The sequence below is a fragment of the Terrapene carolina genome, unplaced genomic scaffold (assembly GCF_002925995.2).
Source record: "Terrapene carolina triunguis isolate 2854851 unplaced genomic scaffold, T_m_triunguis-2.0 Scaffold130, whole genome shotgun sequence".
Classification (NCBI taxonomy): domain Eukaryota; kingdom Metazoa; phylum Chordata; order Testudines; family Emydidae; genus Terrapene; species Terrapene triunguis.
This window is the reverse complement of record NW_020664481.1, coordinates 10396792-10448717: the sequence shown is the minus strand read 5'-3', so window position 1 is coordinate 10448717 and position 51926 is coordinate 10396792. Positions and strand designations below refer to the sequence as shown.

At 41.3% G+C, this 51926-nt stretch overlaps 1 protein-coding gene across 1 annotated transcript; it reads left to right on the top strand.

Annotated features, from left to right (window-relative positions):
- The first annotated feature begins 7874 nt into the window (after positions 1–7874).
- Positions 7875–25793, top strand: ZNF831 (zinc finger protein 831). Its single transcript, XM_026652670.1, has 5 exons — positions 7875–12191; positions 13243–13391; positions 17019–17191; positions 21273–21442; positions 24942–25793. Exons 1-5 carry the CDS (start codon positions 7875–7877, stop codon positions 25791–25793), a joined length of 5661 nt encoding a protein of 1886 aa, XP_026508455.1.
- The last annotated feature ends 26133 nt before the right edge of the window (positions 25794–51926 follow it).

Sequence of the window (51926 nt, the reverse complement as noted above, 5' to 3'; positions counted from 1 at the left end):
GAGAATAGTGAGTGAGAGAGAAAAAACAAAACAAAAAACCCAGACCAATGAAGTTTTGCAAAACTAAGACCCACTTCCACCTCTACAGATGATCCAAACTCTGAACCATTGATCTCGAAGACCCCAGTGGAAACGCAAGGAATATGGACCAAGCAATCAAAAGAAACATAAGTTCTGTGTTTACCAAATGAGTCAGCACATGTGATGATAGCCAAAGTAAAATTTGCATTATCAAGACAAGACATCTCCAAGGTATTAGTGATGAGCATGTACCATTTGCAATCCAAGAAATGGCTAATTTGCAGCAGCTTGGGAAATGAAGTTCACATGTTCCAGTTTGGGATGTACAATTCAATGATGTGGCAGAGAGAATCACTCAAAGCAATAAAATTCATGTTTCATCTAAGGGCTGCATCCATAAAAACACAGTAAACATCATACTACAGTGCCTCTTACTATATGAGTCTACAGGCCATACTGATGCTTCTTCCCTGGCTTATGTCAAAGTCTACCTCTGGGTGATAATGTGGATCAAGCCTCAGTAGCACAAGGTGTGTGAACCCCCTACTAGGACTTTTCACAGCATGTCATCTAGTGCAGTGAAACCACACTGGTTCTGTTACATTCAGGGCCATCCACATCTATGGAGAGCTGGAGGGAAGACTGCTGAAAGTAAAACAGCTTTTAGAAGGGGTCAGGGCCTTTTTGCCTATGTCAATTAAGGGCTGGAAAGCTGTCATGTAGCAATGAACTTGAGTGATGATGTGTCTGACCTGATGATGCGAACACCCATACTCAAGATCTGGACAATTAAGACTCTCTCTTCACTTGTGTTGCCTGCAACTGGGCCTCACCCTATTTTCTATGTAACTCTAAGCTGATTTTAGATGCCAAAGTCTCTTTTTCTCAGCCTATGCTAACTGCATTTTTCCAACATAGTTAAAGTATCTGTGTCCTATACCATTCCAGTTATCACTTGTTCCCTAACTGTGCTGCACTATCAGAAGCCTTTGTATCATACTCACATTGGATAGATATTAGGATTCTTGTCTAACAAACATCTCTTTCTTTCATTGTTCATTTTCACTACAATTTTAAGAACTACCTGCTACAGTTGTACAAAAAGTATTTTAAGAAAATTAGCTTTAGTCACATACAATTGTAGGAGTTTTCTATGTATCACATTAATATCTTTCACTTAACAATGTTACCAGTAATGCAATTTATAAAACACCTACATTTTGAGGCTGCTGATTCTGTTTATGGGCTGTTAGATGACTAATGATAATGATAGAAAAAGGTTGAAATGCTGTTTCATGTTCCTGTTTCATCTCTTCCTGTTTTTTGAAGGTTGTTACTATGACACTTACTAATGTATACAGAAAAAAAATTACTTCCTACTTCTTATCTGTTTCAAGTCTGTCCCCATTTCTCTCTCTCTCTGATTGCATCAAATATTGACAGCAATGAGACTTCTTTTGGTGAAATACTTAGTTATACGCAAGGTACGGTAAGCTAAAAAAATTCTTATTTCTATACAGAAGAGGATATCTTAATCTCTTCTATACTCTGCAGTATTATATTTGGAGTAGGAATGACTGGAAGCCTTTTTAAAAGGCATCCTATCAGCCAAAAATATCTAGTATACTATAGTACATTATGCATGTGTAGAATGCTCAACAGCTACTTCAGTGTGATAAAACACATCAAGCTTTTTGTGCCTAGGGATAATACCCATAGGCCAAGTGAGGGGACTTAATATTGTGTTTATTTAAAAATTACTCTTCACAAAAGGTGTGTGAGATACTGTGTAAAGAAATGTAAAGAAGAAATACCGGAAACAGATTGCATGCTGGACTGTTAGCAATATTTTTAAAAATGTGATAGCAACTTTACAGCACAGTTTGTATGTGATGTTAGATACCCAGTGGGCAGAAAGAGTCCTTTGGTTGTATAATTTAGGATTACAATGGAGCTATATTGTAGTGCTCAGAAACCCAAGGATATATAATATATATGACATAATAAAGAAGCAGTTTATATAGGAAAATGTAGTTCTGTTATTCTCCAATGTTCTTATGTGTTTAACTAGTATTAATGTAACTGATAGGTTAACACAGTGAGTTAAATGCCAATCCCTTCTACACTTAGGGTTGCCAACTTTCTACTCGCACAAAACTGAACACCCTTCCCCTGCCCTGCCCCTCCTCTGAGGCCCTGCCCCCTGCTCATTCCATTCCCCCTTCCTCTGTCACTTGCTCTCCCCACCCTCACTCATTTTCACTGGGCTGGCTTTAGGAGTTGGGGTGCAGGAGGGGATGAGGGCTCCAGCTTGGGGTACAGGCACTGGGGTGGGCTGGGGATGAGGGGTTTTTGGTGTAGGAGGGTGCTCCGGGCTGGGACCAAGGGGTTTGGAGGGCGAGAGGGGGATCATGGCTGGGGCAGGGGGCTGGGGCACAGGAGGGGGTGCAGGCTCTGGGCGGCGCTTGCCTCAGGTAGCTGCCGGAAGCAGTGGCATGTCCCCCCTCCAGCTCCTATGTGGAGGTGCAGCTAGGTGGCTCTGTGCACTGTCCCATCCACAGGCATTGCCCCCACTGGCCACAGCTCCCAGCCAATGGGAGCTGCAGAGCTGGTGCTTGGGGCAGGGGCAACGCATGGAGCCCCTTGGCTGCCCCTACACTTAAGAGCCAGAGGGGGGACATGCCGCTGCTTCCCGGAGGTGCGCGGAGCCATGGCAGGCAGGGAGCCTGCCTTAGCCCTGCTGCGATGCGACTGGACTTCTAATGGCCCAGTCACTAGTGCTGACCGGAGCTGCTGGGGTCCCTTTTCGACTGGGCGTTCTAGTCAAAAACCGGACACCTGGCAATCCTGGCTACACTGGTGTCAATCTGGAGCTACTCCATTGACTTTATAGGATCTATTTACACTGGAGTAACTAGCAGCATGATTTGGACCAGTGACTGAAATAATGTATTTTAATGGAATTACAGTGACCAGTTCTGTTAATGCCTATATAAAAGTAATACTTTTTAAACTTGAAGCTGGAAAAAATCAGGATGAGCCAAATCCTGCTCCACTTTTGCCAATAGCACAACTCCCATTAGCTTCAATGGGACCAGGTTTTGACCCTGTGGGGCAGTCCCACAAGGTACCAAGTGCCCCCTTGGAGGTGCTGAGCACTCTCCATTTCCCCTAATGTCAGTAAGAGTTGAGGGCACTCAGTACTTTTCAGGATTGGATGCTTTATGTAAAAATTGATTTACTATATTATGTAAAGACTATCTAGAATTAACCTTGAGTTACAATGAGATTGTGATAAACTGTTGCTGCAGCAGCACAGCCTTTGTGTTTTTTTTTCTGTAGAAGTATCTGTATACTATAAAGACATGAAAAGTGAGATCTTATTCACCACACTAAAATGTAAGCAACACAGGACATCACTTAGGAAGAAAGATAACATCAATTGGTACGGAGAACAGAGAACTGCCAGAGTCAAATAGAAATAATGTCACTTAACGACAATGCATCAGTTAAGCTGCATGTGTGTTACCATTTAATTCAAAAGTTTAGCATTACTTAAAACTTTCCCCAAAATTATACTGTGACCATATAGCTGATGATTAATGCTAGTCTTAAAAAAAGAAACAGGAGATAGCTGACTTTTCCTTTTTATTACATTTTAAAGTATTGGGGCTGTTCTCAGGAACATACCCTCCACAAACTTTTCATGGTAACTGTGTACAGTGCATATTAGTCACACAGACATTTTTCTGAAAATGTAAACCTCTTATTGTCTATCTTTCTGAGGTATCAATTTATTTATGTATTTAATTTATCTATCTGTGGTATTTCTGGGGTTATCATATCTATCTACCAGTGAAATTATTATTATAGGCATATTGTTGCATAAAAACTGAACTACTAGATATGTGTATCCATTGTCCCATTATTTTGCACACTAACAAATAAGTTGCTATTCTGTAGTGCAGATGGGTATTTCAGAGTAACGATCTTTTTAATAAATGTTTTGATAAGTCCTAAGTAATCATGAAAACACCCAGTTTGATTAGTCATTCTTATAGAAAGGCACAGTCTTACTTGGAAATTATTATGTCTTTGCTTTGTTACCTTATATTGCAGTGGGGTTGGGTACAGTTTATGTTCTACTTCCCATTTCTGTAAAACACCATACCACAGAATGATTGCTCCTTATAGAAACCTCGAACATGGAAAACTGAAATTCGTGCCTGGCAGCTGGGTTTAAACACACAAAAGCATTGGCCATGGGAAGGAGGTGAAAAGGCAGAGTATGTCCAAGTATTCTGGGTTGACTCATGTCAAATGTTGGGTTTTCACAGATTCCAAGGCCAGAAGGGACCATTGTGATCATCTAGTCCGACTTCCTGTGTAACACAGGCTATAGAACTTCCTTAAATAGAGGTACACCATACAGCAAGACAGTTCATATGTACCATGCCCATTATTGGATGTGTGTCTACTTTGGGTCAGATTGTGGCCCAGCCTTACTTGACTGTGCAAGTGTGAAAAGGGAAGCAAGACTCCCTCCCCACCAATGCAACTTCCCAGATGGGCGAAGGAGAGAGAAGGTGCTTTGGGGCTTCTACTCCACTCCTTGTTTCTGCCTACTCCTCCCCAATTTGCCAACCAGTGGAGCTGAGCTGGTGCAGTGGTAAGGGAAGTAATTTGTATCTGCTAAGGCACTGAAGCAGATTGATTGGTCCCCCTTTGCTCAAGTGGAGAAGTACAGTTTGTTCCAGGGGCTATACCTGGCTTGATGTAGCTGTACCTTTATAGATGGCTGACCTTTATTGAGGGCTATGCTGCTGTTTGTGGTTCAGTATCATAGCATAGAGGGGTCTCTAGAAGCTCTTTTAGTTTTATTCATGCTACCTCAGAACTCCTATTTTTAATTTGTAGCCTTGACCCTTATTCCTAGTCTACAGCCTAGGAATTTCATCACGGATTTCATTATGATTGAGCATGTAGCCCTAGCATGTTTGTTAACTGTGACTAGTTCCACCTGATCGCACATACAGGGTTATTCCCACAACTTCTCCATTTGTTCACATGACATATTAGCTCAATTGAGTCCTGTGCTAGCTTATTCAGTCAACATAATAGCTGAACCGCTCTTGGATCTTTGGTTTAATCAGCTATTCCAACTGTAATTGAGTGAATAATTCAGATCAACTAATTTTGTTCAGAAGCACTGCCATTTTTCCTGATCATGAATTGTCTGCAAATAGATTGAAAAGTCCCCTAATGTAATTATTTAACATTATTCACAAATTTCTTCAGAGAGTAAATCTTACAAAGAGTTTGTTGTGAATACCTGCAACGCATGCTGTATGGGTTAGCTATACAAGTCACATAGCATAGTTTCAAAATTCAGATTGTTATATTCGATTAAAATATTTGCTGTTTACTCTGTGACAGTTAGCTACATAGATCATCCAATCAGGTAGCAGAAACTATAATAGTGAATTATGTGAGAAGCCAATACAGTGCACATTTCAAATGTCACTATTGATTGTTATTAAAAAATGTGCTTTTTGTGACTATTTGCTCTAGTAAACCTAAGTATTTGAATATTCAGAAAAACTAAACACGAAAGGGTTGTGAACATAGATGAATCACGATTTGAATGAATTTTCACAAGAAGTTTTCTACTGTTCAGCCAGGCTCTATTTGTGATAGATTATACTGATATTATCCTGCTAATTCTGCCCTTCCTAATGGTAATTTTAAAGTACCTTATTTTCATGGCTTCCCAACTTCTTTTTACTTTTAGGAAGGGGAGGAGGGGAGAGAGAACAAACCACCAAGGCTAGCCAAATCAGGTTTGTGAAAATAAAAATTGCTCTGACCTGGTAACCAAATCTTGAACCAAAAGGTATATTGGGACAAATTTTCAAAAAGGGTGGCATCCTTTTTGAGTTTGCAAACTGTTGACTATATCTATCTATAATAAAAATAAACAAACACAAAGCAACATGCCATCATGGTGCCTCTAATTCATTCCACACACACAAAGACAACTTTGTAAGCTATCTCCACTTTTTGCCTCCAACAGTGTGACCGCTAACATCTGTTATATCTTTTATGTATGTAAATCTGGATAGTAAAAAGAAGGAACCTTTTAAATCTACAGTTTCAGTTTGTTTTCACCTTTTCATTCCTTGTTTAATTCTGACAGTGTCTTCAGCCTCACTTACACAAGGTCATTATATGTGACCATGCATAACACTCATTGTTTGTAGCAGTGAGTCTTTAATAACTGTCTATGCAAATTTTCTTGTAATTGTGGCTTGTCTGCATCATCTGTAGTTAAAAGTAGCAAATGCAGATTAAACTGCAATGCATCCATTACTTTGTATTGTCTCACACTGGAGAGTAGATCTGGACACCAGCTCTCTTTTAGGAATATTGACATTAGAAACAGAGACTTGTTATAATTAGAGAGGGACCTGACTATAACCAGAGTTGGATATGAACTTTCCAAAATGGTAGGGTTATTAGACACGGGATTGTGTGGCTCACACACAGTTCTTGTTAATTAGAGTTTAATGTAGCGTTATGTTGTTTTTTTTTTTTTTCAAACTTCAGTGGCTTCCAGATTAGTTTCAAAAGACAGAACTAACATGGTATATGGTGTCAACAAATTAGAGTTTATTTATTTAAAACTATATTGAGAGTGATTATATATAAAATGAATTTGTCAGTTTTATAGCATCTTCCATCTGAAAATCTCAAAGCCCTAATTCTCAACACCTATGTGAAGTTTGTGAGTAATTAATTGTTAAATCCTTTTTACAGATGAGTAAACTTAGGCACTAACGTTCTGATAGAATACCCATTAAAGTAAATGGAAAACATATCACTGACTTCAGTGGGCACTATCAGGCCTGGTGTGATTAGGGTCACAGCACAAATTAACAGAGGAGTAGGGAATACAATACAGAAGTTTCTGATTCCCAATCTGCGGTTCTAAATAACAGACTACGCTGCCTCTTGTCAAAGCTTCATTAGGCATGTGTTTTATTTTAAACAGGGCATATTTGTATCCTTTAGTTACTGCATTAATTACAATCATTTATATTTTATAACTGATTAAATGTCCCAGCTTTGTTATTTTTTTTCTGAAGACTCTGATCTTCAAAAGTGTAGTTGTGTGTGCAACTGTGTATTTGTGACATGTTGGCAGTTGTACATGTGTAAATCAAGCGGGCACAAGAGTGTCCTGATGAAGACTTGGCCTACAAAGTTTAACATTGTATTTTATTAAGCAGACTGTTCATTGAGAATAAGTTGATCATGAATCTTTGGGAGCACTGAAAGCTGCTCAGCTAGAAAGTAATTTGGACAAAGAAATAACATCAAACTAATTCAAAGAAATTCTATATTACTGTACTATACACTCTATCCTATCCTATACCATTTCCAATATTATGAAAGTGCTTTGATGTCAGTTTGAAGACTAAGATTTTTAATTTCTGAGTATCACTTCAGAACAGATTTTAAGAGCAGTCTTTAGCAGTAGTCTCCTTTGCGCTATACTAAACTTTTGTGTAATGCTCCTGTGTTTTATTAGCTTCCATCTAACAAACCAGAGGTGACACTATTTTAGTGGTGAATAAAATGATTCTTCTACATGTAAAGTTTGTGTAAAAAGTTTTGATATTCTTCAGTATGGAAGACCTCATAGAAATATAATTAAATTTTGCATTTTCTAGTACAGTAGATGCCGAATTTATAAACAGCTGAAGAAAATCAAGGTTTTTCATTTCAAACATAACTATATGTTATATTTGTTTTCCATAGATAACTGAACTGGATAACATACAACCTTTGAAATGGAGGGACAGAGGCAACCTCATTCCACAGTTGCACTAGCTGATCAACCAGTTAAAGTCTCATCTCTTCAGGCTGCACAGGGTTCATCAAGTATAAGACAGAGTCCTGTGATTTTTCAGCAGGAACAAGCCCTGCCTCAGACTATATACCTGAAAGCCCTTACCATACCACTATATCATCCTATCCAGTCAGGATGCTATCAGTCAAACAACCAGTTAGCAGCTGGTGGAAGCAGCATAAATCTAGACAGCAGTAATATGCCTTTAATCCTAAACCCACTTCTGCATTCAGAGAGGATAGATCAGCCTCAGTCAGTTGCTCAGAAACAAGCAGGGCAAACTTTGACATTAAACCTAGTTAGTTCACCGGTTTTACCATCAAGTTCCTGTCCAAATGCACCTGTTGGAAGCCCAGGAAAATCCAAAAATGCCGGAAAGTACATCTGTAAACACTGCGGACGAGATTGCCTGAAGCCAAGTGTCCTTGAGAAACATATTCGCTCACACACAGGGGAGAGGCCCTTTCCCTGCACCACCTGTGGTATTGCATTTAAAACTCAAAGCAATTTGTATAAACACAGAAGAACCCAAACACACGTCAACAATACCAAGCTGCCCTCAGGGTCTGACAACAGTGGCATATTAGAGGAGAATGAGAAGGCAACAGACAGCATCATGTCACACCAGGGTGCAAAACGAGACAACAGTGTCTGTGAAAAGCAGGGGGCAGGGATTAAACAAATAATTTCAGAGACTAGTACCACAGTGGACACTAAGAAATTTCCATCCATTATTTCACTGCCAACACTGAATGCTTTATCGCTTACATCAGAAAGTCAGAAGATAACAATTGACGATTCCTATTGGCCAGAGGCAAGTCAGGGTGCCTCTGAAAGAGAACCAATGCACGATCCCCCAAACCTATCTTCTCCAGTAGTTTTGCCAGACAGTTTACACCAGAGAAAGAAGATACAGGAACAAAGATTCTCAACAGCAAATAAACATATTCAATTGCAAAGGCAGCAAGCAACTTATTCAGATAAGCAATGGGACTGCAAACTATCTGACTATAAGCTAAAAAAGTGTGAGAGCACGGATTCTGGATATCTGTCACGCTCTGATAGTACAGAACAACAGATGTTGACCTCCAGCCCCCTGCATAGTCTTTGTGAACAAAGCACAGAGCTGGAAAATGAAACTGTCTTCAGTGGCTTAAGGTGCACGGCAGGAAGTAGTGCAAAACTGGATTCAGCTGAGAAAGCAACAGCCTTGATGCTAGAGAAAAAGAAGCTGGAAGAGCATATCTCAAAACTGATCTCTCATAACAAAGCTGTGGTGGATGATACCCAATTAGACAATGTTAGACCCAGAAAAACAGTGCTTTCCAAGCAGGGCAGTATTGATCTGCCAATGCCTTACACATACAAAGACTCCTTCCATTTTGACATCAGATCTCTTGATGTGAACAGGAAAAAGAATCTTTCCCTTTGTTCAGCAAAATCTACCTTTACACCCATAGAAAAATCCAAGCCATTGTTTTTTCATTCAGTCCCCACGCAATTCTCGACAACAATAGACTGTGTGCCTGTCACAAGAAGCAACTCTTTGCCATTTGTAGAGAGCACAAGAATGGCACACGATAGAGTGGGTAGCTCAAAACTACCATCTCTCACTAGGCAGCCCCTGAATACTAGCTCTTCTAGCTTGTTGCATAGCAACAACCTTGCTACAAGTTCAGTGGATTTTCCTAACAGCCATCCCCGTGCACTTGTCAGACAAACAGCAGTGGATGATTTGCCACAAAGTAACGCAGTCTATTATTATTCTCCTTCTGAGGAGATGAAAGAAACTAAAAAGCCTGGAGCTGGAGGAGAAGGAGTGAACACTAAATGTAAGAAGTCAACTCAAAGGAAATTAAAAATGTTCTCTCAGGAAAAATGGCAGATGTATGGTGATGAAACATTCAAGAAAATCTACCAAAAAATGAAAAGCAGTCAAACCGCCAAGAAACTGAATCAAAGGGGGGAAAAGGCAACAGACAATATAGGCTTCACCCCTGATCCAAAGGAAGCAGCCAGTAGTGATGGAGTTATTCAGCCAAAAGATGGTAGGAACTCTTTAAGTGGGAATCTTTCCTCCCCTCTGACCATTTCTACAACAGAATTAAACACTGTGGAATCAAAAACCTGTCTCATTGGTAATCATGTACTACACGGTGTTTCCTCAAAAGAGAATGCAGGCAGATTTACAGAACTAATGGAAACAGCACATTCAATAAATGCTGGTGAACAGAGTGTAATAAGCAAAACTTCCCAAAAACATGGCTGCAGCAACGAACATAGTTCAGATAAATATACAGGTGGCAATAATATGTTAGTAGCTGTAGGCAGTCATGAAACGAGGCTTCAACTTAAGCAGAGAGCTAGTCAATTAAACTCTAACATGCTGAACACTGATAGTCTGCAAATGCATAATAGTCAATTGGAAGAGTCATGTCCTGGGAGCGAATCCAATACTCTCGTATTAGATAGTGAAAATATTTTAAAAAGTGATGGAGAAAACCACAGTAGTAAAGAAACTTCTCAACATGCACAGATGGCCTTAAGGGCACACAGCTGCAGCAGTGGTGAATCTACACAGGAATTCCAAAAGCTACCATCAGAGAGAAAAAAACTGAAAGTCGATGAGCTGAAGAGTGGAGATAATACAGCTCTAAAATCCAGTCCCAGTCCCAGCCCCAGTAGCGAAAATATTACAGTAGGTGAAACAGTGAAATTGATAGACTGTTATAGTGTACATGCCGTCTCCCCAGCAATAGTTAAACAGTCAGCTAAAGAAGGAGAGCAGAATTCAAGCACAGACATTAATGAATCGATCAGCAGTGCTGAAGGCATGGAATATGAGAAAACCATGAAACTCCACATAGAACCCATATATTATAGTGATAATACTGCTAACCTTGTTCCACAATCAAAAGCTTCACTTTCTGAATTTCTGGTGCCTGAGTTAAAGAGAGATAATTGTAGTTCTTTTGCCTTAAGTAAGGTGACAGATACAGGAGCCAAAACATGTCCTGTGACAGCAGGAGCAAAAGTGCCACTTCATAGTGGTGATGATGCTGGTATATCTTCCACTACTCAAAATCTGGAGCTTGGTCAGGTAACTCCACCTCTAAAGAAAAATGCATTTTCTCCAAAGTACATCCTTAAATTACCGCAAGAAGAGAGTACTACAGACCTGTCACTTTTAGTGGAACCAGGGCAGGAGAGCATGCCTGGTATTTCTCTGCCAGTTCCGATAACCAAAACTTCCTGCACTATCAACAGTAGGACAGTCAGTGCTGATTCTGGTGCTGTGTTTTTGTCCCCATTAGAATTTGAACTGAGACACCAGGCCAGAGCAGTAGGGCTAAGATGGGGTGTACATACAAACTGGAAGGCTCTGGTACCTTTTTCACCAGTCAACTCATCAACAACTAACATCACAACCAAGATAGATGACAGCTTTCAGAACCAAAGCTGCAGGCAGAAGGAAATAATGAAAGACACCTGGAAAGAGACTGAGGATAAAGATAACTTAAGTGATCGAATGCAAGCAGACGAGAAGTGGATAAGTACAACTGCTTGCTCTGCACAAACCACAGGGAAGAAAGTATGCTTTACTTCTATGTATACAGGTGGCTTTTTCATATCTGCAGACATCAAAGGAGAGAATCAGGTCTTACGCCACCTTCACTCAGGAAATAACTCTTTAATAATGACATCTTCATCAGGCAAAGGGGCAACCTCTAGTGGGGACACTGAACAGACAGGCATGGGATGGGACACAGACGGTAGCTCTTCAGGCATCTTTAAGGACACTTCACCAGTGTCGCAGGATTTACAGTATTCTGTGCGTTCAATGGACAATTCCAATTATTTTTGCCATTCCTTTGGCACGTTTTATTGCCACACCCTCAGTACTCAACATAAGGAACTCCCTGCACTGTCCCAAATCAGTTTGACTTGTCTCTCGGGAAACTCAAGGATCTCAAGCACAAAGGGTTCCTTCCCATCACTAAATGCTGAGCCTCAATTAACTTGGTGTTGTTTAACCAGAAGCCTTCCTCTACCTGCTGAGCAAAAGGAGAAGGCTGACTCTGCTTACTCTTCCTTGCACATCTGCAAGAACAATTCTGGTAGTGAAGGCACATTGTCAAAATGTGACTTTTCTATTATCAAAGTGAAAAATATTAGCAAGACTGTGCCCTATGGCTTCACCACTGGGAATTTAAAAACACTGGTTTCATCCTTTTCACAGGGAGAGCAGCCACAGAAGGTAATGTTGTGAATCCTATTCCCTATTTCAGAACGGGGCACAGTTCCCCAAGCATACTCTTTAATTAGAAAGAATAGGAGAGTGAAGGTTAGGGACATATTATTCTAACGTGCATATAAATCCTATTCTGTCCCAGATTATTGAGAGCCTTAATCTACTTTAACAAAAAAGTGCCTAAATTGTTCTCCCAAAATATGCATGCGTGGACAGACACAGGTGACTGTAGATATAAAATACACAAGTACATATGCAAACTGCACATAGCTGCTCACTTCGTGCACAGGACTTGCATATTTTGTGGAAATAAACATGTCCTGTTGCATGGAAATTTGGCCAGAAAATTTGCTTAGCCAGAAAAGCATGCTTTAACTTTATTGTAACTTGAATTTTATAGCCTTTGGATTCCTATATTCCAGCATGTGCTTTTTTCTGTTTTCATTTAAAATTATTATTTGTATTACAGTAGCACTTAGGAGCCGCAGTCGAGGGTCAAGGGACCCATTGTGCTAGGTGCTTTATAAACAAGTAAAAAGGACAGACCCTGTACCAGAATCTGTTTTGCTTTACACTTGAAGTAATAGTGAAAATCTTTCACAAGGATGGACACAAATCTTAACAGAGACACTTGTGTTCATACTTTATAAAATGTTTTTAAGATTTTGAAAGATATTTTTAGTTTAAGTGTAACTAATCAGTTCAAGAGATATGCAGCTCCTGGAAGAATTTGTAAGGTTAACGTCAACCTCACACCTATCAGGGCAATACTAGAGCACATACATTATTTTTACATGGTCCCAGAAAAATATTAAACTTGTTTTATTTTTAATTTTATGAGTAATATACAGGTAGTGATTAATTTAAATACACCGCATATAAATACTTTTTTAAATACAGAAGGAATTTGTTACCAAAGATCATTATTACGTTGTAAAATTTAGTATTTACAATATTTGACAACGTTCTATTAATCTAATCAGTTAATTTCTGTAACTCATTCAGAAATGTTCATGTGCTTTGAAATGCACAAGTATAATTTTCTCACTATTCTCAGCAGTCCAGTTCAAAGACTGGAGGAAGTGGAGCTTCAGAAAATATTTCAGAGCGAGAGAAGAAAGAAATACTTTGCAGAAGGGAAAAATTCACAACAAATAAATCCAAGAGGAGCCATAAACAGAAAAAAATGAAAAGCAACCAAAAATGGTAAAGAATGTTGTTTTCAATCTCCTCCAATATAGGTAGCATTTTACTAAAATAGGTATGAGATTCAGAAACTAAAACGGTTCTCCCAAAATGCTGATTAACCAAAACAGAGCAGCATGATGCTCTGGGAAAATGCATGATCATTTAAAAAATTATGTTATTTTATAAAAAAAAGTGCAAAGCTTTCTAGGCACATCACAAATGTGTCAAAGGGAGAGGGAAACCTTGTCAATTAATGCTCACAGTCGTTTGAAGTTTATAATTTCAAGAAGGAACAAAAGAATCAACAATCTTTTTCCTGGAGGGACCCAAACATTGAACCTTTAGTTCTCTATTGCAGATGAAGTACAATGCAGAACTATAAAGAACTGTATTATTATTTAGGTCTTGCTGTTTTTGTGGTATCCCAGTTTTTTTGCTCTTGACAGATGTCCCCCATAAAGCCATTGCATGGTCAAAAGCCATGCCTGGCCTGTGATCTGATAATCTTGGTCAAACTGCATTGAGCCCAAGCATTCCTGGTTACTGTAAATAGGGACAAGAGAATTTCTCTTCTGGATCAAGAAAAGATTTTTTTACACAGCATTTAGAACAGGATCTGCTGCTGTGCTAAGGAAGCCCAGGTTGGTGACTGGGAGACAAATTTAACCCTAGAGTAAGTGGGTACAGCTCCAAAAACTTCAGTATCTGCTTGCACTAAATTTAAATTTGCCCTGGCAGAATAAGACTATCCTGGATAAATTGGGTGGTGAACACTATAAAGACAGTGGGACACAATCAGAAGTGATGATAGTGACACCTCAGTAAACCGACAAGCCAGCATCAATGAATCTGAATGGATGTAACAAGTGTAACCCACACACCTCCTTGGTGTGGTGTTCTGCCCATCTAGTGGCACGGAGACTACTTAGAGAGATTAATGAGTGTGCCCTACAGCCATAGCTAACAGCCACATGGCTTTTAGCTCATGCAGTAGAGGCTCATGCACTAAACTCCAGAGGAGGTCCCAGGTTCGATCCCGCCCGCTGACAATCAGGGTCTGTTGGTGTTATACATGTATTGAGGGGGTAATGATAGGGTAGTAACTAGAGGAGCATCCAACAGGAGGATATAAGAAGGTATAAATTGCAGGCATGAGGATTTTCCAGTAGTGTTAACTGATGCTTATTTGAGAGGAATGAGTCAAAGGCTCTGAGGCAAAGGCTGCCAACTTAATTTGTCTCCAGTAGGGCCACATCTAATCTGGACCTAATGTGAATGCATGTCCCCATCCTGATTCGTGTCAGTGTATGTTTGATGGCCAAGCTTTGCTATCAACTAAACTACTGCCATTAATGTGACTGTATCTATGGACCCTGTCCTGTAATATGCTTTGTGCAGGCAGAGACCTGCAACTGTGGAAAACCTCACTGAATTAAAATTAGTGGGCCCTATGTAGAAGTAAGGGTCTGTCCACACAAAGCTCAGTCCAGGATCAGGGCTTAAAGTGCTCAATTCTGCTCTCCTGAAACAGGCAAAGTCTCTATTGACTTTAACAGAATTACAAGATCAGACCCGCAGGGCTGAATTGCCCTCTTTCTACTTGTCAGTTCTTTTCCTGGCAATCCCCTGCCCCCCCATACACATTTTCAGAAACTCTCACGTGACTATTTTCAGTTCCTGTTTATCACACACTTTTCTGTTTTAGAGGAAATGAATTATTACTGCAGCAAAGCTTTTCTGTAGCACTGTACATTGTCACACGTTTTTTTCCTAGTTCATGTCTCTTGAACAATCGTAACATGGTAAGAAAAGGGGAAGGATAAAAAAAAACACTAACCCTCTTAAGTGACAAGAAGTAGGGCTCTATATTGATAAATTAAAAAGAAAAAAGAATGAATTTAGACCAGAATTGAAACTAAAAGTTATGTTGTATTTCTGATAAAACAAAGGTGTAATGAATTTATGCCAAGCGTGCAACTGTGGGTCTCTTCTGCCTCCATAGTTCCACAAACTGTGGACTAGCTAGATCATGGTGGTTGGAAAGAATTTGCTGGGTTTTGTGTGTTCTTTCTCTCTCATTTCTCTTTCCCATGACCTAATTCTTTAGCTATTTTGGTCTATATAGAATGTATTTAATTCTCAAATAAGCTGTTAAAAACTATTTAGAAAACATGGGCTCAATCCTTTAGTCTCTACTCAGTCAATGGGAATTTTGCCTGCCTCAGGTCTCCAGGACTGGGCCTTAAATCAGTAGTTTAAGCCAAATCTGCCTTCAGATAGCCATATGGGACTGTCATACATGGGCCAAATCTCATCTGAGGCCCAGTGATTCTGAAAAAAAGATTTCACTTGTTAAGCAAAAAACAGGCTGAGCATAGAGAAAGCAGCTCAATGAGCCAAATGCCTTAAAGAGACAAGCAAAAATGGGACCATATATTGGCTTAAGCTGCAGCCAAGGAGAGAAGAATAAAAACAGAGAACTAAGAGCTGACCTGTGCCATCTAAATAGTCTAGTCACATTCCTTTAGGTCCAGACTTTTTGCCCTGACCTCTGAATCTATGCACTTATTTTTCAAAAAATAATTGAATGCCCTCCTTTTACAGGGCAGATAGTCATTTGAATGCATGGATCGCACATTTAGGGAGCTAGTTGCCCAAACCAGGCACACAAATGCAAGTTTGTTTGTTTTTACACACAAATGTGCATGTAAATCTAGGGGCTGGCTAAAAATTTGGCACTTACAAAGCCTTGTTCTTGATGCGGAGTCCCACGCAAGCTCAGCCTCTGAGACTCTTCTGCCAGCCTGAACCCAAACATCTACAGTGCAATTTTATAGCCCGGCAGCCTGACCCAGCCGAGATGGGCCAGCCAGGGGTGTTTTACTGCAGTGTAGACAAACCTTAAGTGATTTAAGACCACACCTCCCATTGATTTTCAGTGACTTTCTAAGGTACATTTGAAAGTCCCACTCATTATGACTCGCACAGATGTGAGGTGCTGTCATGTTTTGGAAGCTAGACAAGTATTTCTTCATCAGCATCCCCAAGGAGACATCTTCTGATGTGTAAACTTAACTAATAGGCTTTTGTAACTTTATAGCAAAAACTGGAGAACTCAAACTTCTTGATCTAAGTCCTTGAAATATTTATGTTCTTTAGTAGTGATAAGCAAACAGTAGCACATAAGAAATTGAGCCAGAGGCCACTTGCAGACAAGTACAGGTGTCCTTGTGTGACCCTGGCCCTTGAGGTATGATCTTGTTTTGATATCTTGCCTGGTTGTAAAAATCTGTGGATTTCCTGCAGTGTACACAACCCTTTCCTCTTGATGGACCAAATTTTGAAGTCTGTACTCAATTTTTACATAGTGCTACTTAGCCAAAGCTTCCACCAACTCCAGTAAAACTAAGAACTTCAGGATTTTGCCCATGGTTACTAAGGCTCTCTAATACAGGATTTTTTGTGGCATACATAAAAGTAACATTTCCTTTTTTCATTATAGTCATACTTCTATAGGCCAGTTTCAGCCCAAGTGGAATTCCACTGAAGTTGTGATATTACTCTACTGGGGCTACTTTTAAATAGCAACTACTTACAACATACCTGTTTGTGTTTTCACTGAAAATGGTATATTTTACAATGCAGGTCCAAAGGGAACCACATGCATGGATATACTCAGTTGAAAACTAAAAGGCTGAGCAAGCAACACTGGCTTCCAAACAGGACACTAGATTCTCTCAAAAAGCATCAGCTGCTCCACACACACAATAGCCTTAATCAATGCGAGAAATGCCACCCTCCTGTGTCAAATTTGCAAGGTAAGGATAACTCGCCTATTCATGTTTGCAAGTGTGTAATATTCTTTGATTAATTTTTAATATAAACCAATTTATCTGATACATATAATGTTTCATATATGGCTACAAATACTGTATTTCCTCCCTTTGCAATGGTGTTCTTATGACCATTAAAGCAAATCAGGGCCCAACTTTTCAAAATCCCCATCTGCATGTGCCTTTGTAAGAGAAGCTGTAAGGGTTAGATACTGGGAAAATGTGTTATAGGATAATAAACCTGCCTGGCGCCAGCCCTAGGAAAAAAATACTGTGTCTATAGAACAGATACAGTTGTAGACAGTGGGTGTCCTTGCACTGCCACCCATCTCCTGATAACTGGAACAACTAATTAGACAGATATGATCTCTGAGTCACTAGGTACAGCTATCCTTCATGGAAGTGTCCAAGTAGTCTGCAAGTCTTCATAGGGGTGGACTGCACAGGAGTTAGTGGTATTCTCAAATACACAATAAGTTTATCTTTTTACAGTAATTTATAACAGTCCGTTTTATACTGTTATTCCTGAAATAAATGAATTTATGATAGTTCAAATGATTAATAAATGAACACAACAATAACTTTGTTCTTCTATGGCAGTGTTCATTTGAAGTGCTTCACAAAAATTAATAATTGAGTTTCTTAATAAACTGTGAGGTACAGAAAGAACCTGAAATGAAGCCACTTCTGGAGTGGAACACATCAGCCTGTTTAGTGATAACATGAACCTTGATTTTACTTTTGATCTGAAAAAGGGGCCTTAGGGAGCTCAGCATCCTGGTTCAGAACTTCAGTATTGGTTCAGAAGAGTGCTACCTCTTAAATCACCAGCCCTGCTGCCTGCAACATCTGGGCTCAGCGAACTGTAAATAAAGTACTCTGAATTATCAAGTTATAAATAAAATACAAATTGTATATATTGATATAAGGAGACAGAGAAACTGTACAACTCAAATATGGTAGAAAAAAATCACTAATTCTGTTATTAGACTCAGTCATGTCTAATTGTTGTCACAGCAGATTTATAGCTTATTTGCTGTGCTGCACTGTTGCAATAAAATATTTTTAAACATTTCTGCTTTTCTGCTAAAAGATTCTATAATTCTATTGCAGAATAACTTAACCTTGTAGTACTTATTCAAATGAATAAAAACATGTATTGAAAGGTTTTATTAGCTTTATTAGCTTCTGTATTATGGTTTAAGTGCCATATGTTTATAAAGTAAAGAGATTACTCCAGAAATTTGCTGGCATTCTGTGCTGAATTTTATGGGTGAACCGCACTGCAGATTCTGGGCATGATTCCTCACAAGTCAAATACTATTTATGAATACAGAAAAAATGGAAGCAGAGACATGGTTTCGATACAAGAAAAGTTGCACATGGAAACTGAACATAAACATAGAGAGAGCCTCTTATTGTAAATGAGCCACTCTCTCTATACTCATGGTTAGACTGTTCCCTCATCTTACACAGCCATGCAAGGGGTAAGACCCACATCTCGCACGTGCACCTTTGCCTAAGACCAAGCAAGATTATAGTTCCAGCACAAGAGGCATGGAGGAATTGTGCCTTGTGGGTCTACTGCCTGGGTGGTATCTTGTTCAGGGCTCTGCCTAAAGGCACAAAATCCATATCTAAGTATAGTTCACAGGGCTGAAAATCTGGGCCATTATTTGTGATAAGTAGGTGTATGTCTAATTTGTAATAGGAAATTAGTGTTGACCATGATGCTGAAATCAGGGATGTTTATGAGATTGATGTATGATCATGTTGGTAGGTAAACAGAGTGATCTGTAGTAAAACATTTTAAAACATTGTTTTGTTCCTTTTAAATAACTGTTCTGATCAACAGATGTGAAATACACAAAAGCAAGTGACTGTTGGCACATCCCTGAGCAACAAAAGAGCAGAACATATGAAAATGAGAGAACAGAGACTTTCATTAAGACTAAGATTAATTAGTTTCTACAGGGCTTTGAAAATAAATGATAAATAAATAAATAAATAATATATTGTCCTAGAGTTCCTTCCATCGGGGATCTCATAGTGCTTTGCATATATTAAGATTTAGGCCTATAATACTCATGTGAGGTAGTGAAGTACAATTATCACCATTATATTGATGGAAAAGGTGATGAGGTGCAGAGAAGTGAAGTGACTTTACCAAGATCTAACAGTTTAGTGGCAGAGCCAGGAATACAATGCAGAACTTCTGACTCCCTACTCTGTGCTTTAATCACAAGACCATGAAAAGAGTTGTGTAGTTGTTAATTGTAACATTATTAATAGCCACGTGGATTTTAAGTGGCTGATACCAAACATTAGCGTGATCTCGTGAGGCCACAGCTTGGGGTAAGTCCAACACAACACAACTATTTCACCAATTTATAGAACAGGACAAGTGTTTTCTGTAACTGAAAATGCCCTTTTCACAGATTCAAAACTCCAATTTTGTCAAAAATTTCAATTTTCCAATGGAAAAAATCAAAATGATGGCTCCCCACTGTCTTCTTCCAAGGTCTTGTCAATTTCATTTTCTCCCTGCAGGCCTAAAATGAAATTGACAAGAGCCTTGCAGGTAATCTGCCAGAGGCTGAGTGCTGTGACTCTACCTCCCCAGCTCTCAGCCTGCCCCGCTGCCAGTGGCTAAGAGCCCTGTGCTCAGCTTCCTGGTCTCCCCCCAGGCCAGGGCTGAGCACCCCAGCCTCTGCCTCTCTGGCAGCCCACCTGGAAGGCTCTTGTCAACCTCACTTTTTGAAAACAAAGTTTAGAAGAGCCTTCGAGGCGGGCTGCCAGCAAGCTGAAAAATTCCACTGTTGTTTTTGCCAAAATTGAGTTTTTCTAGAAATCCTTCTATGAAAAATGTTCAAGTTGAATTTTCATCATGACTTGGGACAAAACATTTTTTCAAAAATTGGAAACTTCTTGCAGGAAGGAATTCCAACTTCCAGCCAGCTCTACCGAGTTCTCTCTTTTGTGATCAGCAATAGCACATAGCAGCGGTGTGTAGTGCAATAAAAGGCGAATCATCATATAATTCCAATCAACAGAAAAATCTTTTGCTGTCTTTTTTGACTATTTGTGTAACCTCTCCCTGATCCTCTCCATTTATCTAATTAGTTAGCTACTTAATGCCAGTAACCTTGGAGACATGAGCTGGTATAGTTGCAATATACAAGAGCTGAGCTGTTTCTTATGATGGATTCTGCCATTACTACCTGAGGAAGAGCTCTGTGTAAGCTCGAAATCCTGTCTCTTTCACCAACAGAAGTTGGTCCAATAAAAGATATTACCTCACCCAGCTTGTCTGTCTAATAGCCTGCGACCAATAGGGGTACAACAACACTGCAAATACTACTTGCCACTGCAATGTGGAAAAGCAACTTAACTGTACTAGGTCCTTCTAGTTCTGTCCCTTTTCCATTCTGAAATGTAAAGTTCAGTACTTTCTGGCCATTCCCTTGACTTGCAGTTTTGTATCTCATTAACATTTCTTCCCTAACTTCTTTTCCTACTCTCTTGCTCTTATTAACACATCTCCTTCTACCCATCTCCCTCACTACCCCTCCAGGCCTCTGTCATTTAAAATTTTGTATAAAGATACATGAAGGATAGAAAGGTAAGCAAATTCTGAAGAAAAAAGTATTTAAGATTGTTTATTGGAATCAAAACGGCAAATTTGCTTCAGTGGTATTCATGAGAATGCCACTTTTAAGTTGCTTCCCATGAAGATATGTACATGCAAAATTTTGCACACAAGAATGTTAATTGAAAAGAAGGGTTGAAATAGTATTCACACAGGAATATTCATGAAAAGTCACTCAGCTTGAATAGCAGATTACAAATAGCAACTACTCAACACAGCTGCTATAGAACACAGTTTGCAAGGAATCCAGAGGTTAAAGTACATTAGAATAAATCATGTTCAGAATTAATTTGATACAACAATTTAAGAAATCAAAGTTCACAGATAAAAAAAAAAAAAAAAAGGGTTATGGAAAACTCATTGAGCACTGTATCTTAACCTTAAAAAAATCTCTCTAAATCTTCTCTTGCCCAACAGATAATTATCTCCCCCAGCAAGAGGAGCTATCTTGCCCCACCTCAGACAAGCCAGTGTCCAAAGGGAATAATCATAAGAAAGAAGACAGGAATCACAAAAATAACTCAGGAATATTTTCACCAGCTGGGCATTCAAGCAGCTTCACGCAAAAAGGCAAACTGGATGGAAAAGTAGGTGTTTTACCTGTAATTCACCTATGAATATTTGTTAAATACACAGAAGATGACACTGATTTTAGAAAACTTCAGTTTCACCCTATTGTAATTTGAAAGCTTCTGCAGTTTAATTTTGTCCATTTATTTGCTTCTCAGATTTTGTGTTTTCACAAATGCTGCAAAGATGGCAAGGTAATGTGGCTGCAAAAACATTAAAAATCACTGAATTTAGAATGTTTTTGCAGTGAAAATAGCGTAACTTGAAATGGTATTTCTCTCACTGTCACAGCTACTATATGAGTTTTGAATATATTAGTATAAATTACTATTGTAAAATTATATTTTTATGAAAATTAGTTCTCATATTTAGGAATCTAATTCTTCAGATGCTCCTCAGTTGCTTTCTTCCAGCAACTAACAGAAGTTCCTAGATCACAGGCCCTGGTTCTCATGGGGGACTTCAGTCACCCTGATATCTGCTGGGAGAGCAATACAGGGGTGCACAGACAATCCAGGAAGTTTTTGGAAAGTGTAGGGGACAATTTCCTGGTGCAAGTGCTGGAGGAAGCAACTAGGGGCAGAGCTCTTCTTGACCTGCTGCTCACAAACAGGGAAGAATTAGTAGGGGAAGCAAAAGTGGATGGGAACCTGGGAGGCACTGACCATGAGATGGTAGAGTTCAGGATCCTGACATAAGGAAGAAAAGAGAGCAGCAAAATACAGAACCTGGACTTCAGAAAAGCAGACTTTGACTCCCTTAGGGAACTGATGGGCAGGATCCCCTGGGAGAATATCATGAGGGGGAAAGGAGTCCAGGAGAGCTGGCTGTATTTTAAAGAATCCTTATTGAGGCTGCAGGAACAAACCATCCCGACGTGTAGAAAGAATAGTAAATATGGCAGGCAACCAACTTGGCTTAACAGTGAAATCCTTGCTGATCTTAAACACAAAAAAGAAGCTTACAAGAAGTGGAAGATTGGACAAATGACCAGGGAGGAGTATAAAAATATTGCTCAGGCATGCATAAGTGAAATCAGGAAGGCCAAATCACATTTGGAGTTGCAGCTAGCAAGAGATGTTAAGGATAACAAGAAGGGTTTCTTCAGGTATGTTAACAACAAAAAGAAAGTCAAGGAAAGTGTGGGCCCCTTACTGAATGAGAGAGGCAACCTAGTGACCGAGGATGTGGAAAAAGCTAATGTACTCAATGCTTTTTTTGCCTCTGTCTTCACGAACAAGGTCAGCTCCCAGACTACTGCACTGGGCAGCACAGCATGGGGAGGAAGTGACCAGCCCTCTGTGGAGAAAGAAGTGGTTCAGGACTATTTAGAAAAGCTGGATGAGCACAAGTCCATGGGGCCGGATGTGCTGCATCTGAGGGTGCTAAAGGAGTTAGTGGATGTGATTGCAGAGCCATTGGCCATTATCTTTGAAAACTCATGGCAATCAGGGGAGGTCCCGGATGACTGGAAAAAGACTAATGTAGTGCCCATCTTTAAAAAAGGGAAGGAGGGGGATCCGGGGTATTACAGGCCAGTCAGCCTCACCTCAGTCCCGGGAAAAATCAAGGAGCAGGTCCTCAAGGAATCAATTCTGATACACTTACAGGAGAGGAAAGTGATCAGGAACAGTCAGCATGGATTCACCAAAGGCAAGTCATGCCTCACTAACCTAATTGCCTTCTATGATGAGATAACTGGCTCTGTGGATGAGGGGAAAGCAGTGGACGTGTTATTCCTTGACTTTAGCAAAGCTTTTGATACGGTCTCCCACAGTATTCTTGACACAAGTTAAAGAAGTATGGGTTGGATGAATGGACTAAAAGGTGGATAGAAAGCTGGCTAGATCGTCGGGCTCAACAGGTAGTGATCAATTGCTCCATGTCTAGTTGGCAGCGGAGTGCCCCAAGGGTTGGTCCTGGAGCTGGTTTTGTTCAATATCTTCATTAATGATCTGGAGGATGGCGTGGACTGCACCTTCAGCAAGTTTGCAGATGACACTAAACTGGGAGGAGTGGTAGATACGCTGGAGGGTAGGGATAGGATACAGAGGGACCTAGACAAATTAGAGGATTGGGCGAAAAGAAATCTGATGAGGTTCAACTAGGACAAGTGCAGAGTCCTGCACTTAGGACGGAAGAATCCCATGCACTGCTACAGACTAGGGACCGAGTGGCTAGGCAGCAGTTCTGCAGAAAAGGACCTAGGGGTTACAGTGGACGAGAAGCTGGATATGAGTCAACAGTGTGCCCTTGTTGCCAAGAAGGCTAACGGCATTTTGGTCTGTATAAGTAGGGGCATTGCCAGCAGATTGAGGGACGTGATCGTTCCCCTCTGTTCGACATTGGTGAGGCCTCATCTGGACTACTGTGTCCAGTTTTGGGCCCTACACTACAAGAAGGATGTGGAAATATGGGAAAGAGTCCAGCGGAGGGCAACAAAAATGCTTAGGGGGCTGGAGAACATGATTTATGAGGAGAAGCTGAGGGAACTGGGATTGTTTAGTCTGCAGAAGAGAAGAATGAGGGGGCGTTTGATAGCTGCTTTCAACTACCTGAAAGGGGGTTCCAAAGAGGATGGATTGAGACTGTTCTCAGTGGTACCAGATGACAGAACAAGGAGTAACGGTCTCAAGTTGCAGTGGGGGAGGTTTAGGTTGGATATTAGGAAAAAACTTTTTCACTAGGAGGGTGGTGAAGCTCGAATGGGTTACCTAGGGAGGTGGTGGAATCTCCTTCCTTAGAGGTTTTTAAGGTCAGGCTTGACAAAGCCCTGGCTGGGATGATTTAGTTGGGGATTGGTCCTGCTTTGAGCAGGGGGTTGGACTAGATGACCTCCTGAGGTCCCTTACAACCCTGATATTCTATGATTCCTCAACAAACCAACTTTGCTGTAGATGCACTCCCACCTTGGTATTTCTATACTGCTCACAAATAACAGAATAAACCCTATGTTTTTAGCTCCCTAATGCCTCAGTTATACACACTCCCTTGCAATGTGTACATAGTATTTCAACATAAAAAAAATCAACCAGACACCATCTAACCATGCAGTTAGTCAGCAACCCCCTATTTCAGCCATAAGCCATTAGCACTAGCTATCACCTAGCTAAAAAGCAAAAAACAAAATACACACAGACACCCCAACAACCAACAAAAACAAAACCTTCAGCAACTAACAAACAGTGGAGAAATGCACAAGTAATTTACCTCATTTCTCAGAGATTAGCAATCACTGGAGGGATGAATACTTTATCTTGGAGTTATGACAAAAAGGAAAGCAAATATAATCACAGTTGTAGAGATGAAGGACCACATTTATGCCTGTATAACTCAGTTGATCTCAACAGAGTTACACCAGATATAAACAGTCTTATAGTCATGTGGATATAGTCAACATAATTGTTATTTCATTCTCTTTACAAAGGATGACATTGCTTTGGATTGAAAATTTTAATGTAAGTTGAAATTCATTTCCTTCCTGATCCTCTCCCCCCCCACCCCCATCTGCTGCAGGATGTTCCTATACCAATCGAGAAACACTCAAGAGGCAATCTCTTTCTTCAGAACTTTAATGCAACTCCAGGATTACCTATGGTAACATACTCATGTTCATCACCAGCTAGAGCAGCCATGCGACAAACCAACAATGACCTGGACATCTGCTGTTTAGTGACACAACCTCTCATGCTTCAGAAATCATTTCCAGTGGAGCCACAGCCAAATGCTCATTCTGACCCTGTGGAGTCCTCTTTTTGGTCTTTTCCTTTTGATTTTGTAGGCACGGGCACATGCTGCCAGCATGCGAGTATGGGTTCAGAGGTTACTGCTCCTTTTTTCTTATGGCCGAAAGCTGACCACAAAAATATACTCAATGTAGAGTCACAAGGTCAAAGTTTTGCTGCATTATACCCATTGGTCCAGACCTCAGGAAAGGAGGAACATCCAATGGAAGGAAATTCATACTCATCTCTGAAGGAGAAACTTACTCCTAGTTCCAAAACTGTGTGTTCAGCTTCATTGGGATCAAAGGTAAACACCCTTCCTGAGACATCAATCACAAGTACTTGCTTACCTAGCACAGCTAATATACAGGGGATAAACTCTTCTGATAACAGTTCTCATGGATGCATGGACAAGAATGGAGCCTACTTACAATCAGATGGCCATCAAAGACTTAATGAAACTGGCACTAATACTTTTAAACAGCCCTCATTTCCCTTCAGTCCCACAGAGTCCACAGCTAGCTCTGAAACACCTTCCAAAACATACAAAAAAAGAGGTTTAGAGATGATAAGGAAACAAACCCGAGTGGAATACGATGACACAAGCAGTGATGATGAAGACAGGCTAGTGATAGAAATATAGCAAACAGGACACTGCCATGGCAGATGGATGTATGATGGTACATTATAGAGAGAAATGCCATGGAAATTGCAGATCACTGATCTGATTTTTGAAGCACCTTAACATCAGAATAGCCATTCCTGCACAGTATAGGCAAAGTTCTCTTCTAAGAACAATAGTTCTTCTTTGCAAGGACTCAGGCTTCTTTTACATATTTTAATGTTTTTGTGTGGAGCAAGGAAGCAGTTAAATTATATATTTAAGTGCACAACGTGGTTCCCAACTCCACTAAGCCTCATCAATCCCACATAACACCCACAATCCCCAGCTCACAGAGACTGTATTATAAAGACACTGCAGTGTATTTGTTTACCAATAATGATAAAACAGCAATCAGCCTCCTTAATGCGTAAGTTGAGGTGTAGATTGTAACAAACCATTGGGTATATTTTCATCCCTTTGCTCCCCTTTTTAGTAATTATTTCCAGCTTTGCCGGAAGTTATATATGTACATTGGGAGGAAGATATACCCCCCATGCATCTATGATATTGTGAGATGTCACACGAATACTGACTTTTTCCATGTTGTACAATGGTCAATGCTTCTTTGTGACAAAATGACACAAGCATGCCCTGCTTTGTGTTTTGTGCCTTTTCTGCTGAGATCTACTGAAATATTTTATTCTTTAGCTCTACTTTGAGAAATTGGGGTGTAAATAGGTAATGTCAATGTTTCTTTGTAATGAGATTTTTAACACAGATTTTCTCTGATTCTGTTTTTCGGATTGTGCTCTAAAAGCAAGTTACAATGTTTTGTTTTATTGTTCTGAAGTTTAACCCAAATGAAAACTTTTGCCTTTCCCTCCAAACCCCTGACCATGCAAAATAAGTGAAAGTTGACATGAGAAGGATTTTTTCTAGGGTTTGGCATCAGGGCATTTGCAGCACTTATTGTCGTGTAAATCAACTTCTGCTTTGAAACCCAAAATTTACTTTGTTTACATGAAAACATCTCCAGTCAGTAAAATACCAGATACACTTACCATTCACTAGAAAACTAGTTTAAACCTACAGAGAAAGTTTGAAATCATTGCACTGCTGTACTAGAGTCAAATTTTATACATAACTTTGCTATGAGTTTTGGAATAATTTGGACTCATATACAGGATTTTATGGACTAACTTTCATGTGATATTCATAATTGCATGTACTTTAAGGAAAGAATAATCATGCAGTCATACACAAGTGAGCCTGTATGGGTCAGAGTCATAAATAGGACTAGTGTACTATCTATGTATGTCAGAGAAACATATGCATATTGTAAGAAGTGAAGGAGAAGTGCCAGAATGACAACCCTTCTGTGGATACACATAAATGGAACCAAATGCTAAGCTCTGTCCTCCGTTTACACTCATATGCATTATGAAAGTGACCATAGTTCCAATTTGCCCTGCAGAGAGCTTTTTATTTAGTATCAAATTATGTTGGTATATATTTTTACTGTTAGGGAAATTGATATCATGATCAGAGTGTTATACTGATTTCTAATTATAAATGCTAGTGCCGTTGTGTTGAAAAAGGTTAATGGAGTTAGCAGGATTTTTTCTTCTTCAGCAGTAAAGGACATAGAATAAAGAATAACCTACAAAATCTGTACTTGTTCCTTATAAAAATACTACGATATTCTTGTCCAAAATCAGAGAGATTTCAGTAGGGTTCCTACAGGATTTGGGATCGTGATTTCATGGAACAATGGAAGTATTGCTTTAATAAAAATGAGCATTAGCTATCTTCCCCTTTTACTACTGTGAAACCCTGGGACCTTATTCTGATCTCACTTCTTATATGCTGGTTTTATAACACTAGCATTAACTCCATATACTTTAGAAGAGTTAGTTCCTGATTTTCAAGAGTGTAAATGAAATCAGAATTATGCCCATTAAGCTTATAGGTCAGAGACTAGTAGATAGTGGGACCCCATTCTGTAAATAAACTTTATGCAAACCTGCTCTTAATTTCAATGGGATTTCCATGTATGGAACGGGGACATGAGATGGCCAAATAGTGTATTAAGCTGGGAAGGTTTATACTAAAGACTAGCAAATCTGGATATGAAGTTCCTGTTTTGGGAAGTTAAGAAGCATGAAAGGTATGAACACTGGGGGACTGGGTGGCCCTGTAAGTTGCATATTGTAATCGCATATTTTTGTTGAATATGCAAGATATAGTACCTAAAATACTATTTGTTTGTTGAATGTTGATAAGAATGATACAACTGACTTATTTGTATATTTTTAAAAAAAAATTCTGTTCCTTTATATTCTTAACTTATTTTGTTTTGATAAAAATTAAACTTGAAGGTCACAATGACACTAAGAATGTGGTAGTTATTAGGGTTTGGTTTTTAAAAATGCAAATGCACCATGGGGTGAATGTGGGAAGGTCAGGTAATCCAGGGGTACCCACCAGATTCAGTACAACCCTGCCATTCTGCAGTGACATCTTTCCCTGATTTATACAATAGAAATACAACTGATCAGCTGCAAATTTCTTTTGCCAGTAAATATAAAACAGGAAAATTTTCTATTCACCTATCAAGAAAAATATTATGATTGCATGAATTTTTAGATTAAACATAAAATGTGTTGTCCAAAGGAGTAAATTTCCAGTCTCTAGCGTTAAACCAGTTACACCAGCAGTGAATTTGGGAACAGAATCCCATATTAAAAATATCACTGAAATGACAAAACTGAATTTACCTCTTAAAACAGATTATTTAAATAACTGACAGGTTATAATGTATGCTCAGGACTCAAATCATATAAGATATCTGCTGTGCATATAAACCAAGTAAGAGGAATGGAGACTTTCTACTCATTCTTAATGCCCACTCAAGGTTTTACAAGAACACCTTTAGGAAAGAAGCTATTAGAGTCTGGGAAAGTTATGGCAAAACATGTACAAGGATAGCAATTGACAACAATATCCTTGCACTGCAGTACCAACTCCAACAGATCAAATAATTTATCACAGAGAAGCACCTTTCCTTAAGAATGAATTTTTTGTCCAAGGCCCATGCGCCACCAGCCTCTTGCTACTCCTTCTCACTGTAGCGATGAAAGCTGAATCAGACAAATACAGAGTTGAGGAAAGCTGTTTGAATATCACAACTACCATATATTCCCATTGAACACCACCGGTCTGCTGGTGAAAACTATAGTGATAGCTGTTTAGTTTACATAGTTGGGTGAAACTGAATGTTTTGCATAGATGAGAAGGTTCACATGGTAGTGATCATTTACTTCAGGAATTAATCAGGAACTTAATGGAAACTGATTAGATATAGGGAGCTATATTTTTGTCTGATTTACACTGGTGTAACTTATTGCATTGTTGTCAGTGAACTTGCAGTGCTGTCACACAAAGGAGAATTTGACACTAGACATTGCTCTTGAAGAGAATATAAAGAAAGCCAATTAGTTCTAATTCGAGGTTACACCTGTGGAGGCAATGATTAATAAATAATTATAGTAATGATTAGCAAGTGTTAACAGTATGGTTGGCACTATACTCAAAACAAATATCAAGGCTTGAAGGGTTTCTAATCAAAGGGTCTCAATTCAGGAAAACGCCTGAGGAACATGTGTTGAACTTTAAGCATGTGTTGAACTTCCATTTACTTCAGTGGGATTTAAGCATGTGCTTAACTTTAACCACTTGCTTAAGTGCTGTCTGGAACAGAGATGCTTTCTTGATTTAAGGCCCAAAAGACAGAGAAGTACGATAGCTTAGACAGGGACAATATCCTTACAAAGAGTAGTCAGACAGAATCCTTCTACAAAGTTATGGCAAGCTCCTGAATATATAGGGAGAAAAATAAGATAAATATATTTACATGGCATACAGAGTAAACCAGATGGTAAACCATATCAATGACACAAATAGAAAAGTTGGCCAGAGCCAGCCAGCCAGCCACTTGCAGTTTTGTTCTGAAGAGAATGAAACATGTTTTTTTTTTTTTTAAAAAGAACAGAGGTATTACAGGGGGTGAAGTAGTTCAGGGAGTGATACTTCAAGGATAGCCAAGCACTAGTTAAAATGTTCATTTTTTAAAAATAGGCACTGATGGAACTTGGTAATTTTACAGGTGTCCAGATCACAGCTTATTTTGACAGTCAGGATAAAATCTGCCTATTTTGCAAAAAAAATTAGTTTAAGAATTTCCGTCATGAATTACGGCACTTCATGTTGAACTCTTGATCATTTTGGCCTGTCTAAAATGGATGTTTGAATGCTACCAATGTCTTGGAAATCTGTGTAGTCTGAGCAGTGCTACCACCAGTGGAGAAAATCCCTGGAATGTCTTCAGAATCTTCCTCTGTATGTTCTCTGTGCTATTCTTGGACCGTGTTCCTTAACTTTGGAGGCAGTAACCTGACATGCTGTGGCATTATTGTAGCTCAGGATTCTGTGCTAATAACTTAAATTAGATGAAATGATCAGAAAATCTATACATGTTGACAGTGCTTTAGTTTCAGTTCCAGTTCCATTTCCTTCTTCATTTTCAACACCACCTTGTAATCTAAAAGTAACGCTGGGCACGAGCGCTTCTTTTCTCTAGACTTTTATTAAAACAGTTTCTGGCCATTCCATCTGATAACCTGCTAAAGCAAAACTTCAACTGCTCATAGGTTTTATTTCTTAAGAGACTTTTCAGAAACAAATGTGTGGGCTTTCAAAGAGGTAATGGAAAATCCAGTGCCTACCTATTTCATCTGATCCAGCTGCAGGGAAAAGCCCTATTTGCATCTTAATGAAGCCGGAAGAGAAGATATCCTACCATCAGATCGGACCAGAGCTTCCAACACAGCTGTGTCCCAGCTGCTGATAGTGCCAGAGATTTCTTGGCATAAAATCAGTTATCTGGGTGTAGGGAGTTGATTAGATTAAAAAAGGGTTCATATAATATTTGTTGTTAAATGATCAGTTTTAAAGTGTAATTTTAGATTATTTGCTTGGAACCATTCCAATGAGAGTGAGTAACAAATGGCTTTCAGAGGAACAGTTGTGCTATTGGGGTTTTATATTACAGCATCCAATTGTACCACAGCTGGCTTTAGACGAAACAGGAACAAAATGATTTTAAGTGAGAGAGATAAGGAAATGTACTTTTAAACTGATGATTAGCCATAGCTATTTTTTCTTTCTTTTGTACATTTTCTGATTTCAATAATCCTTGATATTTAGTCAATGATGTTTTGTGTCAAACGTGATCTCACATCAAAACTGATACATAAATATTGATTACTGAAACAATGGTCCATTAGACACAATCATTGATCTAACTTTTCTAACAGTATGTTCACTTACCGTAACACCTCACCTATACAGCCTCCACTCTGAGTTCCCTTAGTTAGTAAACTGGACATCTTCCTACAGTGTGTTTGTAAGAAAGTAATTTCATGTGACAGTCCCATTTATTATTAATAAAAAAATAAATTTACCATTATCCACTGATCTGATTATTAGTCCATCATTATGAACAAGTAACCCCAACTCACATAAGAAATGACTGATCACATTGTTTTTCATTGCAGACTAGTATTGCAAATAATGCACACTAGCATTCAGAGGGCCAGACATCTGATTTACATCAGTTAAAAAGTGCAGTAACTTTACTGAAGACAGTGGAGTTACACTGCGATAAAAGTCTTCTACCTGAGATCAAAATCAGGCCCTTTGAATGTACTGCAACATTAGAAGAGGTAGCAAGGCTGGAGACCCAAAACCTCATTCTGAGACGTTTCCACCCATCTTTTTCATTGCTGCCGCCTCACCATCTGGCTCACAGGAAGATTTGCATTGAGACAGTATATTGTTACTAATGTGGTTTTACCATGCCGAAAGTGTTTCAGTTTTTCGCAGCTGTTTGTGGCATTTCTTAACTTGTGCCAGTGAAATCCCCCAAGTGGAATATGTAGATAGCTTCTGACATATATCATTGGTAGCCATCAGTATGTTTCCATATTGTGGTTTCCTCTTTGCCCTTTATACTTAAACACACACACATACTTTAGCTTACATTCCCTGTTTAAATATCTACTCATCCTGGACAACAATACTCTCAGTAAGAAATGGGTTTGCAGGGTAGAGGGAAGGGACTATATCGTTCAGACTATTGGCACTGGAATATATGGCACTGGAATATATAACCTTTCACCTGTGTGGGGGTATGAATCCATTCCATTGACCACAAGCTGTTATTCTCTTCTGGTAAGTGGCCTGTGAGAAAAGATTTGGTGGATTCAGTCCAGTTTTTAGTGGTCAGTTCACATTCCAGAGGCATCGCTGCAATTTGTGGTGGTGTTTTTGGTAGTGTCCGGGCTTGTGTACACAGTGCTTCAGTCTGCAACAGAGTGGTGGAAAATTTAGTCCATATTAACATGTAGTGCACTAATTGGTCCTTTTGAACCCTGCTGACATGCATTAAAAGTTCCCTAGTGCACCTTAACTACTGTTTGTAATGGGACTACATTAACACACATTAGAGAACTTTTAGTGCATGTCATGCAGTTAGTGTATGACATGTGAGTGTGGACTACAATTTACATCCCTACGGGTGGAGAATAAAGCACCATGTAAACAAGCCCTCAGAGAACCCAAAAATTGCAGCACAATCCTCTTCTCTCTGCCACCTTTTGCTAACATAAAATGCATTTTTAAGATGAATTTTGCTGAGCTCTGTCTCAGTTCAGGTCATATCACAATTACAGTATTTTGGGTTTAATGAGGATGCTGCAGTTCCCTCTGGGTTAGCACAAGAACACATAGGATTGAACTGGACAGTTCTTGCCTGATCCTTAATCATAGAATCTTAGAATATCAGGGTTGGAAGGGACCTCAGGAGGTCATCTAGTCCAACCCCCTGCTCAAAGCAGGACCAATCCCCAACTAAATCTTCCCAGCCAGGGCTTTGTCAAGCTTGACCTTAAAAATCTCTAAGGAAGGAGATTCCACCACCTCCCTAGGTAACCCATTCCAGTGCTTCACCACCCTCCTAGTGAAAAAGTTTTTCCTAATATCCAACCTAAACCTCCCCCACCACTGCAACTTGAGACCATTACTCCTTGTTCTATCAATGTTAATGCAGCTACCATATCTGTCATATAATTATTATATAAAATGTAATGAGTCTGCAAATGTAGCTATACACCAAAATCCACATGAGGGCACTATGCACAGTGCAAATCTGTGATGCTTTATTCTGTCAAGTCAGTGCCCGCTCTGATGTAGAGGTCTTATTTTGTAAGCAAATCTGATTGCAAATCTGTCCCTGCATGTGACAGCAAATCTCCCATTCTCTCCTTTTTTCCTCAACTTTACTACAGAACACTACTACAATAAACAGTGGTAACCACTGACCAAATTCATATTCAGCACCTACATTTACTGAGGTGGATGTTTCTAATCTTCCTCTTCAGACAGGAAGGAGATCTGTTTTTGTTTATATCAAATCTTGTGTATTACTTTCTTTGACTGCAGTTATTTCTGTCTAGATGTGGCTCCATGGTGCAAACCCCGCTCATGTGACTAGAGCCCGTGAGCTGCAGCGTTTGGGGAGAGGGTGCACTGATGTGTCACATCCTGGGAGGGAGGATTAGTTCTTCATGTCCCTGTGAAGACCCCCTGCCACAATCGGCTTACTCAACCTTTGGGCCAGGGCTTGGCCTCTGGGGAACAAATGAAATCTTTGCTTTGTACTGAAGCTAGTTACCTGGAATCCTGTGATCTGTATTAGTAACCTTAGGACAGGAAAATTATATTGCCCTGGAGAATGTGCATGTAGGGCAACAAAGGTCTCAAGAGGGTAAGTTAGGAGGAACTGAGGCTTTAAGGTGATGCAACAGAGGTCTTTACAATTATAGATATAAAATTATATTGTTTACATATATTAAGACAGTCCAAAACTAGGGAGCAATCCAAAAATCAGGAATGTTTATTGCGGTGCTTTGCTAGAGTATCGTTTGGTGTGTCCACTGCTGTTTACCAACTTGAGAGCAAGAAAAAAAACAAACCCCAAAACAAACACAAAACTGATTGCACTGTGGTTGCTGCTGGCTCCTGTCGTCTTGTTGAAAATAAACTATTTTCAAAAATGCATAATCAAGAGCTGCTAAACCTCATACATTCACTACTTCTAGATAAGGTATCTGAAAAAATGTCTCCACTTTTTCTTGTGTGTGAAATCAGTTCTGGAGCATTTAAAGTGCTCCTTAATTTATGTACTTATAAGTAGGAGTGTGATTTAGCATCAACATCAGGGAAGACTTGAACTGGCAGAACATTTTGTTCTTCGAGTAACTATCCGCACAGATTCCACTATTGGTGCGTATATGGCCCATACACGCCAGAACGGATTCTTTCGAAATAGCAGCATGCACTGGGGTCACACCTATGCTTTGGGAGCCCTCGTACTGAGGGTGTCAGAGGTGAGGTGGCCTCAACTGCGTCTCAGTTCCTTCTTACCACCTGGGGCTGAGACACAGAACCTGGCAGTTCACCACTTAGATCTGTAGACCTGTTATTTTAGTAATTATAGTTCTTAGATCATTAAAAAACAAGGATGGATTGAAAAACTAAGACTTCTCTATTGTAGTTTTAATAAGATTAATGGTTCTTGCTTCCACAACCCCATGTACAAGGCCCAAGATATTCTCCTTCCTCCTCCTATACAGAGCCTAAAATAGCCAAAAGCAAGTCTCCAGAATTTAAGATCGGCTTCTTGTGCGATACCACAATGCCCAGGAACAACAGCCACCTGAGGTGCCTTCTCCGTCTAGGAGATGGGCACGTGCAGGACATTTTCCAAGCACACTTTGAGAGACAGAAGGGAGACTGAAGCTTCATCTTCTGGAGAGATCTGTACAAGCTTCATCTGACCCTGTGAAACAACCAGAGAGATCACCACCTTCAGGTCACTCACACTCCTCCAGTGCCCTGGTGAGCCACGACACCATCCCAGCCTCATGGGACTACCAGAAACCGTGCTGTTTCACTCTGCTCAGCAGAAAGAAACCCATCCCTTAGGCGCCTTCTCAGAGCCACAAGGCTGGGCCTTGCTGAACTCCACGGTGAAACTGGCACAGATCGCTTCTCACAGTAAGCACTCCACTAATTCCAGTACTGCTTAGGCGACTGACGCATGTACACCAGCAGCAGACGACTTCAGGATGATGACTGCAGTGCTGAGGAAACCCATACCAGGCTCATTGGCACTGAACTCAGTGATGCCAGTCGCTTATTTGGCACTGACCAACTCTTCAGTACCAAAAGCTTTACTCACACCACCGCACTTCTTAGTGCCAGCAGACTTCATGGTGGGACCAGTACCAGAGTCTCTAATCTTGGAACCAACTGAGGGAGGCAATAAATACAATGGCTCCCTCTTTCAACTCGGTGGTGGTGGCCATAGACTTGACAGGGGATGCCCTGTCTATGGAAGATGACTTTGCCTTTTTGGTCTCCTTTGGGGAACACAGCAGATCATCTTCCCTGGAATGAGATCCATGTCCACCATGAATAACTCAGTGGACACAGACAATAGAAGATGGAATCCCTGAGAGGCACCCATGAGTCCACAGGATCCAGAAGGGAACTGTCGAGCTAGTGTGCCCTCCTCTCCCGCAACATCCCTACTAGTCTTGGTCCTATTGTCACCTTGAGGGATCAGTCCCTATGTCAAGAAACCAGCTTATTCTGCTGTTGCTGTCTCCAGACCAAGGTAGCCTTCTCCAAAACAGGTATTGCAGCCTGCTCTGGTATCAACCCTAGTGCATCAACAACATATGGAGGAAGAATAAGAACCCAGCAGAGATAATCTCTCCGCTGACCACTGGCCATCTCCTCCTCATCACCAAAGGAGACAACTAACTTTTCTTCCACTGCCTTCTTGGATGAGTTAAGGCATTTCAAGATCTCTTGAGGAGACTAGTGGGCCCCTCTCAAGATAATTCAAGAAAAAACAACAAACAACTGGACATCCTCCAACTCTCATCATCTAGTAGGACAGCCTTTCCTATTGACAAAGGGCTTTTGGAACCTGCAAAGGTCATATGGCACACCCCATATCCATCTCTGCGACCTTCACATATGCAGACAGGAGATATCAGGTGCTGGCTAAGGATTACATTAACTTCTTCTAGAATTCCACCCATGGATCCCAGGCAACATTAAAGATCCACTTCCAGGGAAAAAGACCCAAAGGCTAGATCTTTTTGGCATACAGGGTCAACAAGGACAAATTAACAATGATACCAAAAGTAAAGCATCAAATCCACGTTGACACCAAACACACAGCATCAAATTGTTGGGGGCATACCTGCCTCAGAGGGGCTGCACTATGATAAGTATCACATGACAGTTTCAAGGGCAGCCTACAATGCAGGTGAGAACCTGTTTGAAGGTTCTGGGTCAAGTGCTGGCACATACATACACATCACACAGCTTGCCAAACTTTACCTTTCACTGCTGCAAAGGTGGTTGAGATCAGTTTATCTAAGACAACATGGACAAGAGGGTCTCCCTTCCTAGAGAGATCCTGTCATCATTAGATTGGTGGATGCAATCAGATCAGGTATGCAACAAGTTCTGTTCTCCACGTTTCTTCCATCGAAAACTAGTTATGCACGCCTCCATCCTAGGGTAAGGAACCCACGTGGGTCACCTAAAAAATTGAGATAATTGGTCAGCCCCCAAGGCCTCTCTTCATTTCAATGTGCCTGAACTTAGAGTATTTTGGCTGGCATCCAAGGCATCCCTACCTGTCTTTTGAGGCATTACCAGGCCGGAGCTTACAGACAACACCATGGCAATACATTACATTCACAGGAAAGGAGGATTGCCCACATGCTTAGGGTTTAGCTGATCGCCATATTTGGGGTCAGGAAGGAATTTTCCTCCAGGGCAGATTGGCAGAGGCCCTGGGGGGTTTTTGCCTTCCTCTGCAGCGTGGGGCACGGGTCACTTGCTGGAAGACTCTCTGCATCTTGAAGTCTTTAAACCATGATTTGAGGACTTCAATGGCTTAGACACAGGTTTGATTCAGGAGTGGGTGGGTGAGATTCTGTGGCCTGTGTTGTGCAGGAGGTCAGACTAGATGATCATAATGGTCCCTTCTGACCTTAAAGTCAGATTCTATGATTCTATGAAGGAGAAGCACAGTCGTCCTCTTTGTGCCAAGAGTCCAGGTCTGAGGTATGCCTTCCCATCAACACTTGTACTCCCTGGGGTATTGACAAAGCTAAGGCAAGATGCAGGGACTATCGTCCTAATCGCCCTAGGTTGGGCCAGACAGTTCTGGTACTCTGATCTACTGAGATTGTCCATTTAAAAGTTCATCCTGTCTCAAGCAATGGTCAGGTCCTTCATCCAGCCTCAGAGTCCCTATACCTGACAGCTTGGATGTTGGCTGGCTGATGGCTACCGCAAAAGACTGCTCTGTGGTGGTCCTGAACATCCTACGTCACAACAGAAAGCCCTCAATGAGATGTACTTGCCAAGCCAAATAGAAACAATTCTCTGTTTGGTTCAAATGACAACACTGTGCTTCTCTGCAAGGGACGATCCCCAATATTTTGGGCTACTTGCTCTTGCTCAGTCAGGACTGTCTCAGCTCAATTAAGGTTAACCTGGCTGCAATCTCACTGAGCCATACCCTGGGGCAGGGCCATGTAGTATCTTCTCATTCTGTCAGGAGGAAATTTCTCCAAGGTCTTACCCATGCCTTTCTACCAATCACAGAACCCCATCCTCCATGGAATCTCAACATAGTGCCAATTTATGCGACAGGATCTCCCTTTGAGCCCACGGCTATCTGGTCCCTCTACCATCTGTCCATGAAGATGGCCTTCCTGGTGATTATTACCTCGTTCAAGAGAATAGGGGAGATTCAGGCGCACCTGACAGCCCCTCCCCACCACAGCATCTTTCACAAGACAGGCCTCACCCAAAATACCTGTTCATGATTGCTTCATGTGAAATTCTGACAATCTATTCATCTACAGGTCTTTTTTCCAAAATGTTATTCTTTCCTGGCTGAGGCTAAACTCCACATGAGGGATATCGTTAGAGCATTGTCTTTCTACTGGGACAGGAGTAGATCAATCTCAGCATCACCAAGACTGTTTGTTGCATTTGCTGTATGAATGAGAGGGCAACAAATATCCTTGCAAAGACTGCCTAAGTACATTTTGGATTGCATATATACCTGCTATGTGCTACCACAGAAAGCCTTCTGGGCGCATCAGATCTCAGTCAACTAGAGCCCAAGCAGCTTCCACCATCTCTTTGAATATGTCCCATTGACTGAGATTTGTAGGGTAGTGACTTGAAGTTCAGTCCACACTTTTTCTATTCACTACACCTTGGTGCAAGCCTCTAGATCAGCTGCAGGCTTTGGGTAGGGAGGTCCTTTGACTGATATGTAAACAGGACTCCTCTAACCCACCTCCACGAACAGAATACTGCTCGCTAGTCATCAAGGCCTGGTCTACACTACGACTTTAATTCGGATTTAGCTGCGTTAATCCGAATTAATCCTTAACCCGTCCACACAACGGAGCCAGTTACTTCGAATTAAAGGGCGCTTAAAATCGATTTCTGTACTCCACCCCGAAGAGCGGAGTAGCACCAAAATCGATTTTGTAAATTCGAATTAGGGGTAGTGTGGCCGCACACCACCGAATTAATGTGGTTAAAATTAATGGGGTAGTGTGGCCGCACACCACCGAATTAATGTGGTTAAAAACCGAATTAATGTGCTTAGTGTGGCCGCGCACAATCGAATTTATACAATCTGTTTCCCAAATTCGAATTATCTAAATTCGAATTAATCTCGTAGTGTAGACATACCCCAAGAGTGAAATCTGTGTGGACAATCACTCAAAGAAGAACGAACAGTCGCTTATCCTGCGGTAGTTGTGGTTCTTAGAGATGCATTGTGCACAGAGTCCACAACGTCCCTGCTTATTGGGAGTCCTGACAATTCTTTATTGGCGAAGGAACTGAGAAGTCGTTGAGGCTGCTCCATTCCTTATATCCTTGGTTACAGTGGCAGCAAGGACTCTCAGGGTGCAATGGAAACGGCTATTTCAACAGAATCTGATCTCGGGCGTGCGCAACATGTGTGCACCATGGGTGGAATCTGTGTGGACAACACAGTTCAAAGAATCACAGTCATTGAAAGGTAAGTAACCATTTGATATTAATTTTTTCTTGCGATCTTTCACAACCTTTTCTTCTCACCAAGGAGATAAATAACTGAATTCTTGCTCTCTCTCCCGCACATGCAGCCACCACTCAGAATACAGGATTTGCAGTTTATTCCAACTAGACATGCCAAACCTGCATTCTTTCTATCCCACTTTCAGTTGAACCTTGGAATCCTAAATGTCACTGTTTACACCCATTCTGCCATCTTTAATTCTATACTACACCAAGGCTATTGTTTACATAGCCCTCTGCATGGATGGGGTGCTTTACAGAATGCAAACACAGGGCCCCTGCTCTATAGCACTTTCAACATAAAGACGGTGGGGGTGCGGTGTGTGTGAAAGATGGATCAGCCTTCACATCACACTTCCAGTCAGTACCAGCCCAAGCCGGGGAAGCTAGTGATCCAACAAGTGGACTAAATCCTGGTCACGTGCCACCCAAGGCACGCTGCACATATGCTAAGAAGAACAACATAAAGGCCAGGTCCTGCTTTGACTTATATACCCCATGTGTTCCCCATTGACATCAGTGATCTACCAGCTCTAGGCCCTATTCAATAAAGTTACATTAAAATGCGTAGCCCTAATGACAACAGGCCCTGCATGTGTAATTACGTATAGCACCATCACAGCTGCAACACATTTTCACCTGTACACCTTGGACTTTGTTCCCCGTTCCCTCCCCTCCAAAAAAAGAAAGGAAAAAAAAAAAAAAGAACAAAAAAAACCTATTCCTATATTTCTTGATGCCTCTTACTCTGTCTATAAAGTGGAGATATTAATGTCCGTTAAGTGCTTTGAGATCTTCAGATGGAAGGCATTACAGATGTGCAAAGTACATTGGCACAGCTGCTGTAGCACACAAATGATTTTTATTCCAATTGCAGACATATCCAGTTTATGAAAGAGTTTTGCGCAAGTTTGTTGACTGCGGTATTATATAAACATTTTGGCTGCAAATGGAGCAAAACATTCAAACTGGAAATGTTATTCTGTTTATGAGACATTCTTCAGAAGTTGACCATATCAGTGAAAGTAAACACAGTTAGTAAAGCACAAAAAAGCTGCCTCATCCTGTGCAATATTATGAAGCTTACGGGATTATACAAAAAAGGATTTACCAACTTGAGTTGATCAAAATATATGGACAAAGGAAAAATAGTCATTATCCTTGGATGTCTGATATAAAATCAGATTTTTTTTATTTGTACCAGATGTGCATATTTAAATGTGAGTTGCTGGAAAATAGTCAGAAAAGTGGAATGATGGAATTATTCATAATTAATAACATGCTTGTGGAAACACGCTACATACTTCAAAAAGAATTCAGGTGCTAACTCTGGGCGTGCCTCTTTGCGCCCAAGATGTTGACAAAGTGAAAGGAATTCAGAGGAGGAAACAAAAAAAATCTTTAAGGAAATGGATCTTTTATGAGGAATGATTAAAAGAAACCATCTTCTGGTCTCAATTATATTAGTGCAGCTCCATTAAATTCAGTGAAGATGTAAATAACTGGGAGTAGAGCTTGGCTAAACAGTGACTACAATACAAGGATAATGATAACTGTTCACAAAACATTTGAAGGGTGTATTCACCCAGGAGGGACAGGGGCTGGTAAAGTGTTTCAGGGAGGTACAGCATCACTAAAAGGAATGGGATTTAAACTGAACAGAGGAAGATTTAGACTGAAATCATGGAACACTTCCTCACACAGTGAAGTCTATTAGATGCATTGTTTGAGTGTATTAAAACTAGGCTGCACTAAACACTAAGGGCTTGTCTACACTGTTGTCAAAAACTGGCTTTTAGCGACAAAACAACGATAGTGTACACACTGCAATGTGACTTAAAAAAAAAAAAAAAGCCTAGTTTTGGTGACAAAAAACTTCCAGCCCCGCGAGAGACTTTTGTCTTTTCCCCTCCCTTTATTGTCGACAAACAGCCAGTGTAGACACCAGTTCCCCCCCCCCCCGATTTTATTGGCTTCCAGAAAGTATCCCACAATTCCCATGCTGCCGCTCTGGTCAGCGGTTTGAATTCCGCTCCCCTGCAGCCAACCCACCCCTCCCCCTTGCAAGCCCTGGGAATTTTAAATCTCATTTCCTGCTTGCTGGCTTCCCAGAGGAGCTTTCCAGGTGAGCATGGCTGGCTGTCGCACCAAATGCGTTTCCGCTTGGACCACCGCTGAGTTGTTGGATCTGATCAGTATATGGGGAGAGGAGTCTGTTCAGTCGCAGCTGCGAGTGACCCATAGGAATTGGGACACATATGGGCAAATTTCTCAAGGTTTGTGCGAAAAGAGCTATGATCGGGCCACGCAGCAGTGCAGAGCGAAGATAAAGGAGCTGAGGCAGGTGTACCATAAGGTGCAGGAGGCGAACCATCGCTCCGGTGGTGCACCTAAGATGTGTCACTTCTATAAGGAGCTGAATGCTATCCTCGGTGGTGACCCCACCTCCATCGCCGATTGCCCCATGGCTACTTCGCATTAGGGTGACCAGACAGCAAGTGTGAAAAATCGGGATGGGGGTGGGGGGTAATAGGAGCCTATATAAGAAAAAGACCCCAAAATCGGGACTGTCCCTATAAAATCGGGACATCTGGTCACCCTACTTCGCATGCAGCTGAAAGGGGGTAACCCAGAGGCTGAAATTGTGGATGAAGAAGTCGAGCTGGAAGAGGATGTGGTGCTCCCAGTGGGGCAGGCAGCCAGGAACTTTTCTCCACTCCAGAAGTACTCAAAGGGGAGCAGGAAGCAGATGAGACTCTGAGTAAATTGCTGTGGCTTGTGTAGGGAATCGAAAAGTGGGAGGCAGGTAGTGTTTTCTGTGAGCTGGACATTGCCCTGTGTAGCTAATCTGCAAGACCAAGCAGGGTGTCAATGGACATCAAGACCTGCAGGGAATCCTCCAGAGAATGGCTCTGGAAAGTTTCGAAGAGGTACTTGTTAATCCTCTGCCGCAGATTCCAAGGAACTGCAGCTTTGTTAGTTCCCCCATTGTAGGAAACTGTACCAGGCCATTTAGCAATCACTGGAGCTGGGACCAAAGTGGCACATAGCTGAGCTGCATATAGACCAGGGTGAAAGCCGCAAGCATTCAGCAGCTGAGTCCTGATTTCTCCGGTGACTTTCAGCAGCGAGATATTAGCCAGCAGGTTGGCCGCCTGTGAAAAAGTGTGGGATAATTTTAGAATGAGTTCCCTGAAAAACTGCCCTGCAAGCCAAGACCTTTTTGTCCGTACACACAACCGCCTTCCCCCTACTCCCGACACTCACCATGATTGGGGTGCTCGCGGAGCTGTGTGCCTGCCTAGAGTCTCAGAGAGAAAGTAATTTCTACTCGCAAAATGCCCTTTTTACTAAAATGTTTCAATCATTTGCCGGAATGTAACAATCCCTCTTCTGTTCAGCACAGACCTTGAAGAACACATCACACACCCCCGTGAACCGGCTGCGGCAGATAAGAAAAACACCTAGGCGCAGCAAAGGGGAGATTTTCCACGAGGTGCTGCAGCGTGATGCGAGACAGACCAGGAAATGGAAAGAGTGCTGGGAAGCCAAAAGGCAGGACAGAAAAGAGAATGCTGCTTTTGCTTGGCAAGCGACAGAGTGGATGATAAAAGTTATGGAGGATCAGACAGAGATGCCCAAGTCTTTGATACAGCTGCAGACTGAGCAGATCTGAGTTCGAGCACCACTGCAGCAGATGCACAATTCTTTGCCAACCCCATCCCCCTCTATGCCCACACATTCCTTTTCACTTCACAGCACTCCTGAGTTTCCCCATCACTCCACCCCTTCTTACAGCTTGCACAGTGATAGCTGGAGCTACACACAGTTGTGAGGTTTTACCCTTTTTAACAATAACTAAAGGCTAAGGTATTTAATGGTACAGCGTTTTTATTCTGCGTTCTACAAAAGCGTATAGCATTCAATTCACTCTTGGAAACAGGCTTCTAAAGCATTGTGTTGCACGGATCTTGGGCCCCAAATTTGTACATGGATGCAACAGGGAAGCAACTGCAAAGCAGACGTGTGTTACTGCCCCTCATTGTCAAAGTGGTTCCTCAAAGTCTCTCTGATGTTCATAGCAGCCCTCTGGGCTCCTCTGACAGCCCTAGCAACTGGCTGTTCAAACTGTGCAGCCAAGCGCTCTGCCTCACTGCTCCACACCTGAGCAAACATTTCACTCTTAGATTCACCCAGGTTATGCAAAATGCAGCACGCGGCTATGACCAGGGGAATATTATCCTCGGTAAGGTATAGCCTGCAATTTAAACACCTCCAGCGAGCTTTCAGTCGGCCAAAGGCACATTCGACTACCATGTGGCACCTGCTCAGTCTGTTGTTAAAACGCTCCTTGCTGCTGTCCAGGTGCCCTGTGTAAGGTTTCATGAGCCAGGGCTGTAAGGGGTAAACCAGATCTCCCAGGATTACTATGGGCATTTCTACATCCCCCCCTGTGAACTTGTGGTCTGGAAAGAAAGTTCCCGCCTGCAGCTTTCTGTACAGGCCACTGTTCCTGAAGATGCGCGCGGCATGCACCTTTCCAGACCAGCCTGCACTGATGTCCATGAAACGCCCCCGGTGATCCACAAGCACCTGCAACACCATGGAGAAGTATCCCTTCCTATGGATGTATTCAGAGGCAAGGTGGTCTGGCGCTAAAATTGGAATGTGTGTGCCATCAATCGCCTCGCCACAGTTAGGGAAACCCATTTCTGCAAAGCCATCCACTATTTCATGCACATTTCCCAGAGTCATGGTCCTATGCAGCAGGATGCAATTTATTGCCCTGCACACTTGGAGTAATACAGCCCCAACAGTGGACTTTCCTACTCCAAATTGATTTGCAACTGACTGGTAGCAGACTGGATTCGCCAGCTTCCACACAGCGATTGCAACACGCTTCTCTATCGAAAGGCAGCTCTCATTCTGGTGTCCTTGAGCCGCAGGTCGGGGGACAGCTCAGCACATAGCTCCATGAAGGTTGCTTTACGCATCCTAAAGTTCTGTACCCACTGGTTGTCTTCCCACACCTGCATGACAATGCGATCCCACCAATCAGTGCTTGTTTTCCTAGCCCAAAAGCGACGGTCTACCGTATGCAGCTGCTCTGTGAATGCACAAAGCACTGATAAGTTGCTGCCGTCTATCTGACACTTGGGTGCCTGTGATTCATCCTCTGCTAACTTTGCGAGTAACTCTGCGAGTAACTGTTCTTCCATGCGTGATGTCCTCACGACAGCTAACAGCGCATAGGAGAGAAGTGCGGAATCCATCATCTCTCATCGCAGATGCTGGCGCGCACTACAAAATTACAAGCTGCTGTTCATCTGACTCTATTACCTAATGCTAGAGGATCCCTCTGGGTAATATTCCATGTTACTGGCTTTGGAAATCAATATATTGCTTATGCCAAAAATGCAACAAGACACAGTTCATCATTAGCGCAGCAAAGAATTAATTTGAAATTGAGTGAAAATTATTATTTTGACTACTCAAGATCAGGGTATGCCAAGTTTCAGCACAGTGAGATTTTAAACAGTTGAGAAATTAGTACTTAAAATAGCAATTTACGATGGAGACTTTCCAAGATGGACTATAGAAGCTGCAGCTGTGTTGCAATAGTAAGTCAAAATCTGTTAAAAAACAAAAATCTACAAAAGGACACACAGTATGGAGACTCAATCATTCCTTGATGCTTCCCCACATGTATTTCTAACATCCTTGAGGAACATAGGAAGACTAGTGAGAACGATAGAGTCAACGGGAAATTATTCAGTGGAATACTTCAACCACCTTCATTTTATAGCTGTAAATATCTTTTTCCCCGGACAAGCCAATTGTATCTTGGTTCCTTGTTATTTTGGACAGTTTATCCCTAAATTCTTGCCAGTGAGTAGTGCAACAAGAAACCTTGCTGAAACGGAGTACATTTAAACTATCCATGAACAGATTCGTCAGTCATTTCCAACAGTCCACAGTAATGACAGATGGGGCACCGTGAGTCAGCAGCACCCCAGCAAGTCATGCTTCTTTTCAGCCTGCATCTGGGAGCGATGAGCCAGCTAAATATGATGGCCAAACAATTAGCATCTGGAGAGTAAGGCCGGGTCTAGATTAGAAAATTAAATCAGTTTAACTATGTCGCTTAGGGGTGTGAAAAATCCACACCCCTGAGCAACATAGTTAAGCCAACCTAACCCCCAGTATAGACAGCACTGGGTTTTCAGAAGAATTCTTCTTCAAGTGCTTGTTCATGTCCATGCCAATCAGGTGTGTGTGCGCTGTGTGCACACCGGCTGGAAGATTTTTCCCTTAGCAGCGTCCGTAGGGTCGGCCTGGGCGCCCCCTGGAGTCGCGCCTTCATGGCACCCAATATAGGGCCCTGCCGACCCCCCGCCCCTCAGTTCCTTCTTGGCGGCTGCTCCAACAGAGGGGTAGGAGGGTGGGTATTGGAATGGATATGAACAACACATCTTGAAGAACAACAGTTACGAGAAGGTGAGTAACCGTTTTTTCTTCGAGTGCTTATTCATGTCCATTCCATATCCTACCTCCAAAAATTCTATTCTCTTTGTCCCACAGTGTTTTGCAGTTCCATACGTAATACTGCACCAAATATTTGTGGGCTTCCCATGCTATCAGAATAGACGTCATTTTTTAATAAAACACTCACTACAAACCTTGCTCAAACCAGTTATAACCAAAACAACATAATGGTAACATAACCCTGGGTCATATCCTTGCTAACTCTGACCTTCCCATAATAACACTTTGTCTCCAACTTATCTTTGACTTTCCTTACACTAGCAACTTCAATTTCCCATACTTGTCTACACTTTGGCCCAAAACCATCCTATAAGCTACACTTCATGTCCTTAAATGGCAAAGGACCTGCCTTATACTAACAGAGCCAAAACCCATTTCTCTTTCGCCTCATCTTCCGTCCCTTATCCCCTAAGAATATTTGTTCCAGTTCTCATGCCTCATCTTTCTTTCTAAATACGTACTGTAACCATCCCAGTTAGACTGCATTGTTGCTTTTCAGCAAGCAGTGCCATGTCAACAAAATAAACCAACAGGCCTTTTTAATTAACTACAGTTGACTTTAAGTGGATGAGGACAATACAAATGAACATAGCTAGCACACTAAGTCCTTACTTACAAGCTTCTCCATTCTTGGGTCCAGTCTCCCGCCTCAATTTTGACTGCAAATTACTAGCCATTTGAACACTGCCACAAATAGGGCCTGACTTGGGGTTGCCCTTTCTCCAACACAGACAACGCAAAGGGGTCCAAAAAGCAGCCACACACCACACTGCTGCAGTGCACTCCCCCAGTGCAGTGCACTCCCACCCCTCCCTGTGCCAGCTTTGCCACTCTCCTACGGAAGCCCCCGCCCCAAGGCTTGCTGGGGTGAGTCAGAGCAAGAAGGGAGCTACTGCTGCTATATAGTCCAGCAGGAAGAGGGGTCAGGATGGGGGCGGGTGACGCTGGGATGGTGCTATGTGTTGGCTGTTGCCCTGCCATAGCAGCTGGTGTGCAACTCAGAGCAGCCCCCAGGGCTGACCTAGGGCTTATGCCAGCTGCCTAATCATTCCCTGGCAGATGTGGAATCAGGCAGGTGTGAGCTTCCTCGCCTCACTAGTGCTGCCACAGGAATAAGAATGAGAACATCAGACCAATGCCCCATCCAGCCCAATATCCTGTCTCCAACAGTGGCAAGTATCAGAGCTTCAGGGGGAGTATATAGAACGGGACAGTTAGAGTGATCCACCCCAGTCTTCCCCTCCCAACTCCTGGCAATCAGACCTGTAGGGTCTCCCCAAGCATGGGGTTGCACCCCTGACCATTGATGGATGTATCCTCCATGATAGCAGTTCTTTATTTGAACCCAGTTATATTTTTGGCCACCATAACATTCCATGGCAATGAGTTTCACAAGTTCATTGTGCGTTGTATGAAAAAGTACTTTGTCTTGTTTGTATTAAACCTGCTGCCTATTAATTTCATCAGGTGGTCCCTGGTTTTTATATTGTGGGAAAGGTTAAACAACACTACTCTATTCACTTTTTCTACTCCAATCATGATTTTATAGACCCCATCATAACCCCACTTAGTCGTCTCTTTTCTAAGCCAAAGAGCCCTGATTTTTTTAGTCTCTCTTCGTACAGAAGCTGTTCCATACCCTTGATAATTTTTGTTGCCCTTCTCTGAACCTTTTCCATTTGCACTGTATATGCTTTCTGAGATGGGGTGGACATGCATAAGTCTCCCGAGACAGCTACAGGTCTGTCGCATCTTACGCGCATTTAACATGCGCGATTTCAACTTTACACGGTTGGCAAAAAAAAAAAAAAAAAAAAAAAAGAGAGAAAAACAACAGTTTTAATACTATACCTGTAGCGTGGGCGATTTCGCCCGCCATTGAACTCAATGGCGTTTTGGCTATACGTGGTTTTTGCTTTACGCGCCAACCGCGGAACGGAACCCCCGCGTAAAATGAGACAGACCTGTACCTTAAACTCTCTCTATAGCACATTGTAAGCTCCACAAGCGACAATATGGTGGCTCAGAAAGGACTTAATTAGCCAAACAGCCCAAGATGATGCATGAAACTCACTAAATGCCTGTGCAGCCGACCAACCCTCTGAGTACTCCTTGGAATTTGCTTTCAGCATAGGATTTTACATGGTCAGATGCAATTTTGGTCAGTTCCTCAAGTCTCCAATTCATCTAGTCCATTTTCCTGACCAAGTCTATGTCAGATACACTTGTAATTTAACAAAAAGCAGCCGGGGAGCCCAACCAACCACAGTGTTTTAATGAATTTGCTGGCTCCTTATTTCCCAACCCAGATGACTTTGAGGGAAATGACTAAGCCATGCATCATGGTGGGTAGGGGAGTGGAGCAGGGGGCCAAACAGTTATCTGGCCAGATGGCTGTTACCCATATGCTACTTTGGAAGCTTTCTGGGTCAACTGGACCTTCTACAATTAAGTCCGAATGTACTGAGCTTGACATGCTCGGTAAGTAATAAGGATACTTCATGAGCCATTTCCCTTGTATCCAGCGGTGAAGTTGCGATAGCTTTCCATTTTCATGGCATGTTTCAGTTCTTCCTTCCCCTAAACTATGACTAGATATGGCTATCACCACAATAGTGTATGTTTCAAGAAAAAATGGTAAAGATCTGTTTGCCTATTAATATTATTAACCCATTTGGTCAAACAGTGGAACATACATATTTGCTAAGTTACTGTATCTGGAGACTTGACTCAAACTAGCTATTTACAACTAATATACAGTCAAAGCTGATGGATTCTTGTTCATAAATCCTATACAATACATGCCAGCGAAGTAACTTCATTCATTATTATACTCCAGCTTATATGTGTTCTTGCAAACCATTATGACCTCTCCAGATGTGGAAGGAAAGAGGAATCCAGTAGAGTTTTGTTTTTGCCCTGCTACACTTTGCTCTGGGGAGGGCTCTCTCTCAGTTGGCAGTTCAGTCTATGATGTTAGCTTAAGAACAGATCTAGAGAAATGCTCGTGTGGCAAAACGAATCTATTCAATGGATAGAGAGGCTCATCTGCAAACAAAGGGGTGTGGGGCTTTCATCTCGAATTGTGAAGATTCATAGCAATTTTCTGAACATTTCTGTGCTCCATGGCCCTATACTTCAGATGCTGCCAAATGTCTAGCCAAGTTTCTGTAGTGTAGTAGCTGCAGATTTTTGATCTCCAGTGGGTGTTTCTGGTTCGGCCCAATGTTGGTCTTCTCCTGAATGACTGGCATGATGTGGATTAATTTACATAAAACATTTTTGTAGGTCTTAGTGTTTACTGAAATATTTTATTACACAGAGGAGGGCCCCTTGTGATTAAAGTAAATATAACATATTTAGTTATATGTAATTCCAAAACCATACTTGCATACTGATGGGTTATGCTCTTCATAATGTAGAGTGGAATTATTAGCCTTTTTAGAAAGAAATCACCCCCAAAAGATCCAACATGAGTATATAATGCAGTGCCAAATGAGCACACAAAAATGACGGAAGGGCAAGTAGTCTATCAACTGAAAACATCAGCTATACTCAGTATTGAAATCAGTAGTTTCCAAGCTATTTGATGTCCTTCAAACAACAGTTTTAAATTATTCAAGCACACAAGCATAATTAAAGAAAACAATTGTGCAAGATGTTATCTGTAAGTTACAGGAAGATTTTACAGAAAACCATCAGGCACAACTGCAAATGGAGCTAGCATGCAGAAATTAAAAGAAAGAACAACCCACGGCATATCAAATGCCAAAAAAATGGTAAACCTTTACTATTGGTGCATATGATCATTAAACTTTTACTTCAAATATCTGCATCTCAAACAAAATTAGACCAGCACTTCAAAGAGCTTCATTGAAACAATATCCTAAGTTTTATATGCAAGAAGGATAGATGGGTATAGGGACTTGCTGCTGCATCAGCTGTTCTTTATGTAGGCTACTAGTCCTTAGAAAGGGAAGTCATCAGTACAGTATCTTAAAGGGTGAAAATGAACCAAAAATGGAACTTGCTAGCGTGAGACATTGCCCTTGATTATGTTTATGTTGCACTTAGAGACAAGACCAACACTAGGTTTATGTCTACACTACAGCCGGATCGACGCTCTGGTGATGGATGCACTGGGGGAGGGGGGGGGGTTTAATTTAGCGGGTCTAGTGAAGACCTGCCAAATTGACCACAGCTCGCTCTCCAGTTGACCCCGGTTCTCCACCCTGAACGAGAAGAGTAAGGTAAGTCAACAGGAAAATGTTTCCCGTCGACCCAGCGTGGCGTAGACACGGCAGTAAGTCGACCTAAGCTACATTGACTCCAGCTACATTATTCACATAGCTGGAGTAGCGTAACGTAGGTTGACTTACTGTGGCAGTGTAGATATAGCTTAGGATGCTATTATGCTAGGCACTGCAGGTACACTTAACAAGAAACGGTCCCAGCCTCAAAGAGCTTGTTTCTTAAATAGACAAGACAAAAGGAGCATTTTAGAGATAGGGAAAGACAGAGTGACTTGTCCTAAGTCAATAGGAAGTTGGGTGTGGTCCAGCCTGGAGCTGCAGGCTGGACCATGCCCAGTGTAGATGGAATCCTCAGAGAATTTAGCCACCACACTCTAAGAAGTCTCTACCAAGGATGTGCAAACTGAGATTTTTCAGAGGCTTACAAACTTGGCCAAATTTGAGTTGATAGTCACAGGGATGGCAAGAGGTACCTCTCTGACCCCAGGGCAACCCTCTGCCAAATTTATGTCTCTGATCCAAAATCACGAAGGCGCTAGAGCTTCTCAATTAGATTTTTTTTAACATGGGCAAAACTATGTTTTCCTCCCCTTAATATAGTTCTCAGAAACAGCTGAACCAGTCCCAAAAAATTCAGCCTGAGGCAGACACCTGGCATGGAAAATTTCAGCTTGACCAGTTAAAGCTGTAGGTAGCTGAAACCAGGGTTTTATAATGGGAAGCGTAAAGCCATCTTAGCTATAGGCATTGCTACCAGCTATGCCTACAATACTTTCCTTTGCACTCTGTGCCCAATGGAATCATTTCTATTCTCTTATTTTTGTACATTGCAACTACAGCGGACTCAACCCCGGGTGTAAGCGTACTAATGACGTGCAGGGGCAGCTCACAATAATGTGAAGCACCTCCTGCTTGGGCTCCTGATTACTCAGGAGATATGGAGGAGGACAAGGAAAAAAAATGCTTCATGAGAAAGGTGATATGCTTTAATGTGAGAGAGAGATGAGCTGCAGGTATCATCCTGAGATGAATTGTCTGTAAGGAGTAAAATGCTTCTGAGGATAACTTCATCAGGGAATTCGCAGCTGAAGTAGTAGCTGAGCATATTAAACTTCAGTGTAATGTCTAGCTATCTATAGTTTGTATGGAGCAGATGCGCCTCTTCAAATAAAATGGAGATCAGTAGTTTTACAGAGAGGAAAGATGCTGGAGCAATGGAAGAGAACACTGTATCCTCTTCCTCTTCAAGGACTTAATAGTTCTAATGATGTTTATTTACTTTAAAATGTTAAGATGTTTTTGCACAAATAAGAGGTTCTTTTTTTGGTGAAATTTTTCTGCACTGAAGTTATCTTCTCCGATATTCTGTTTATTTGGGCCTCTTGCCTGGATTCTGTGTGCATGCATGTAAAATATAGATGCATGTAAAATACAATTTTAATTGGCCTCTAATAAGAGCTTAAGCTGCTACCAGTTTCATTCCCCAGGGAACATGGTGTGAGACAGTCTGGGCCATATCCTGGAGAGACTGAGTTTTCTTCCCAGACCTACGTTAGTAGAGTTTAATCTTGTTATGCTCTGGTATGCTGGTGGTATTGATCTTGGAAAGATTGGCATGTATTGTATCACAAAACTGCTGAGAGTTATTTATTGTGCTTGATTCCAAACTCATGAGCTTTATAGTATATTTTCGTCTTGTCTGCTCTCATTTTTATTTAAGATTTTTTACTAATCATGTATAAATCACTTCATCTGTGTGGCCCAAGTTCCCACCTGTAAAATGGGGATAATACTTCCTTTCTCCCACCCTCTGCTTATTTTGTCTATTTAGAATGCAAGCATGGGGCAGAGACAGATTTTTACTGTGTGTATGTACAGAACCTAGCATGCTTAGGTTCCGATTTTGGTTTTGGCCTCTAGGCATTACCATAAATACAAATGAAAAAAACAAAAAAAGAGCCTCATGTCATTTTTAGGAGGGCCCTTCTAGTATACCACACATACAATTTTATCCCAACACACTTTGTTACACTGCAAGCAACTTGTACTGATTGTAGTACTGAGGATAGTGCCT

Coding starts and splice junctions, on each gene's coding strand:
- ZNF831 (XM_026652670.1), top strand. CDS start 7,875: ATGGAGGGACAGAGGCAACCTCATTCCACAGTTGCACTAGCTGATCAA. Junction 13,392..17,018: donor ATGAAAAGCAACCAAAAATG/GTAAAGAATGTT, acceptor TTTACAATGCAG/GTCCAAAGGGAACCACATGC. Junction 17,192..21,272: donor TCCTGTGTCAAATTTGCAAG/GTAAGGATAACT, acceptor CTTGCCCAACAG/ATAATTATCTCCCCCAGCAA.